At 41.8% G+C, this 72,089-nt stretch overlaps 1 long non-coding RNA gene across 1 annotated transcript; it reads left to right on the plus strand.

The window, feature by feature from the left end:
• The first annotated feature begins 29,981 nt into the window (after positions 1 to 29,981).
• LOC130609856 (uncharacterized) lies at positions 29,982 to 37,458 on the plus strand. The gene is made up of 3 exons (XR_008974894.1): positions 29,982 to 30,278; positions 31,162 to 31,521; positions 37,379 to 37,458. It is a non-coding gene; the product is annotated as an uncharacterized LOC130609856 (long non-coding RNA).
• The last annotated feature ends 34,631 nt before the right edge of the window (positions 37,459 to 72,089 follow it).

Consider the following 72,089-nt stretch of genomic DNA (forward strand, 5'->3'; position numbering starts at 1 on the left):
CCAGGCAGAGCAAAGGAGATTTGTCTTAGTAAGGACTAGGTGGGAAAGTCATCCTTGGCTCATGATCATCAGAAATAGCTTTATTGCAAAACCAAAAGCAACGCAATTTCATTTGTTTTTCTTAAGAAGTCTTAAAAGTCAGATGAGTTGAAAAGGGAAAAAAATTTCTCTAGGGTTGGTAAGTGAAAATAAAAGGAGGGAATCTAATAATGTACAATCACAGCTCTTCCTCAGTGTGTCAGCAACGTCTGTTAAAAAATACAGGACACCTAAAACTGGTGAGGAGCTCTTAAACCCTAGCTGAGCTGCAAAAACGGACTGCATCAGATTGCTGGTGGCACCAGTCTGTTGGGATAAAATTTTCCTATTAATTGCTGAAGTAACAGTGCCTGTGGACTCTGGTTTCTTCCCCTTCTCCCTTTACTCCAGTGCTTGCCAGTTATGTTAAAATAAAGTTAATGCCAGTTATGTTAAAATTAAGTTAACGGATACCTCAGTCTTCTGAGGTATCCATTAGCTTTGACCAGTGTTATAAGCCACCTGATGGTGGGCTGTAGTAGAAAAAGCAGTTGCCACTGGAGGCGAACACAAGGTGAGATAAAAACTGAACAAAAATATGAAATTGTTCTTTCTAAACTGCAAATTCAAGTCCAAGGTGTGAACAGCATAAACTTAAGATAATAAATGTGAAGACAAACCTTTAGGATGCACTGAGAGCTATTTTGGAAGACATAACTACAAGCCATGTGAGTTAGGTCTAGCGATTGCATAGATGTAGGCTGCCTTAGCTGCATGTCTTCAGAATGAAAGCAGAGCATTTCATTAAAAGCCTCATTTAATTTCACTGCTGAAGCTAATTTTGCTTTCTGAGGTTCTCCTAGCATCTCAGCTCAAACAGGAGGATATGTCAGGAAATGTTTTCAGTTCTTTTTATGGCACATGCTTTTGGTGGGGATTTTCCTACACAAATTAAGCTGCTCATTTCTGTATGGTATAATATGGGTGGCAGAGGGAAGTAATTCCAAAGGAACCAACACCCTCTTCATAATAACCAAACAGGTTCAAAGCTGGTTAAACTGCCTACATTTCTCTCTTAAGTTAACAGTAGAATAGCCAAGTAGATATCATTCCCCAGATGTTACAAGTGCTCTGAAATCTCTTTGAAACTATCTAAATACTTTACACTTCTTATGAATTCATATCCTGATCCCAGAAGAGGATCCAGTGTGCTCACCATGGACTAATAAACATTTAGAAAAGTTAAATTACTTACAGATATTTAAGTATCATACAAATATGTGTAAAGTGTAGACACTCTCCTGCATAAAACCCAACGTGCAAAGGTCTTTGTCTATGTAATTGCATTTTGGTTCACCCGTTTAATAGGGATTATTTTTTAACCTCTCCACTTCCAAACAGAACTTCAAATTCTATTGTAACAGAGTGGAGGAAGAGAAATCTTAAACCAGGGACATGTAGTCACCTGCAGAGTAAGAGAGATTGAAAAGGAAAACGGATTTACTGCCTTCTAGATCAGTGTGCAGGCAATTTATTTGAATTCCTCTTACATGAATTTCTGCATAATAGTGGTCTGCAATGATGCAAAATGGTGTTGGAAATCAGACTCCTTTTGCAGCATGGAAAAACCCTCTCCCTGGGTCCTTGTTATTCTTCAAGTTATCTGTTTTCCCTTCATTTATCCTTTCATCTTGTGCTCTGCCTTCTAACGAGTGAAACATGAAGGAGTGGGAAAGAGCAAGCTTTGTGTTTCCACTGCTTCATACATTTGTGAAGAAGCAGACCCACATCATAAAACCAACTGAAAGGCATGGAGGTACCTCTCTAAAAAATGTAATGGACTGTACTGAAAGCCTAACTTTGACTGATGTGAGGTTTGGGACTTTATCCAGGTAAGAATTCATGCAGCAATGAGCACAGATAAGGCAGATGACCCAGAGTAGGGCCAAACTGTTTACCAGCAGATGTGTTTTTGAAAATCTTCCTTAACTGGTCATGGCAGCGGAAAATACCCTGCTGTTAAACGCATCTGCAATCCACTGCGCTCCCAATCCACCTACAAAAATTCTGACCTTTAAAGAAATGATGGAGAAGCTGGTGATTTTTTCCATGGCATTGAAGCTCAGTCTATTTTAGGCTCCAAGGCAATTGCAGCCCTTTTTGCTCCCTATTTCACATCACTTTTAAGTCTTGTTCTGGCCACTATGAACCCTTCAGCACTTCTCCCTGTGCAATCACTCGAGTCAAGATCTGTGATTTGTGATTTGCAGATGACATGTACATTTCTTGGCTGAAGGCTGTTAAAGCAGTTTGCAAACCTAAGGCAATAAACTGCAGGGATGCATTTGGAGCTCTCTATTGCCACACTAAATTGCCATTCTCATGCAAATGAATAACAAGTTTCTCTAAGATGGAAACTAAGCTGTTGTACCTTTCCAGTATTGTGAATTTCTGCATTAATATTTTAATGGAATAATTTTGTCAATTTTCATTTTATCCCTTCTGGAGATGGGTAGCTAGTCTGTGTATCGAAACTGGTAATGCAACTTGGCTTATGGGAAAAAGAAGAAAACAGTTTCTGCATTCACCAAGTCTAAGTAAGTCCTTTAATCCCTTCAGTATGGAAATCTATTAATTGGGCTGTAGAAAACGGTAACAGTTCCTAAAGTGTTAACACAGTTATTTATACATTTCTGAACGTCTTTCATTTAAATATTTATAAAATGCATAGTGGGAAGTATGTACCTTTTAGAAAACTCGGTTTCTATGTCATTTTCTTAAAATATTCACTTCTGTTCCTCTTAAAAGATACCTAAAAAGAAAGCCTGCTGGATTTTAAGTGACACTATAAATGTACAAACAAAATGTAATCTTAAAGAGAAAATAATATGATTACCATCAGAAGGATTACTGTGGTTCATTGTTCAGAGAGCAGGAAACACAAAATGATTGTTTCAACTACTCAGCCTTAGCTTGCAAGAAACCAAATGTATTGAAGTGCTTCAGTCTTAATGTGCAGCCTAAAGTCTACATATTGTATAAATTCCTAATCCTGTCAAAATGCAAGTCTGAAGATTAACAGAATGTATAATAAATGTGTCTGTGTCATTACACATAAAAATAGTATTGCTCAATCAAGTGTGGCCCTTTATAAATGTGAAAAAGCCCAACTTAAGCAGATTTGCACTTTATAATTCTACAGCTCTGAGGAGAAAAAAGCAAGCTTGACTAAAACAGATTCCCCATTTCTCTGATATAAATCAGTTTGCACACACACACAAAATCCATTGGCATAGATTTCTCTAGCAAATAACTTAATATTTATTGAAATTTCTTGTACATTTAATTATTAATGTCAGCAGCATTGCAGTATCTCTATGAGGTTGCTATTACTGACACTGTACCTGTTGGTTTTTCCCCCTTCATATTATTGCCTCTACAACCATGAAAGCATAACACTTACCAATTATTTTGTGTGACAGAGTCAAAAAGACTTATGGTTTTGTTGTCTGTCGCAAGGTCTTTTATTTGTCAGCATTTCAGGGCTTGACTCACTGTTGTTCTACAAACTATTGCTTAGTTTAATCATTTTATACTTGGTGCACTAGCTACCTTAATGATCAGCATATATAGAACTACCATTTCTTAATGTACTGAAATGAGTCTTGTAGAAAAGTTCAGTGAAGCCAGAAGAAAATACAAGCAACATTATACAGCTCTTTGTTCAGCAGTTGATATAACCTGGACACAGGAGTGCTACCCTTATAAGCTGTGGTGATTTGTACTGTTAAGGTAGAATATTACAGGCACCTTCCTACAGGAGGGATCTCTTATTGCATTAATTCTTCTCCCTTAATGAGATAGAATAACTAATAATAATAGAGACTATTAGAGAATAAATGATAGAGAAGTCAAATTACAAACCTGCTCTATGTATTGTAAATATGAAGAATGTTAGGAATAATGTATGATCTCACTCTTTTTACTGAGTTGTGACACTTCTGCATGGTCTTAAAATGGAAAATAAGTTATTAATCATCTTGTTGGTGGAAAAACTGTTTTCAGACAGTCTTTTTCCTCCCACATCTTTTGAATAAACCAGCCAACTAGAGAACTCCAAATGACTGAAGCCAGTAGAAAGCTGCAGGATGCAGCACTATTGAGCTGAGTAAAACTCTCACTGACATCAATAGAAGCAAATTCCTCCCCAACATTTTCAGAGGTGCCTGGAGGGTGCGCATCACCAACTTGAGGGATTTTAAGGAGGTATTTCATACTGCTTGAAAATCATCTCTTTCAGATGTGTCTTAACCAGATGCTGAGATGTAAAAATAACTGGTATAGCAAGCATTAAAATAGGGCAGCTCCTGATCCTTAATGATGAAAATAGCTCTGTTCCACCTCTGTGATCAGCTGGCACATTGTACCAGTTTTGCATGTTCTTAAGTGTACTGGTGCAGATTCTGAAGGTCTTACGTTCATAGTAACCCTCTGGTCACTGAGGGCAGCGGGAGCTCTGCTACAGTCAAGCCCTCAGGACTAGGCATAGAATTTTATCTTAGGCTTATTATTTCTTTCACTTGAAGAACTAAAAATGGCCAAAGACCTAACTGTATCATCTACAGCTGGAAATGAAATGTCCTGGTAATCTAAGTCTTCAACTAAATCAGAAGATCAGAAGCATTTCTAGCACTGAGTATCTTAGACAGGGACTATTAACACATTTATTGGGCAGGACTGTGTCTGGGTCTGACACAAAGTACTGAGGGCTGAGTGTAAATCTCTGTCATTATTTTCTTATTATAAATTCACTAGGGGACTCTCAAAGAGTCAGGTCTCTCCCTTTGTGCATGCCAAGAAGCTTCTTCCTATTGCTAGTTGTTTGGGGAAAGAGCACATCTGCCTCTCATCTGTTGTCTGGGAACAGAGGCATTACCCAGCAGAGTGCACATCCTCACACCTTTCCAAAGATCCGCTGATCCTTCCATGCACAGAGCAGCCATTCAGTGGACAGAAGCAGGAGCTTCTAACTTGTAGAGATCCACTTTCAGCCCTTCTTCCACCCTGCTCCTATACCAAAAGGGCAGTGAGTACTGTACTGGAAAGTAAAGTGTTGTAGATTGTCTCCTACAGTGCAGAGGGAGGCAAAGAGTGGTAGGTAGCACAACACTGCTCCATAATTTGTTATCCCAGGAATTCCTTGTGTTCCAAGTTGCAGTATGGCTGTGGGAGCTGTATGGTGCTCATGTGTTCAGCAAGGAAAGAAAGCCACATATGAATCAACCCTTACTCCAGGTCAACTTCAGTCAGTTTGGTCTTTTTGTGCTCCCTGTGGACAAGCTGTCAGGGTGCTTAAATGACCTTATGAGAGAGATCCAGATCTAAAGGCAAATCTGTCACCTGTGCTGTATCAGGGGGATAGGTGGGAGAATCCTCAGCTGCCCTCCCCCCCAGTTTTGTTCCTTTAAGGAAGCCAGCCTCTCTGGATGAGGGTTCAATGGCATGCTGTCTGTGCTAAATCAGGGCAAACAGGGTTTTCCCATACAGTTGCTTTGGAAAATGGCAGCCAAACTGAAATCTTCTATGGGAAAGGAAGAATGTTTATAACAAGTCCTCACTTGCCACTAAAAGTAAGATTGGTGCCAGTGACCCTATACTGACAGCGCAGGATTCAGGGCTTTTACATAAGAATATGTGTATGTGATAAGCAAACAAAACAGCTAAATCATTAAAAGGTGACAACTGCTTTAGATTTTCTGCATCCTGAATGTCTTCATTAATGACCACTGAAGCCAACAAAAATATTCCTCCTTTGGGTAAGTTTTGGGTCTGACTGTGTGTTTTTCTCTTGTTATAGGAAATGCTGCCATGTCACTAGTACCTCTGACAAGCAGAGTATAATAAGCAAGAGATTCACTGGGAAAATACTACCTATCTCTTAGAAGAAGATGGCAGTTTTCAAATAGACGATACATGATTTAGATTTGTTGGTAAGTTATGTACATTGGGTTTCACATTAAATCTATCACTGAATACACATTTATCATGATAACAAGAAAACATCGTTTAATAGAGCTGCTAGTATTCCTTTTCAGGATATATATTGGTAAACATACTTTTCTTTTTTAAATATTTACACTGCATCTTTTTGTATTGTATTCATTGCAATATTCATTAAATAAGGAAAGGAACAGCAATCAGAGAAAGTATGATGGATGAAGAAGGAACTGTAGCACTGAAGAATGGTCTGGGGAATAGCTCTGATACGGTGATTGTTTTCTTCCAGCATGCTCTTTAGTATTGCCTTTTACCCCAGAAAAGCTTTCACATCACAGCTGCTTCTATATTGACGAGTATGGGGAACAGGACAAACTCTAGCTGTGAATGTTCGATCAATCTTTATATAGGTAAAATTGCCGCTCTCCAGCTGATTTATGTAATGATTTTAGTTTGCACCAGGAAAGCCATAGCAGAAATCCACTCCTGTGCAATTAATTGTTTAAATCAAATACCCATCCTTCCTGCACAGGATACTTATGCCTAAATTTTATAGGAGGCAAGACTATACTTCTTGATTAAATGATGCAGAAACGGGTTGAAGTTTACTTTCTGTTATCCAGAGGCGATGGCTGCTTCTTGCCTTCTTCAGGCGTAGTCTATTTAATCTCCTGGAGTGTAGGAAATTATGTTCAAAATCTCTGTGATCCTCCGTCCCTAGTAAGTTATGCAAGTAGTGACAAGTATACACCATAAGTCTGGAGATTATATCTGTAATGTGTGGCTACAGACTGTTGATCAAGAGAGCCTGGAAGAAAAACATTATTTTCAGGTGTGAAAAACCGTCACCTTTATCAAATAATTTCTCTGGCATCTCTCCCAAGGCATTGTAGCCTATTTAAACTTGGGAGGTTAAATTTGTAGCATTCATTATGACTGAAAATTTAGTTCACACAATCATGATATTCTCTTTATTAAGTGTTACCATTAAACAATATTAAAATGAACATGATGTGGTTGCCCTTTTGCAAGGTTCATGGGATATTTCTTTCTTTGCCTTGCCTCTTAATTGTGTCTGCTTTTAATATTCTGATATGCAAGCTAATGTTGCTGCTGTACACCTTATTTGCCACATATTAGCTGATTTATCTATGTGTATCTTACAACTTACAGTTCTGTCTGGTGTGTATAATTGAAATGCTTAGGGGTAATGTAAATGTCTTTTGACAGAGCTACGGCTTGAATCTTTGGTTGGTAGGTTTTCTTGAACCTCAAAACAAATCAGACATAAATTCTGGCAGATAGGCTGGCAGTTTTACTGTACCTAGCAAAAATACATTCTGTGCAACTTCTCACCCATGTCATTAGATGAATTATTAGGTAGAATAACAAGTTTCAGAAACTCTAGCAAGAGATATTCATGAATCAAGATACCCATGCTAAAAATGGCTGCCTCACCCACTAGTCTTCTCCCAATCGGATCTTGTTTTATCTAGTACCTTCATTGCTACCCCTTGACAAATCCTTAGTCTCCATCCTCTGAAATAACTGTTCTTTTGTTAATAATTTGCAATATCCACTGTCATGACATGTGAAACATTGAGCATCGTATTGACCCAGCCATGCTTGTGGCTAGCAGTGGGTTAGAAGTCCTAAAGGGGTCATTCAGTTAAACTTTGGGGAAACTCCTCATGTAATCCCAAGTGCAGGACTCTTCCATGCACATGGTGTATGTGTGCAGTATGGGAGGGCTTTCCTACCAGCCATGGCCAGAGAGTGACTAGAACTTCAGAGGGTGCCAGGATTTGTGCTGGAAGGTAGGTTCCTGCTGCCTCCACACAGCCTTGCTGACAAGCAGAGTTGGCAGATACATGAAGACAGTTCTCTCTGATCCTTCCAAAATGGGCGATGCTGAATGTGTGTTCAGAAATGCTTTCCCGTCTTCTTGGTAGGGTTGAGTTGGCTCCATTTTGCCTTTCACTATGGACTGCACCTCCTGGGCCCAATGCAGTCCTGAATTATCATCAAACAAAACTGGTGCAAGATCATTTACTTGGACTGAAGAATCTTCAGAAAGCACCATGTTCATTGTGCAAACTCTTTTTCCCTCCAACCATCCATGAAGTAAGCTAAGTGAAAGCTGGGCAGCAGTTCAAGCAGGCTTCATTACTGCAATTTGGGTGATGATTTCTAATCTAGAAAGCAGATTGTTAATTATTACTCCTTTTCTCTCCGCATGCAGGTCCTTTCCATGGCACTGAGGTATCAACGCTTGGATTTTCAGAGGCCCTGCTTTCAGCAAGAGCTGCACTTCTGAAGATCAGGACACAGACTCTTTATAACAGACTAATCCAAGGTGAAAACAAACAAACAAACAAACCTGAAGGTTGTGGGGGTTGGATCTTTCTATGGAAAAATTGAAGAGGCCTGTGTCATTTGCTCTGCCACTCTATCAGTCACAAATCCTGTTCTGGTTAGAGAGATATTGCTGACTTTTCTTTTTAATAGAAGTGGGAGATGGGTTAGAAACATGAGCATCGAAAGGCTTTTTGAAGATTGTCAAGTGCTTGGGGGAGAAGCAGACATTCAGCAACATCAAAACCTAATGTGATTCTCCTGAAAGGCACTCTGATGCACTGGAAATACCACATCTCCACTCCTGGGATCCAGTGCAGTTACCTAGGGAAAACAGAATGATTTCCAAACTATTGACTTGCCAGTAGGGCTAGATCAATGTGGCCTGATGGTTTCCAGCAAAAGGCTCTCAGTGGTCTTTAAAAAACTGACAAGTCATAGAGCTGTTTCTTGCTGTTTGTGAACCAAAAGGGTGTGGGACATCAGCTGCCATGAAGAAGGCGTTGCAGGTGACATAAAAGCAAGTGGAAGTAGACTCTGCTTTGCTCACAGGACTTCTCTGCTGAGGTATGACAGCTATGGCCAAACCATTTACTGCCATCAAGAGGCAGCTATGAGAGAAAAATATGAAATATGCTGTTCCTTATCCAGGAAACATAGAGTGTTTCCCAATGACCAATTTATTATTTTCACCCTGTCCAGCAATACAGAAGGGTGCATCAGGGATCTGCCTTTCTTTGCTCTGAATAACTTAAGTCAGGCTGTAACATGTGAAATAATTGAGCTGACCAGAATTTACAGCTCTAGGTGGAGTTTCTTCTTTCTGTTGGGTTTGTGAGTCATGACAATAAGAGTTACTGCATGATGCAGAATGTACGTGCTCATTTCTTTCTCATTTTTCATCTTCACACTGTTCCATGACTCATATCAGCTCTAGCATGGTCCAGCTCTCTTAGGCTAGAGTCTCTACAATGATAAGGTATCATCTTTAAAAATCAGAGCAACAGCCAGATCATGCGAGCCGTGCTGTTTCATTTTTCACTCTTATCTTCACACAGTAAGTCCCACATGGCTTTCAGAGAGGCCTGCCTTGTTTAATGTGGACTTTCTTGGGCTGTAATTTATTTTACTTAATAATTTATGGCTACATTATGTATGTTAGCTGCACTTGTCTAAATAACAAGGGTTGCAATGGAAGACCGCCTGTTCAGCTGATTATTTCTTGTTACTTTCTGCATTTCTTAAGGTGATTTTGTGATGAGTTTAGATTGCTGCTTATTGGGCTTGTGTCTAGCAGACACTCTGTGGGACAACAATATGTATAGGCATAAGCAGAACTTAAATAAATGGACACATAATATTGAGGTTGATTTCAGGAAGATAGGGAAATGTTCTAGAACTGAGTGAATGAAAGATCACTCCAAGCTAATTATTTAGTAAAAAGTACATTTAAATCAAGAGCTCTTTTTATTTCTTACCATCACAATTTTGAGACTCTTGCCATTTCTTTTGAATTCTATTTTTCATTCATAAAAATAAGACAATGTATAACATAGTAAAAGGAAACTTTGGAAGATTGGTTTCTTGTCTGACACGTTCCTTTGTCTGTCTCCTACTGCTCGCTAACAGCTCGCAGCCATGGCAGACAGCTCGCAGACCAAGTGCAGTCTAACCATTTGAATATTTATTGATAGGGAAAATACCCTGAGCACACTTTTAACATGGTTCCCTTGGACATCAATGGCTCTATAAAATGTAAATACATTCTTAATTACTTCAAGTGCTCCTCCTGCCCAATTGGTTCTTTTACATGAAACACATCTCACTGGTAATGAGCACAAATATTGCTAATGGACTGTCAAGGGCATATTGTGTCATCTTGTTGCTCGGTGCCACGCTGGCAATGTGTACACTTCACTTCTTATTCAGTTCAGAAAAGTTCCTAGTTGTTTACCCCCCAGAAAGGGAGCTCTTCCTAAATGAGGACCGCCACAGTCGTATTCTGACTGTTCCTGGATTTCTTGCAGTCAGTCTTGGGCTCTTGATGTCACTAAGAGGAGACAAAAGCATGTTGAAATATGTTACAGCTTCCATTTTTTTCCCAAAAGAAATATTTTTGCAGAAAATCCTTTCTTTATCCTGCTCCCCAGTACTGTCTCAGGAGCAAGGTCCATTTCTGCTCTTTAGCCTCTCTTGGCAGCACGCTTCTCCATGAAGGTCTGAGCTTGTTCATTCAGTTCTCACACTTTAAGTTGGATGTTACATGTTGAAAACTTCCAGTAGGAGAAGCTCAGCCTCTGAGATACTGGGGAGGAAATTGCTGGATTTGGAACAGAGCCTGAATGAGGCCCATGGTAGGGATATTACTGTGAAAGGAGCTGTAAGGTGTGAGCAATGGAGTTTGCAATTCTTTTTCTGAGCAATGGGAGACTACTTAGAGGCTACAGAGTGAAAGATGTATAATTTAATGGGCAGGGGAAAGAGAAGGGCCACAGTGCCTGTTTTGAGAGTTGTAGATGGAAGCAAAATGGGAAAAAAGGAATTCTCTACCCCTGCACTGCTGCATGCTGACTTAGAAAGTGTGCACTGACATTTTAGAGGTGTGTGCAGCTTTCTTGAAAGCCTGCATGAGGGCAGATGATAAAAAGCTCTGAAACCTGCTCCTTGAGAGGCTGAGATCTAGGCCTGGCCCTGCTGCATTGCTGCCTGCAAAAATAGCCCATATAATTTTAATCCTTAGACTAAATGAAGCATGAATAAATGTAGGCTTGGAATGAGAAGGGTGCATCTGAGTAGTGATGTTGGCTCTGGAACAGCCTCCAGTTGGGGTAGTGAGGGGCAAGAACAGCTGTATTCAAGGTGCAGCTTCAGTTCTTTGAAAGGGATTTTATGATGACTGCAGTGAATAGCAATTGACTCAGCCAGAAAGGTCTTTGTAGCTTCTGATTATTTGTAAAATAGGCATACTGCTACTACTGGTAATTGTGGGAAGATGTACTCACCAGCTGTGAAACCCACAAGTGGTGCTAGTAGCATGGAAATGTCTATGTGTAAATGAAAATCATGCATGCTGCTGCCAAGAGCTTGAGGGGAGCTGGAGATGTGAAGGTGTCTGAGCCTTGTTTGTTGCTGCTGACATTCCTTAATGTCCTCTGTACACTATGTGCTTTATCATAAGCCCCTTTTCTCCCTTTTCACTCCTTGCTCAAGAATCCAAGAACTGTCTGGAAGGTGGGCAAAGCAATAGGGAGAAATGAATGAATCACAGAGTTGGTGAAGACTTTCTCAGCAGTTCTTCTGATACTTTCTCTCAACCTCAAGAAGAAAAATATCATGGGAGAAAACTTCGCCATAGTCTTGCAGTGACCCTTTTAATAGGGAGGATTATATCACCCTACAGACTATGTTACCCTAGCCGGTGACCTTGTCTGCCCTGTTATGGTCTCTTTTGCCTGCAGCAGCAGTTCTGTGGTTGGAAGTTGTGCAGTGCTTCTCCTGGGATGTCAGGTTGTGACTATTTCATGCCGCTACAGCCATGACACTGAATGTGGAGAGATGACTGTGGTAATAGACAAGTCAAGGCAAAGAAAAAAGACCTGTGGAGGGAAAAACAAAACAAAAACTGGGGCAGACAGGCAACTGATCTAGAGAACTTGTCTGGGTCCTGTGGTGCAGACTGCATCCAGTGCTGGAGAGCAAAAAGTGTTTCAGAGAGGAAGTAGATTTACTCTGTTGCTGTGCTATAATCAGGTATGTATCTCATTTACTCTTCCCTCTTCTTCCCCTCTCTGCAGATACATAAACTTGGTAGTAGGGAGTTCATCATGCTCCACAAAATTAGCACATCTGTAATTTATATGCCTTTTAACTTCTGGTTACATTTCATAACAGAAGAGCTGAGGGTCCCAGCAAATCGTTTATGGTACCAGAAAGCTGTAGGAGAAGATTGCTTGCTTCCTAATTCAGTGTGACCCAAAGAAGTGAGAGAAATAACTCAGAGCTAAGTTGTTTCCTCTAGAGTGTTTTATACTGGAGTGGCCCACAGCAATAAGTGCTTAAGTGGCATAAGGGAATAGGGGAAGAGTATATAACCAGAGATGATATCTTTTCTAATAGCATTTTTAAGAATTAAAGAATATGACTCAGAAAATAGGATAACTGAAGCACAATGAGCTAGAAAAGGAGCTTTCTCATTAGGGGACAGACTAATGAAAGACTAAAGTTATCATCCATGAGTTTTACTTGAGAATGATCTTTTTTTTTTCCTAAGTTTTTTTTGGAGATTCACCAGCCTCTTCTATGCTTCCCATAAGCTCAGAAGCAGTCATCTTGTAGTGTTTGATGTGGACATGTGCTAGTTTGGGGGGAGAAAAAGAAAGTATAGCATGTAATGCACATCTAGCAAAACCATATGGGGCAATTATATCCCCTTGGCTTATGACTCTTCAGAAAGCATAAAGCAGTTCTTCAAGGCACTCTGTATCTGGAAGTATCATGTAAAATACCTGAAGGAACATTTGTGTCCTTACACAAATTCATTTTTCTAAACATAGAGGAATTTCTCTAACAATTTTGGAACTGTGCATTAGCCCATAGGAATCATTGTTGTAGGAGCACTCAATCTGTTGATTTTACTTCCGTGGTAGACTCTTTACAGTCTGTATCGTTTCCACTCCACTTCACTGATGGTGGAAAAGCTTTTTTCATGGTTTATTTAGCAGAAAGTCATTTTGATTAGCAAGATGAGTAATACTTTACAGCTGTTTGCAATTACTGCATCTGTTCTATCAGTGGATTCAACTATTGGACGTTATATTGACAGGGCCACGAAACGCAGTAGAAATGGGTACAAGAGGGGACACACAGATGCACATGCTCACTTCATGGGTCTAGTCATGTTAAGAGAAATCAAACAGCATGTTAAGCTCAAATCTGTGCCACAAACTCAGAGCTGGATTTAATAACTTTGAAAAGCAGAGTTTGCAGGTGGTGGAGGAGATTTAGCAGAGGTTTTGTGCCACGCAGCTTGGTATAAAAGCTTCATCCTGATTCTACTCTGCTAAAATACAATAGAAGTTTTGCCATTCACTTCAAAGAAGATCAAAACTAGAGTCCACGGAGATGGAAAAGCAAAATGAAGTGTTTGAGAGCATCTGGAGACTATGTGCAGTCTAGATACACTTAACTCTATGCCTGGAAGCTTAAAATAAGGTACAGGGGGTTAAATGCTTCTGACCTTGTTCTTCCAAATATGCAGCTCTCATCCATGTTCTATCTTCTAAAGAAGGGCTTCATTTATTTCAAAACTTCAGGTAAATTTTTGCCTTGTATTTTCCCAAGTAAATCACTTTGCCATTCCACGATTCCACATTAGTGGGAGCTTCATGCAGAGGAGAAGTCAGATGCCAGGGAAGCTAGATGAAATAATACCTCTGTCAAGGTCTATCACAATGGAGTACATCCTTCATTTAGCTGAAAAGGGGAAATGTGTTTATGTCTGGGTCACACTATGATTATAAGTAAACTCAGTAATTATTACAGAAATAATGACATAATGGCAAACTGGTATTCCCACCTCATGATTTTCTAATGGGCAGCATGACATTTCTTCCCTGATTTTAATATTTGTATTTCTTTGTGTTCCACAGGCTATTTTAAACAGATCTTTTTGTTCCAAGACTCTTCAACTGTATATGCATGTATATATCTTCAATTGAGATGTATATGAACATCTTGGGGCAGAAGCTGAGCTTGGCTTCATGAAATCTCTGTGCTCTTAGTGCAGATGAGTAGGCAATCTAGTCTAACAGTTTTGTTACCATCTTTCAGGATGCATTTCAGAGTCCTTTGCATTTATCCATGCTTGGGGCGTTCTCAGAAGCCTGGTGGTTCAAGTGAATGAGTTCCTGCGTCCATAGCAATGAGTACCTTGAGAGCACTGATTTCGCTACATCATTCCCCATGATTTGGTCCTTTTCTCTAGACCTCATGGCTGGTTGTGTTGTCATTTGATTTAACATCATTTTCTCTGGTTCTGAAGTATTCAGCCACCTGTGATTGCAGGAGCAGTGTCTGGATTTGTTTGGTACTTCTTTAATAACTAAAGAGAAATGAGATATTTCTAGGTGTTCTGAGCTAGTGTTTTATTTGCTGGGATAAAATAGAGCCATAAGACAAAACCATAGCTCCAGTTTGTCACTGTCTGTGGGGTAGAGGCTTTGTCCTGGGTATGTCTGAGATGTTCCCACAGCAGCACTGGAATCCAGCTCTGGGAACAAGCTCTGCTCGCCACCTCGGGCACTATATACATGCAGCTCCCTCTCAGGTCAGTTGTCATCTCAAACTGTCTTCTTTTTCCTCCAGATTGCCAGCATGCTCTCTCTTGCCAAATAGTAGTTAATGAATGTCTTTCTTTTAGGGACCCTGGAATAAAAGGTGTTTAGAAGAGTTTTGATTTCCCACTAAAATTGGGTTGGGATGGCTCTTCTGTGTTATTAAGCACACATACTGTCTCCATCCTTGGATATGGTAATAATAATTTTGTCTCAGCATTGCCCTCAGAAAGATTGATGTTGTTTACAGTGCTTTCTATGGGTTTGTATTGTATCAGAGTCCTGACATTCATCAGTGAAATTTATGTGATGTGTTTGCTTGTCCATTTCTTTAGGTTAGACAGAAATGAACTGGACAGATTTTGATCTATCTCTGTACATGAGACATCTTAATGCCATATTTCTTTCACCCATTACAGCCTCCTGAAGGTAAGTGCATTCTTGTAGCAAGGATTAACACCAATTTCTGCAAAGGATCTGACTGAAATTTGGTCTTTCTCATTTATAGGCAGAACTCTCTTTTCTAGAATACTCTTCCCACATCTGAAGCAACAGCTACAACCCATAGAGGAAAGAGTCCTCCTTGTTTATAAAGCAGAAAACTGTACATGAGTGGTCACTCTGGTTCTCCCAAATACTTTGTGAAATTATTGATATTTAAGGACTTTATATCAGTGTCTCATTGTATATTTGCAGGTCATGGAGGAAACCTTTTCTCATCACACAGTGAGTCCCAAATTCACCTGAAGATATAAACTAATCCACCTTGCTTCCCCCAAAAAGGATGAATTCTATTTGTTGTGTTACAGCCTTTAGTGTATAGCTGTAATTGCTTGAGTATTTTGAAAGCCACAGAAGTGAGAGTAAATAGAAAACATGGTAAGTCATGATTATCAAATGTACTGTCTCAGACTTACTAGTTAACAGAATTGAGAAGAAAGGACTTAATGAAATTTCATTTAGTGTCTACATTTTATTTAGAGCATATTTGTAAAGTGGCAAACTATTCTAAAAAGCTGGCTGAAAATTAGAAAACTTTTGCAGAGAGAGAGAGAGATCCCTATAGCTTCAAAATACAGATTAAGGTGCATTGGCAATCACAAACAGCAGCACCTACACTGTACTGTTAAAGAGTCTTTCCCAGCTCAGCTTGATGGGCATGTTGCTGCAACTTTGACAAAGCAAACATAATTCAGTTTTGCTAGTGATGGAGATTTTAACAGTCGCTTGAAATAACTGATAATCTGGTACAAGAGAGTTAAAGGATTACTGCACTGTGTTTCATCTGACTAATAACAAAAGTGGTTTCAAAACTCTGAGAACCATGCTTGAAGTACAGTAAAGAATTGTTTTAATGAGTTTTGCAACTATAGAATTGTTTCTTCACTCATACCATGCTGTTTTCTGTTCTCCAAAAAGTAGAACAGGGAAAAGTGACCAGATAATTCATTTGTGCTTTCTAACACTGTTCACACACAGGATTGAGGACACGTGGTGAGAAGGACTTGTGTGTAGCTGAGAAGGACACAACTGAGATGACCAGAAATCTCCCATGGAGGTAAGTTCAAGAATGTCTAGATAGAATACAGGGCAATACTTTTTCTTTCATGTCCCTCAACATGTCTTTTACGTCTACTCATTTGTTCTTTCTTGCTTATCTGTGATAGTAAAAGGATGCAACTGCCCTTTACCTATTATCTCATGTCATGTGTCACATATCACCCTGCTTAGGAGCAAACCTCATGCAGACTCTGTCCAATATGTGTTTTCCTGTGTAGTCTCCACCATTTTAGCTGCCTCTGCAGTTCCAGAATGGAAAACAGACTGGGACTCGGAGGTCCCTAGGATACAGTTGTTTCCTGCTACAGAGGCTGAGCTCAGGCTGCCCTAAGGGTTCAGTAGGGAAGCCAAGGCTGTCCTACCAGAGTGGTATACAAGCAGCCACAGAGTACATTCAAAGGGCTTCTTGCAATATATGTGGCCTCCTCAGCTGAGCTAATGTGCTTGGAGGAGTTGCACCTTTTGCCTATCAAGACTCACACCAGGTCACCAAGGGAACCTAACCTGCACTGAACATCCACCCTTTCCGAATTCAGCATTGCAGCTGAAGGCTGAGGTTCTATGTTAGGAAGGGGCAGAAAGGATCTCACACTCACCCTATGTTAGATGCATGCATGGTGCAGGAGCAGACCTTGTGCAAGACAGAATTCCTCCAGCCAGGATTAAGAAGCACCATCTCATGTTTCATCTTGATTTTATCACTCTGCTTCATGCTTTGAGGCTTTATTTTCTTCTCTGCTGTTTTCAGAGATCTGGATGTATGTGGAATAATATTCCAGCCACAAAGTTTTATCAGTGTCAGGCAATGTGATTTTTGTACCATTTTAGAGATAGGGAAGTCACATCTACTCTGCTAGAGAGCTTACGTGCCATGCTGAACAGCTAAGAAAGCACACTTTTGTTACTAGCGTCATAGTACTCGATTATGATTAAAACTGAAGCACATCAGGAATCATCAGATTTTGTTACATAAATATTAAATAGGATTTTTTAAAAAATAACTAAACCGGTCACATCTTAAGTGCTTAAAATGGGAGATGTGATTTCCAAGTGCTGAGTGTTGATTAAAAAAAGAAAGGGGAAGACACTTTTACACTGAAAAGTGGATTGCGTGCCCTCTCCAGCGTTAACTTTCAATCTTACATGCAAGGCAGATTGATATTTATTTATGAGTGGGGTCTGCCTGTGTCATGCAAGTTCTTTGTGCACTTTTGAGGTCATTTCTGTAGTTCAGTATTTCCCATGCTGTCACACATCCATTCTTTTTGTTTCTTGGTTTGTTTTCTTCTTACCACTATGTAAGTGAATGTTTATGAGCTGTGCACCACAGGGGACATACAATTCCAAAAAGGGCAGAGGGAGATGGACAAGTGGAGTTTCAACCTTTACAGAGGAAAATGTGTGTCCATTTAATAATAATATTTAAAAAGCCCACCTCAACTCAAAAATATTGTCAGAAAATTGAAGTCCCAACAATAGCTCACAGGAAGTATAAGACACCAGAGAATTATTCTATGACCAGCAACAACAATGGCCCAAGAACCTGTGCTGCCACTCCATAGCTGCACACACACAAAGGGCCAGTGCAAGGCTTAGGTTTCTTTGACCTGCTTCTTTACAAAAATGAAATTGCTGCTTAATGGTAAAAAAAACCTGTGAACTTTAATAAAACATAGAAAAGGGTAAAAGGGAAGAAAGGCTAGGAAGATTAGGAAAGCTAGCTGTCTCTTCCATTAGAAAGATGTTTGGACAAATACAGATGACATTTCTAATGTCCCACTTACCATCTACATTTCTCTTCTCCCTTTGCACAGTATATATATAACTGAATAGAAGTGCCCTAACTTTGATGCCTATTCCCTCTTGCTCTGGGGGTGAGTTTGTATTGTACCTGCTTCCAACAATTGGAATATCATTGCCTTGAACCAAGTTTGTTAGCTCAGAACATGAGAAAGACGTGTGAGTGGAAGGAAGGAATTACTTTTTACTTTTCATTGGCCTCTTCACTGTTGCTCCTCCTGCTTCTCTGTTCCTGGTGTCATGAAAGACTTCCTCAGCCTCAGTGACCTCCACTGACAGTGGTTTCCCATTTCTGGGGAGTTCTTCAAGCCAGTGGCCCTCCAGATACACAGTCCTGCTTCAAGAAATTGCACAATGCTCACTGTCACCAGCCTCTAGAAGCAGAGCCAACCCTGGAGCTCCAGTGTTTGCTGTGGCTTTGCCATGTTATGTGAATCATTGGAGTGGGCTTGTTGGCCATGAGCTTCTGCTGTTGTTTCTAGTGAGAGCTGTAAAGATGTCGGAGCCTAGGAGGGAATCAGTGCTGAGCCATAAGGCCAAAACTTCAGCAAACAGCTACAAATTCACCCACAGAAGATGGAATACCTCTGGTTTTGTGTGAGCACAGCCTCCACATGAGTCAATATTGGTGTGCATGTACCGGGGTGCTGTAAGCCCAGAAAGATTGTGGGAGCTAGTTTGTAAGTAGAGGCATCTCTGTGGGAGCTGCTTTTGTCCTTGTGTCCAGTTCAACTACTTTGGATATCCTGGGTCTGTTTCTTAAGATCATAGAATCATAGAATGGTTTGGGTTGGAAAGGACCTTAAGATCATCCAGTTCCAACCCCCCTGGCATGGGCAGGGACACCTATCACTAGACCATGTTGCCCAAAGCTCTGTCTTACCTGGCCTTGAAGAGTGCCAAAGATGGAGAGCATTCACTACTTCTCTGGGCAACCTGTTCCAGTGTCTCACCACTCTCACAGTAAAGAACTTCTTCCTTATATCTAACCTGAACTTCACTTGTTTCAGTTTTAACTCATTACCTATTGACTTATCTAGAACTATTCCTTGTCCACCAAGACACAAGCATGGATGTTTTTTCCTTTCCCTTATCATTTTCCATCCCTCAGTAGATTTTTCCCTTACAGTGTCCCAGTAGATCTCCTTTCTCCCACTATGGCCTTCCTAGCAGGATCCCTTAAAGTTTATCACCCTTCTCTCCATAGGTCTCATCATGCTCCTTTCCTTTGCCCAAATTCACCTTATTAATGTACAATAAAAAAGATAGAACTTGCATACTCAGAGGAAGGCCTGCAAATCCTATGAAAAATACAAAGTTGGAGTAAAGTTGGGATATAAAGAAAAGAATTGAGATGAGTTGCTTTAAAGGTTTGTGAAAGTGTGAAAAGACTTACTTTGGTTGTCCAATATTTGTCATTCTTTTAATCAATTAATTTACTTCTCACAGCCAAAACACTGCCATTAAAAAGGCTTACTCAGATGCTTTACCCTGTTCATATTGATTCATTTTCAGTGAAAATATCAATATCTTTGTATAGATCTAGACCTTAAAGTTACTTAATTATTGATTGAGAAACAGTTGCTCAGACTGAGCAGGCAGATTTCTGCTGTGTTCAACAATAATAAGAAACCAAGTTTTTGCATGGATAGACATTGTGTAGGACCATCCTTATTCAATGTATTACTTGTCAGAGGGGAGCAGAAGTCTACCAAAATGACTTTTGTGTGACCTAGTGTGGTCAGCAATTCCCATTTCACTTGTCAGCTATTGAAAACTAACTTAGAGATCTGTGTACCCTGTTCAGTAATTGTTCTTACTGTCCCTCTGAAGACAGAATGAACTTTCCTGGTGGAAACCACAATAGTAAATAATACACTCAAATCACGTTGCTTTTCTGGCAGCCTCCAAGCATATATTTGAAGCGTGAGGACTATTTTATGTTGAGATGTGATTGATTTCAACATTTGGTGGTTTTGGTGACCTGTGAGTTCTGTTGAAACAACTGGTGGTGGAACCTTTGTAAACAGGAATCAGAGATGAGCAGGGCTGAAGTTTTATCTCACATTCTGACACTCTGTGCCAACCCGAGCTGGCTCAAGGCTCCTTCAGCAAGCTTAGCAAACCTGAATGTTGTCACCCCAAGAATGAGGGGTTGGGGCCAAGGCAGAAGCACAGCCCTGCATCCCATGGGAAGGGGAGGAGGGCAAAGAAGGAGCAGAACTGAGTGTGCCCTCCAGCGGCATCCCGAGCACCACACAGCCGAGCGTTTCCTTTGGTGGCAGTAGCTGCACAATCTCATATATCCAAATGTCTGCTGTAGGGCAGTCACGTACTGGCAAGGAGTAGCTTTAATGGGTGACCATGGGTTTGCCAGTGTGGTGCCATAGATGGTTGCTACTTCTGACTATGCCTGAAGGTGAGCTTGTAGCCAAAGCATTAGAAATACAAAAGCAATCATCCTACATCAGCCATGTCTTACCTCTGACCAGGACAAGACTACAGTTCATTGACTCAAAATGCGCAGACACGGTTAATGACAATGGTGCCACATTTACAAAATGTTGTATCTGTTATAAATCAGACTTTACTGTCTCTCTGTCAAGGTATCATTTTCAGTGCTTCTCTAGGTGAGATGGACCAGTTTGAAAGTGCTTGAAGCTCCACAAGACTTTGCTGCATGCAGGACAAACAGCAGTGAGAAGTTAGTGTGGAAGAATGCAGTGATTTGAGCTGGATATCAGTTGTATTGGTGATGACAATGTCAAGGTCAGTCTAGCTGTGTATCAAGATCCTATGAGTCAACTGGTCACTGGTGAGTAAAGGCCGTATCAGTTTTACATTGCTTAGATCCTCAATTCTGCAAAAAGTAAACTGGGTAATAAATGGAAGACCCTTGAGCTCAAATGTGAACAAGAGCCATCTAATGTGCAACTGCATCAAATGAAGTCCTGAGAGCCGATGATGTTTTCAGAAGGAAAAAACATCACCATAGCCTTTCCCTGGATGTTCTGCAGTTTTAGAGGTTTGACAATAATCAGATTAAATGTGAATTTAGCTCAGAAAAATGTAATTTAATAATGTTTGAAATAATTTGTTTGCCCTGCATCATATAGCTACTAAAGATAGTGACATATCAAAAATAGAAAAATATGAGAAGAGGATGCATTTATTCTGCTTTCTCATATTCCTCACCTCTTTATGAAAAACATTTAAAATGGAAAAGTTGCAGAGTTCTGAGGCTAATTGTGTCCACAGGACCTGATTTTGCATGAAGTTGTGATATTTTCTGTTCAGTTGTTAAGACACTAATACAGAATAAATCACACAATGATAAAGTAAAGGCATCTGTGTAAAACTGGCATGTGACTAGAATCAAGCCAGGTTACTCTCTACTGCAAATTGGCCAAGAAGATAGTAGATCATCCCCTTTTATGTGGAAGGAATAATAATTGGGCTACATTAAGAAAGATTGCTTAAGACATCCCCAGTATATATGAGCCTATTTACAGTGTGTCTTCCAAGCAAATACTCCATTTCAAATGCCAGCATGAGAAACAGAGATTAAATTTGTGCGTTAATTTGTTTTGGGGTTGTAATGTTGGGTTTATATTGATTTTAATTACATGTCATTGAATTCCGGGTTGCAAATCGTGCTCTCTGTTCTGTGTGTGTGGGAAGGGCACGAAGCATTCTTTTAGAAGGATCATATTCTTCCCTGACTCTGTTCTGCATATTCGCTACTGCCTGCACATGCCTCTCTTCCCTGTGGAGTTCATATGCAGAATGATGTGGTACTCTGGCCATCCTCTGTTTGCAAAAGCTTTAGAAATACAACAGGTACATTGGATCTACATGGGTTTGGGGCAAATGCAAATGTCATTGACAAGGCACACATAGGAGTGAGCAACACTCATTTCAATGAAGGCCATGCACTTTATTTTACCCTATGCCATACATCAGAGGAAGTCTCCATGAGCATGTAGAGCACAGGAAGTAGTTGAGGTTACAGAAGTGTGAGGAAACTGTCTCAGCAAAATCTTCTCAGTCTTGACAACTTCGTTTTGTTGCTGGTGTCTCTAGAAAGCACACCATTTTCTATCTTTGCATATAAAGATGGTTGAGTTTTAAAAGGAAGACTCATTTTACATGATCATCTAGGAAGAGCAGACTTGAGATTAATGGAAAGCTGAAATCTACTTACATTTTTCAACACTGAACAATTTGAAAAAAAATGGCCTATTTCTGAAAAGAAAAGTATTTCTTTATCACAAGCTTAAAAATCACCTCAGTGTCTGCTTGTGTAACATCCACATACTCAGGTGACTCCTTGGGTTACCTGAAGAACAAGTTGTTAAAGAAAATCTATCCAGGGAACAGCCAGTTCAATTTACTCATTCTTGCTCTGTCTTTATTTTGAAAACTCACAGAAGTTATTCAATTCCCATATGGTTCTCTTCCTTTCACTATTAATATGGTAATGACCCTGTGTCCTTTGTTGACTCTGCTCCACAGGTGGAACAGCAGTGTCAATATCAGGATATTCTTTCGGTGCTGATCCAGAAGTGAGAAGGCACTGCACAAATCTCTACGTTCCCCTAAAGTCCTGCAGCAAGTTGACTATGTAAAAAAATCACAGGTATCTAAATGCAGATTTCACATCTAATGAAAAGTCAGAACTATCTTCGATGTATCTGGAAGGCAGTTAATATTGAGAGCAGAATATTCTTAGGACCTAATTTCCAGATAACCTGTGCATGGAAAATGTGAGTGAATTGAGCATCTAACCTTTGTCTGACTTAGAATGATTATTTGTGCATGCAGGTACCTTACTTTGCATCTGATAGCATTCTAAGATTGTATAAATTAGGCCAAAGTGAGGCATCTGTACATAATCCTTTAACATGGTTACAATTCACTGCTATGACGAAAATGGCTCAGCTAACTTGATGGGGTTTGCCTCAGCAATCCTTGTTATTGGTTTGGGTATTTTAAGGCTCATTATTAAAACTTAAAGGCCAGATAACTGAACTGGGTAAAACAGCACAGCTCTCTGACTTCAGTAGAGAGCCTGATTTACACCAGCTAAGAATCTGATTGTTGCTTTTGAGCTATCATAATTGCTTAAGTGAAACAGCCAAAGTAATTGGTGCAAACTAATACAACTGATGGAAAAAGATTGTGTTTGTCAATACCAACTATGCTATGGAGAACCTAATCGATGAATTAGTCTATCAATTAATTAGTCTAGGCAGAAAATTACTCCCTGTACCGTTAGTCCATGAAAAGATCAATAAAGTCAAATGTCTAGTTTAATATTTCTCATGTAATGATTATATTATGAGAAGAATATAAAACCCAATGTTTAGACTGTTTCAGTTACAGTTTTCAAGTGTTTAAGATGCATCTTCAAGGGACTGACATTCCTGCAAGGCAGTAGTACTGTACTATAAGGATTCATGTACGCTAGGCCCCCATTTTGTCAGCTCTTCTACATGGGGAACTGTGGCAAGAACAGCTGGGTTTTAGGCCAAATCCTTCTTTTTGGCAGGGACTCCGCTGAGCCACCTCTCTGGGCTGACTTTGACAGTTCACAGCTGTTGTAGTGTCAGCATCAGAAACACACTCAGCTGAATACTGAGACCTCCGCCTTGTTCTGGTTTAGTTGGCTGTAGCCGTATTATTTCCACTTAAATGTGGCTGTATGGTCATTCACACTTTGAATTGCGCATATTTATAATTGACTTCACAGCAAAAATAAGCAAATACTTCTTCTGTTACAATCTGTTAAAGTCCCTAATTGTGAAGCCTTTAAAGTCTGGCTGTTTGCCCTGTAGTATGTAAGAGAAGTGGCCATTCTTCCTGCGATACACACACATAGAATCATAGAATAGCTAGGGTTGGAAAGGACCTTAAGATCATCTATTTGGTGGTTATGAATTTTAAAATCATGCATTGTGCTGTGGAAAAGGGGTTGGAAATCATCTGCATAAAATACAAGAAGTGAAAATTCTGTGGAAACCCAAGGAACTGGCAAGTAGTCAAGCTTGGGGGCTGTTGAAAGCAGATTTTGCAAAGGGAGGTGAAAAAGGAGTCCAAATCACCTGAAAATAAGATTTTCCTGAAAGGCAAAATTTGTTGTGGTAATCCTGTGATAATCTGCTGTAATGAATACTAAACATATCAAAATAAGGGTATCTATAGTCAGTGAATAATTCCTGCTTTGAGATGATTTAGGCTTTGGTGAGCATGTAGATTGCTTTTAGTGTTGGACATAACCTTTTACGTTTTTCAGTCAGTTTCTAGACTCCAATGCTATCTCTAAAAGCTTAGTCTGTTGCAGAACAATGATGTGTTACTTCATGTTTCATATTCCAGTATCAATTTTTCTATTAAAAATAGATTAAATTTTAAGTAACTAGTGATTATATGTTCAATAAGAGCTGGCTGGATGAAAAATTAATGTCTGCAGTCCTCCTGTTTTGCAGGGATTAACTGAACTAGTCAGAATAAAATTTACATGTGCCTGCTTTTCTTGGTTTCAGCATATTCTACTTGAACTTTGTACATGTTTTAAGGTATCAATAATAAAATAGTGGGTCACTTCGGGGTAGGGAATGGTCACTTCCAAGCTGTTGCACAGGCAGTCGTAGGAGATACGTGTCCATGTCACTTTGTGTCCTCCGGAATGCCCAGTTTTGAAGTAAAGGATCCCACCCATATTGCCACCATGCTAACATCACTGTCGTGCTGCCTCTTTGCAGATATCTGGAACCTGCAGAAGAGCCTCCCAGCAGATGAAGAATTGGTAACAGAAGGAGTGGATATATTTAAACCATTTTTCATATGGACAGCATTCTGGGACAGAGGAGGTAAACAATCCTTTTTTCCCCAAATTCACAACATAATGCTAATGTTACATTCATGCTGTGTTCTTCCCCTTTAAATATTTACCCCAGGTGGCGCCAAACCGCATGGACTCTGCAGCCAAGTCCCCACCAGCAGGGGATCTGCATGCATTAGAGTCCACCTAGAAGCTGGATGAAGCGCAGGATCTCAGTGATGCCTTCCAGATCCAACTGGGAGCATCCCAAAGAGGATCCCATTCAAAGAGGGCTAGTGCACACCAGCTTATAAGGCTGGCACAGCTTTTCTCACCAGTGTTGAGTAAACCCCCAAATGCTGCACATGAGCAACTAAAAGTTCTAGTGCTTGCCAGACTGCTTTGTCAGAGTCCCAGTGAGCTGCATCTGTTGCTTCAGCAAAATGGAGGCTGGAACTGTTGTGAGAATAGGATCTTTCCACAGAGCCCTGTAATTCTGCTTCCAGGCCCTGGGGCAGCAGCAAGAATCAAGGTGAATAAAAATGGGGAATAGTATTCACAGGGGTAGAAACTTCTTGCTGTAATCACAACAGTTTTGCATGGAGTGTAATTCTTGACTTCGAACCTGCAGAGCATTTGCCTTGGTTCTGGTCTCTAGTTTTGACTGAGACATACATCAGCTCTTCTCCCCACTGTAATTCTGGCAAAAATAGCAAGCTCTAAAGCTTGTCCGGCATGCCTCAGCAAACCAGGCAGTAACGCTCACTGCAGTAGACCATGACCATATGTACATGCCGAGCTGTCTTTTTACTTTCCATTTCTGTGTTCAGACAGTGTCACAATGTCTTTGATACAAATGATTTCATTGACTTAATAGTTGATTGTATGCCACAGAAGTTTGCATTAGCCTCGGAGGTCATTTTTAATAACTGTTTTGCAGAGCCCAGTCAGTGCCTGCAACATACACAGCTATCCATGTGCTTTCAGCTGTACCACAATCCTCTTCGTGCCCTAGATAGCCCCATAGCCTGCTAAGTGTGAGAAACTTCCCAAGGGAGTGCCACCCAACTCGGCTGAAAGCAGGTCTCTTCCAGGCAGGACAGTGGAACCTTTGCATTGCTTTGTGACACTGGGGTTAGCAGGCTTTCCACATGTTGTATTTCACTTCTTCCTTGCTCCTAAAGCCCAGATAAAGGAAGAAGCAAGATCTAGCAGCTAGATAGGCAAAGAGGTGAACCCACTTTGTTCAGAGGCCTACGTATTCCAAACCTGATGTCTAACCTACTATATCAGCTCCTTGGGAAGCCTGGGGAAAAAATAAGCTATTTAATTACTGATTTCTTTGTGTATTTCCTGACTTGAACTCTGTTTAGAACTTGACAGTACTCATTGAGGAGACATGGAAAGGAAATTTCTGTGAGATGGAAAAGTTTCTTATAAATACCATGAAAATCATCTGGTGAAAACCATTCAGTGGCACATGCAAAAGAGTCTTGAAGAGTCAATTATACAGGCACAAACTAATGAACTGCAAAAAAAAGGCTTTCTCTCCATTAAATTCCCCTTCGAAATCATCAATATTCTTAAAAAGTGTAATGATTTCTTATCAGTGCTTGAATGAACCGGAAAACTACCTTTTGAAATATTGACATTTCCACAATTTTGAACACAAGAATGTTTTCCCTTCTATATAGAAGCTGATGGGCCATTGTCTTGCAGTACGTTTTATTCCTGCTGGAGAACATACTGTGCAATGCAAATAAGCACTCACTTAGTAGCCTGCCTTTTGCCCCTAACAGGTTGAATGAGGCTTCTTTGTTTCACATACTTCAGCTTTTGAATTAAGGCTTAATCAAGGCATTCTTTGTGTGGAGTGCTTTGTATGAATAAGAGAGGTAGGTATCTCAGTCTTTGGAACTGATAGCAGAAACATTTCACAACTGGTTTATGCTCACATTTGTGGGGATACTTTATCAACATCAGATCTAAGGGATTATCAAATCACAGTAGCTCAGTTAATGTCAATGAACTATAATGATTTACGCAGTCAAATGTCCAGCCCCTGTGACACTCAATATCACAAAGGAAACTATCATAAAAATAGAGTACATCCTATATAAAAACTGTGGTATGTAATACTGAACTTTCTTATTCTACAGTGGATTATAAGTATGGTTTATTCCAGAACTAATACCTACAGTTAATTATCTACTGCAGAAAAGTCGGTGGAACAGTCTTTCAAAAGGAAAAATTGAAATACTCTATTTCATAACTAGAAATAGATTATAATATTAGATTATAGATATATATATAGGTATATATAAATATAGATACAAATATAGAGTACAATAAAAGATTATGCAGGATTTCAATTTTTCCTTTTGAAAATACTTGTGTGTGGCTTATTTAAAATTGGGTTGTATTCTAGATGACAAGACAATGTAAAGTGCCGAAAGAAATCATTTGAAGTGATTTTTGAGATTTCTTCCCCCCTTTGCTCAATTTACTTTTGTTTTGGAAGAAAAGTAGATTTTGAAGCTTTCAAGTCCTCTTGGAGTAGATTTTCCCCTCCCCAGTGTGCTCTGTTGATGACACCAAGTTGGTTCCCTGTGTATTTTGGTGGTGTCTGTCGGGTGTTTTGTTGCTTGGTTTGGTTTGGGGGTTTCTTTTAAGGAAGAAGTGGAAGAAGGCATAAGTAACAAACCTCTATTGAACAGAACTGCCTAGTGATAGAAGCAAAAGAAGTGATGGTCTCAGCAAAGAGCCATCCATCCCAGGTGTCTCTCTGTGAGCAGAGCACTGGGAGTTTCCTCCTGCTGTTGCTGCGTGTTCCTGCCCCTGTGCCATAGCCCATAGGCTCCTGGGAGGTGCCACTGCAGCTGTCTGTGATGTGAGTAACTGAAATGATTGCATTAAAGTCACCCTTGCTTTTGTGTCCTAGCACAGACAATACTGAACCTCAGAACTAACAGTAGGGGTTCTGGTGTTGCCACCCTTGCTGGACTTGCCCTAATATTAAAACCAGTTTGAGATGTGCAGACACATCTGTGTTTCTTACCCCAGTCCAGACTGAGGAAATCTGCCACTTATCTAGAATACCCATTTAATCAGAGACATATCTTTATCTCTAGTCTGCCTCATAACTACATGACAGGAAAATGCAAATCCTTCACAATGCTACGATTTAACAGCAGGACTCACCAAAGCCTTACAATATTTATTAGGTCTTCTATTTATTGTCAGTTTCCTGCTTTTAAATATGGCACGGACACACACCGACACCTACACTGTATTTTACTTATAACAGTGGGTGTGGATCATTTTCCCTAAACTGGTAAAAAAGGATTTTAAAAGGCGCCTGTCAGCTGCAAAGCTTTTTATCATCCGGTGTCAGCCGCTGGAAATTATGTACAAACTAAAGTCAATGGAACAAAAGTTAATTATCCAGTAGGGCTATTGTTATTATGTAGAGGAGCCAGCTCTTATTGATTAATGAGTCAGTGCTGTGTTTGCTCACAGGAATATTAATATCTTGTGCACAAGAGAAGTCATTAAAATGAGCAAGGAAGACCTTGACTTTAAACTTAAAGTGCACATTGCTCTAGTTATCTGAATCATTTTGTCAGGTATAGCATCCTAGTTATAAATTATTGAAACAAGTAGTTATTGTAAAGATAGTTCACACAGATGGTTTTAAATTAAACAAGTCGATACACTTTTCCCATTATGTTCTGCACTGTTACGGTTAGCAGGCTTTAGGTGGGTAGTTAGGAGGTAGGATAAGACTCTGGTGTGTGAGCCTTTGCCTCACCTAACCCCTCACAGCGTGAGAAAACTGAGAATAACGCCGTGTCCATGCTGAGCTGATGGGAAGTGTAGGTGTAGCGGACAAATGTGGGTGGGTCAAGAGAGTTCTCTCATGCTATGACTGCTTAGCATTGCAGATGGCCTGATAATAATTAGCAAGTAGGTATTAAGGCGTATTTCAGAATCTAGGTTCCAACACATTGCCTCTTCTAATATTCCCAAAGCCACAAAATTATGCACTGAAAAAATCTCCATTACTATTTTATGAAAATGTATGTTACGGCATTATGAAAATGGAAATTCAATTACACCCGCTTTTAGATCATGCTAAGACCTGAAACTTGGAAAATCAATGTGCATCTACAAAGTTGAGGTCCAGCATCCATTTACACTAATGTTATGTTACATCACTCTGACAGAGTAGAGGGACAGTTAAGTGGGACTATATTTCATTGCCTCTAGTTTGCATACTATTACTTATCAAGAGCAAACCAAAAGCGGTCCTGGTATACATGAGAATTAGGTGTCATGTAACTTAACAAGAGAAAATACCAAAAAAGGATATAACTTAATTATATTAAAATATAAGTAGAACTAAGAAGAAAGGTTAAAACTTTAAATTATTGAAAATATTAAGCAATATTTGGGGGATTAATTGAATGTTGTTTTGAATATATTGTAGGTAGTGCCTGTTCTGGTAAAGATTCAGATATAAGGTGAAATCTAAACATCTCCTTAACTTCCATGAATTACTCCTGCGCTTCATGGTAAGCATATGTCTTGGGGTCTTGCCAGAGGGTAGTGATGTTTCCAGAATTAAACCCGATGCTTGGTAATATGGATCTGTGGGACCAAACCTGTGTCATCTTTGCTGTGAGCCTCTGCCAACCTCAGGGAACAGTAAACCCCTCTCTTTCATCATTTCCAGGACTGTTACCTTATTTGGGTTGTTGTGACAGCAGAATAAGAAGCAAATCTCCAGAAGAAGCTGATCAATTAGAAACCCTCCAGAGGATAACAACAGAAGCAGCCATTGGTCTGGAAAAGATAATCTACTAGGGAAGATCAAGTGAGTGGCATAATTTAACCTGGAGAAAAAGAGACTGAGGAGAGTGTAACTGACTTCAACAAATATGAAAATACTATGGCAAGGAAAGAGGGAATAATCTGTGCTGTATGTTCAATTCATATAAATAATCTGTTCTCAAGGGTAGGCAGACAAAAGCATCATCAGTTTAAAGTGTAGCAAGGAAGATGTCGATTAAGAATAACTGGAGGTGGACTGCATGGCAGGGGTGAGGGGATTCATCTCCTTGTTCCTTTTGTGTTCCATTGTTCTGAAGATTTTTCCTCATGCTGGTCCTGCAGCAGAGGATATGAATGGGTTGTAGCAGGAATAGAATCTGCCTAGAGAGTGGCAAGGTGGAGGGAATTTGGCCTCTTCATTCCACTTTTCTCTCTGTTCCAGCAGCCTCTTTAGTGGGGCCTGGGGCAACATACAATATTGCTGCTGCTGTGCCAGAAGCATGGATATGGCTGACCTGGAGAGCCCTGCAGGACAGAAGAATTCAGCAGTGGGAGATCAGGTGAGAGCAGTAATGATCTTTTTTTAACCACTGGGGGTCTCAGCCAAATGTCAACAGAATTTTGGGTAAGGCAGCAAAGCTGCTTCTGGCCAAGAGGATACCTCTCAGTGGAAGGAAACTCCTAGCTGCAAACAGCAGAGAAAGAACATCTCAAAGTAGAAATTACAGAAATCTTCTCAGATGGAGCCTAAATCCAGAGAAATTCTATTCCTTACACTCTGGACTGCACTGGTATGGAAAACTAGCACTTCATCCTGGGTCTAGGATGTGTCAGCACTTGTGTACACAGCACCCAGGAGAGCCCCACTCCTCCTGGGCTCCAGAGCACTACATCAGCACTGACTGGGCTGGCACTGAGATCACTAAATGAGACAGTAGTCTCAAGGGGCACGTGCTGCTCTTAATTAGCCCAGCCCACCTTATTGACGTGGATTTGTTCTAGCATTTCCCTGACTTTTGATGAGCTGCCATGCAAAGAACTGCAAAACAAGTGTTTTAATGCCAGTCACAATGCCATAAAAAATGACAGCTTCTCAGAGGACATCTTTAATATTCTTGAACTGCATTACAGATACAATTTTCATAATCCAATGAATAAATATTTTGGGTGAGTTTAGTGTATTTCTAGCTCTTTTAGGCACGGGTGAGTTTTTGTTCTCCCACTGCTAACTTGCAAGGAGAGAAAGAAATCAAGACAGACCTAATGATTCAATAAAGCATCCTATATTTTTGCATTTAAAAAACAAGATCTACTAGATTTGCACTGAAATGTTTTAAGGTTAATAGATTACCTCTGAGCCCCAAGGAAATCAAGCTTCCTGTGCCTGCCTGTCATTTACTGGGCTGGTTACTTATCTGTCAATATTTCTTCCTTTTTTTCAAGTCCCAGGCCTACTTGATCTTGTCCATTTGGCACTGCTGGAGGAATAACAAGTTTCTTCCCATCGTGCACCATTCTGGGATACATCATGACAGAGAAATCTCAAAGCCCAGGTCAATTATAACAGAAGATGTGTAGCACCTCTGCCCCCACAGAGTCTTCTGGGGATCCACTTGGCAAAATGATATAAAACTATTTCCGAAGACTTCCCGTGATCTGGCCCTGCTTAGAACTAAGTCACCAGCAAAATGTAAGGAAATAAGCATATGCACCACTGCTTACCTTCCCCCTTGTTTGCCATAGAGCTAACTAAGGTGACATGTGTGAGGAGAGGCCTGGAGTCGGCAGATTCCTCACTATCCAGTAATTACTTTCTAATTAGAATTCATTGAATACAGATAGATACCTTCCCTTCTGATGATGTTAATATCCCCCTGTCAGACATTATGAGGCAGTAGCTGACAGTGAGTTACATGAAGTAATCCTATAGCGGGTAGTGACTTACATAAAGTAACCAAGTTAACCATTTGTCTTAGATAAAATACGATCTCCATCCTCGCTTCTTTGCGCCAAGTCTGTCACCGGCGTGTTGATGTAGTGTTTGTTTACCCTCATTCCTGCAGGAGGAAATATCATAGTTCATGCATCAAATTACTGTAACTGACTGGAGCAGTTGTATTTAAAATCATGCTCAGTGATGTATTTCCATAGTGTCGTTGATGTATTTTCAGGAGCTCTAATTCTTACAAGTGTATCATCTGAATATCATTTATCTGAGAGCGCAGTTGTAAAGTCTGTGGTAATACCTGATCTCATTAGAAAAATCAGTGTTTAAGAATGGAGTGGGGTAAGTAAATCTGAAACGGACTGGATATTTGTGGTATTTTGATAGAAATAAGAAAGAATTTCAGGGTGGTTTTTTTTTCCTTTTTGCTGCAGGGCCTCTAAACATAACCTGACATGTGATGTATTTTTGAAGTCAGAGTTAATAATTCTCTTTACATAAAAAATAAATACCCCCTATTGAATACACGCTCTAAAATTAGAATTGCATATTTCTAAGTAATATACCTAAGGAAAGTGATTTATTCTAATACAATAATGGCATAGATTTACAAAGCTTGAGTGATACAATGTTTCTCGTTATGGTTGTAAAATATTTGTTGCCACTGTGGGATTTTCTAGATCATTATTTTAAAGAAGGAAAAACCCACTTTGACAGATGAACTGGGGCCATTCTGAGCAAATCACAGATACTTCATATAACAAGGCCTCCAAAGAGGGAAGCACAGACTTATTACTATGGCAACCCCGATCAAAACACTATTTTAGTGGAGAGTTTCCAGTTTTACAATGCAATGATGATTGTTTATAGTACCATTGAAACCAGATTCAGCAAAGGTTCAAGAAATGAGCTGACAAGAGGAAAATCATTATAGATAAACTGGGGATACTTGAATGACATATTGTGGAATCTGCTATTATTTGATCAAATGATTAAATTGTTACACAAACATAGATGGATAATGGTATATAATGCAGGCTGATGAACCATATTTTGTTAGTTATGTTATATTGTGTATCTAGAACATAATTACTGGTTCAAAGTTGCAAAACACAAGATTTAATAATAGAAATTACTTAAATAAAAAAAAATCCCTGCATATTAATTCTCCCTAATAATTTATAACATTTAAATTTTACTAATGTTTTACTTCCCAAATCATTTAGTAACATCTACATAAAAACAAATGTCACTTACACTTGGCATTTAGACAGCACCTCTGGTGGGGTGCTTTATTTCCTGAAAGTGCATCAGATGGCACATGGGCTGGATAATACATGCTTAATCCCGTAATAACTTTGATACCAGCTAATCAGTGCTTAAAGACTCTTAATCCTACAGCAATGAACCTGTTCAAACCTCTCCTGTATCTGCAATGGCAGGACAAGGGGATTCTTTTGCGGCAGTAGCCTAGGAGCAGCTCTGGGCTCCCTCTAGATGCTTTCTGCCTCATATCTGCTGGTCCAGGGAAGTGCAGTGCTTATTGACCTCCTTCCTTGTTATAATGGTCCTACTGGTTTCAGTGTAGGAGCCACAGGAATTTGGGGAGACTGATGTGTTTTCTGCTCAGGATTGTTTCTCAACGCAAGAGCCATGGATGAAGTTACTTGTTTCGGCTTCCTCCTATGTTTATGCCATCCCTCACCTCAAGAGTGACACCCTTACCAACCTTCTTGCTAGCCCCACTTTCTCCTCTACTTTATCATGTCAATGCTTAAAAACCTGAGCTTCCCTGTCCATGTAACCATGGCAGCGTGGTTAAAGCCTCTGCCCCCACAGCATGAACAGAGGAAGCTCCTAGTTACTGTAGAAGCAGCCAGAGACAGAAAAGCTCCCAGTTTGAGAAGCAAAATGGTAAAGAAGAAAGATGGATGAAGACTGACCACAGCAAATTTCCTATACCGGGGAGAAGCCTGAGCATGCCCCAGACACAGGTCTGCCCTCTGCAGGAAGGAGCTTGCTTTAATGTTTCCCTTGGCGGGCCTGGCTGATGGGACAGCTCTGAGAGCAGCAGGGCCCCAGGACCACCCTTTGCACATAGTCTTACCTCTGCATCCATAGAATTATAGAATAGTTAGGGTTGGAAAGGACCTTAAGATCATCCAGTTCCAGCCCCCCAAAAATAGTTTTCTCTATGGGCTCCTCAAGGTGAAAGTTTCTGTGAGATCAGGGCAATTTTATTTCCTGAAAGAAATCAGAGATTTACTCACAGAAGCCTTTAAACATTGGACTGAAAGAACAGGATGGAATGTTTTCAGGAGGGTGATTTACTGTGTAGTCTGTATATTATTGCAGATAGAGAGAATTTGGCACTTTGTGGAAGTCTGAAGCAAAATTTTGCCTTGCATTTGGTATTTCAGATGATGCAGGGAAAGCATTTTGTGGTGTAGTCATACTTGGACCAGAATACAAAACACATCCTTTAGTAAACTGTGAAGCTTTAACTTATTCAAGTGACACTTACCCAACAAATCATTTTGAACTTGGAAGCATTAGAGAGGTCACATTTTTACACAGCTGATCTGCTGCTGAACAGTCGTTTTTTAGACATTAAGAGCACCCAGGCTTTTTTCAACACCAGGTATCTTGTCTCATCCATGAATTACATTTCCCTGAGTTTATTATGACCATTGCAAGGAAAATTAAGCCACTCCATTAACATCTGAGACAGGAGCACCCTTCAAAAATCCAATCCAGTAGAGCAGTTGATGGTATTTATTGCTCTTCCCTAATGTACTTGTATTTTCTCTGCCATGCAAGGACTATTCAGACATCATCATACAGCTATCAGGATTGTGTTCCTTGTCTCAGCACCTAAGAGATGACACTGGCACATACTTAATCATGCAGCAATTATAATCTAAAAGACTTCCCAGAATACAGATTGAGTCCCCACATAAGTATAAGGAAGCAGTGTTTTCCACTGATTCCAGTATGTCTGTGCACTCTTGCCTTTTCCATCTAACCTCACAAACATCTGTCTTCAGCCAAGAAACAGCAACAAAGATGTCAACATCTGTTCTGCTCAGCCAAGTACAGCGCTGATGTTCGAGTTTTCCAAGATCACTGATGTCCTACATTATTAATCAAGGGCCTCAGAAATATTTTTTCTGCTGACAGACTATTTATGAAATACATCTCCTGCCTTTAAAATATGATTAGTGCACAATCCTATGGCATGGAGCAGGGATGAAGGCTGCTGGGCTGAGATTCAGCTGGTAAGGACTGTACTAGTCACTTGGAGGTCATAAGAAGCATCTGAAAGAAATGGCAAGGTAACTGCAGGTCCCTTATTGCCCCTTGTTTCTGACATGGTTTTATTTATTCTGGAATGTCCCCATTTAACATGAGTCTCCGGGAGTTCGTGTAACAATAATGGCAAAGAACATTTCTTCCCTTTCGTCATCCTTCCTCTGGTTATCCATCTTACCTGGGTGCCCTGTGTGTGTGGTGGATGTCCTGTAAGGCCACTGTTAGGTAACATCTGAATTCTGTTTCCTCAGTGTTACTTCTGATAGTGCTTCCCACATCTCTGACCTACAGAGGGTGTGAGTTATGCTGAGGTTACGGATACTAGAGAGATAGTTTCTGTCTTCCTGTGAGAATTCTTGATGTCTGAGATAACTGAGATAGTAAAGATACCAGTCTTCTCATTTAATACAATTGTATACACCAGCACAGACTCTTTTTTACCTTAATCACTGCTCAGTCTGTTACTTCCATTCTCTTGTCCAAAAGCTCCCCATCAGATCACTGTCTGAGGCCTCTGGGATGGTAAGAGTGACCTAAGCCTGAATTTCTCCAAATCGGTTCAAAACCAAAATGAAAATAGAAGCTGAGCTCATGATTTTGATATTAAATCGACACAGTCTTCAAGGGAAAAAGAAAAAAGGAATCAAACCCCCCAGTGATGTCCATTGCATAAAACCCCTCATAGGCTGGGCACAGAAAATGTGGGGTATGAAAGTAAGTCTATGAGAGAGAAGCAGAACAACCCTCTGGCTTAGAGATTTCTCTATTCTCCTCTTGGTCATTTTGTTCCACTCTATCTCTCAACAACAACTTGTAGCAGTCAGAATGTCTTTAGCATTTTATCCTCAGCCCACAGAGCAAGTAAGACCTTTGCTTAACAGCAGCTTCCAGATACAAAATAACTCATACATTTGAAATGCAAAACAGCTCCTAAATTTCAGAGGGCTGCCAAGTGAAAATGCCTCTCTCTGAGGCGCAACAGTGGCTCTGGGGAAGGCTGTCTCCAAGGAGGAGCAGCACAGAGCCAGGCTCACGTGGGGTTCTGCTCTCCATCACTCGCATAGATGTTGTTAAGAAATAATTGTATAACCTCATCATCTCCATGCTTACAAGTCAGCACAGCTTTAGTCCTACCCAGCTCCCCTGCCACAGGATAAATCCTCTCCATCTATCTCATCTATCAGCTTTGTATAAGTGCTCCATCCAGCTCTCTGTACTGTTTTTATCAACAAGCACTGTCAGGTTAAAAAGTGGATGACTTACTTCCCCAAGCGATCTGAAGAATTCAGTGCCACAGAAACATGTTTAATGCTGGATAACCATCCACCTTTCCCAAGTGAATCTTTAATGGCAGGGGCTGCTTTCCATAGTGCACTGACCAGAAGGAGCTGTGATTAAACCCCACACTGTGATTTCTATCCAAAATTTTCCACTCAGCGGTGACAAAATCTGATGTAGTTTTCACTAAACTCTCCCCCAGTTTCCCACTGGCTTTTAGTATGTGCAGATAATTCAGAATAAAGCCCCTTGTCACAGTAATATGTATTCTAGCGTAGCGCAGAGGAGCTGTTTCACCATGTAAAAGCCATATTGCCAAGCTGTATTATGCTTTACCTGTCACCATGCCAGGAAACATTTAACAAGAGAAGAAAACAAGGAGAGCGCATGTGTTGCCAGCTATTCAATATAGGCCATTTACTATTAAACTGTGGAAAGGTGCTGGAGTTTAAATGCACCCTGGCTTTCTTCTGCTACTGGTAGCAAAACGCTGAAAGGTTTTGCACTGTTGACCTACTGTTCAGTGCTGCTAATTTGGCCCTGGACTATCTCACCGGGTCTTTATGGTTCACTGGTCTTTTCTGAGCCTCAAGGGAGGGGTTGTGTGTTTGTTTTCAAAGGATTTATACCACCCCTGAAAGTGAGGTTTTGGCTGAGTGATTGGCTTCAGTTTCTATGAGAAAGGGTGGCCCAGACTGCCTGAGTCCAGCCTGGGGGTGCAGGGACAAGGCTCAGTCTCATGCGAAAACTAGCCACAGCGTTTAGATGTGAGTGTCTTGCCGTGGTAATGCCTTCATCACCCGGCCAGCGCAAAGTCCTGAGGTTTCTATTGGTGCCCCCCATGCACCAAGTGGTATGTTTGAGCAGCACTAACACTTAGTAATAGGGAAATGCTGGAAAATAAGGGGTAGTCTAACTATTTCCTTTGGGGAGATGCCCAGTGGTGTCACCCTTCAGTTCTGCTTCCTGCCACAGGGGCTGTCAGTGCAGTTCATGTGAAGCACTAGTTTGGAGTGGAGCTGGGACTGTAAGACATGTCCACCCTTTAGGTAAGTGATAGAAACAGAAGGCTGCACCATACATAGTCTCAGCATCTGGTAAATCAAACTTTGTCTTCCTTTCTAGGAAGTGGAGTGGCTTTGGTGGAAAGGATCGGACATGTCTTTTGCACAACCCCACTCTGGATAGCCTATGGGCTGCAGAAGATAAGAGGTGTCCCTTCAAGTTCCCATAGGCAGAACAGAGGACAAACTCACAAGTCCTGCCTTTCAGCAAGAGGATATGGTATAAAACAGCACCCAGGAAGTCTTAGTAAGTAGCTGTGTAGCTAAGCTGTGACATGATGGGTATTTTTAGTTTGTATGACTCATTGGCTTCATTGCTTTCATCATTTATTTTCTATATGGTTGCTTTGGGCTGTGGGGTACTGGCACGTACTGTTACAGTGTGCTTTTGAAGTAAAAATTCGGACCATGGATGCAGAGGAGTGAAAGAATAGCTCATAGAGAAGGCCTCTGCTAGGCTTTGCCTTCCTGAAGCATGGAGCTGTGTGCCTCACTTCAGAATGTCCTGGAGTCTGATTTAAGTACTGCGATGAAATCCAGGGAGACAAATGATTGTTGCAAAAATGAGGTTGACGAGTGTTTTGCGACAGCCTTGTTATAACGTGATCTACTGTGGTCAGGTGTGTTACTCTGTCACTTGAGCACGTGTCAGTGTAATACAGTTTGAATCCAGGGCACGAGGGGATAGAGGTGCCCTCCATTTACAGTTGTTTCCGTGTAGGAACCTTAAGCTACAGGGAGAAAAACCTGAGTTAGGCAAGGTATTATACTCTGAGCGAGACCCCGTGAGGACCTTTTAGTGCTTGAAATGAGGGTGAACATTGCCAAGTGTGGCTATGCAGCAGTTCTGGGGCTCTCTACAGAGGCTTTTGGGGGGGTTGAGAAAGAATCAGAGGCTTTTGGGGGGGTTGAGAAAGAATAAGGCTGATCTGAACAACACAAGCTGTGAGGAACGATGGCAAGGCTGGTGCTGATGGCTGTACAGTGGCTCTCGCTTCCCCTGCTGCTCCTGTAAGGACATCTCAAGCCACAGATTTGACTGTTCCTTCCTTTCTCTTTAAGTGCTTTGAAACGACTATTTCAAAGTGGAAACAAAAAGCACAAATAGATGCAATCAGCAGGCACATCTCTCCTTCCTCCCCCCAGATAGCACTGTCTTGCTGACCCTGGCAGTGATTTTATTGGTCCCCTCTTGACTGGCCTCTATGTCTCCCCACCTGGTGCTCCAGTGCTAATTGGTACAATTAGCCTCTCCCTCCCTCGGCTAATTGCTAATGACTGTCTCACCATCCCCATGGGGACCAGAAGAAACTTGCACAAGGGGGAGAGCTGCAGTCACAGAGACACCAAAGGGGGAAATAGAGAGCTGGGGCAGGCTGGTTGCTCTCCATTCATCTTGCGTTCACTCACACAAAGCACATAACTCTTTCTCTGAGCAACATATAACATTTCTATGCATTGTGTTATCAATAAAGTAACAGGGCTGTTCAGCACCAGGGAGCCAGTCATAGAGTCTGTAGGCATTTGAGCACTTGGGCTGCTAAAATGTACAAGGTAAAACTCCCTAGCTGTCGGTCCAAGGTCTTTGTAAGACACATTTTATGCCAGCACCTGTCTGGAGAATATTGCTGGAAGTTGCACAGAGGCTTGTGGTAGTAGAAAAGTTAATATCCAGCTTGTTTAAAAGGAGCTGGAAACAAAGGCTCTATCGCTTCTTCAAAGGAATAGTGTGATCCCTCTACAAAAAAATACATGCTCTTGAAACTGCTGCATGTTTAATATTAATACAAGTATTTGTTTGTGACTATATTTGAAATGGTTTCAGATGCCAAGTTGTCCTCTGTTGTCCTCAGCAGACAGGGACCCTTGGTGAGAAGACTCTGATGAGAATTAGAGAATAGTTTTATCAAAGAAAATATTGAAACTGTCTTTTCATACTGGGACCTGACTGTAATAGCATGTTTTCTTTTTTAAAGATGCATTAATTGCATGTATACTACTATACTGTGTATATTACTATACTACTGCCCATCCTATGTGTTAGCTAACCTGGCTGAAATCAGTAGGTGAGGATTGAGGTGGTATGCTCAGGGATATGACTTTCCAAATACATGGATCCAGACAAGGGCTGGGGAGCTCTCCTCTGTGTGTGTGTAGCTCTTGCCGTGTTGACGAGCAAACCCAGCTGAGCAGAAGAACAAAGTCAGCTCAGTGGAAGATCAAGCTAAACCCGAGTGGCACCAGAGCTGGTGTCATGTACTGAAAGAGCTTTGCCTGCATGGGAATGATTTTGTGTTGGTTTGACCTACAGTATAACACCCTGCCCCACAGCTTAGCCAGGGAAAGGGAGGAGTAGAGAGGGAGTCCCTGACAGTTTGAACTTGTCAGCCTGGAGATCAAACCTCTGTAGACATGCAGGGTTGTAAATAGGTACTCTGTTATAGATAGATACTCAGCGTATCACTTGGCAGGCAAAGGAAGAGGTGTTGAGGGCAGAAACAGTGGGGGTTTTGGCTTAAATTCTCCAAAAATACTGCTGAATGTAAATTCTTTATGTTCAGGTAGGAAGCCGTAAGAATTGGAGAGAAAGGAGATTGCTGTGAAGTTGATTTTATGACTTGCAGGTGAGGGCAGCATAAAGGTATTTGCTGTTGTTGAGAGCACATATGTGAATGGGCAGAGAAGACAAGCTTCTGTCAAGCCTCACATGTGACTAGTGTTTTCCAAGAGTTATTGCATTTTCCTAATGAAATGACCTCTTTGAGATGAGGCAGTATTTATTTCAAACCATGTAATGTCTTGCACTATCCCAGCTTCTTCAACCCCCTTCAAACTTGAGCTCAGTTTTTCCAAGCAGTGTTCATCTTGTAAAGCTATTCATATATCAACGCATGGGTCCATACATCAAGATATAATTTGTGGATAGACACTGACATTTAGAAAAAAAAACAAACTATCAGACCAGGAAAACATCTGCCATGAACAAGGGTTTAAGGAACTATTCTAGTCTCATGAAGTGAGTGGATGGATGGTCAGGGGCACTTTGCTGCCTTTGCTGTGAACTCTACACTGTGGGGAAGGCTGTGTGGTGAGGGGGGCAGAGGTTGGTACAAACAACCTGAAGCAAGAGGGAGGTAGTTTGGGCCACTGAAGCACTCAGTGCCCTTGAGTAAGTGGCTTGACTTGCTCATTCCTTAGGGTGACCTTGGACAAGGCTCCTAAATTCATTTTCCTCAGTCAACCCAGCTGGCAAATTTGTTTGGGGGTGAAGAAACACCAAAATGACATTGAAAAGCAAGCTGTGCCCCTGCACTGCCCTTTGCAGGGTAAACAAACCATACCCCAACATCCCCCCAGCCCACCATCGGGGATTTTCAGTGTGTCCTTTGTGGAGCCCTGTGGAAAAGCCTGGATGCAACATGAACTGCACAAATGGAACAGTTGCATATTCAGATATAGTGCAATGTTTGTTCATCTCTCAAAACGTGTGTACAGTACTGATCACTGTATTATCTGTGTGCTTTCAGCTAATTAGCAATGCAAATACAGAAGGATTCTTCTCCTTCCCTCCTTTTCCAGCCAGAAATGCATTACTTTTATGCTGTTACCTTTTACATCATAAAAAAAGATTCTAGACGTAATAAACCAGCATATTCAGCATCTAGTGGAAAGATAATATTATAAGTGTGAAAGATGGTTCTCCTGCAAAAGGGCAGTTTTATTCATTGGCTAACAGAAAGCATTAGTTTTACAGTTCAGGGTAGAAACTGCCATAATTCTGGTCATATTGTTTCTTCTGGCAGGGAATAAACTCTCTTCTTTTTTTATACCTAGAGGTGAGTTTTTACTCTTTCTCTTTGAATTACACTGGTGGTCATCAGAGTGGTGGTGGAACAAGAGTGTGATGTTGCTGAAGTACTTCAGATGTATTTGCTCAAAGCACTGCCACTATAATTCAAAGTGAAGAGAGTAAAACTTACAGCAGGCGCTCCAGAATGGAGGACACCAAGGTCTTTGTTTACTGTCCTCATCCTCCTTCCCTTTGGGCAAGAGACAGCATCTGACATCTGGGTTGCTAGGTACACAGAGTTACCAGCCAATTGCTACCTACAAGCACAGAGGAATGGGGAGGAGAGGACCAGGCAAGAAGAGGTGCCCCTGGTGCCATCTGGGGATACACAGAGGCCAGTGCAGGGCGCAGGGACTGCTGCCTCCCAGGGGTAGGTCTCACTGAGACCAGCAGATTAATTTACGAAATAAAAGAGATTTGAGGGCACCTGGGGTTGGAACTAGATGATTTTGAGGTCCTTTCCAACCCTAACCATACTATAGACAAAGAGTTGCACACCTACTTCAACAGTAGTTTCAGCGGTGCTTCGGTTTCAGCAGCATTCAGCAGTGCTTCACTGCTGAAAAGCTGCTTGAGGTGAAAAGAAAAATTGGGTTTGTTTCCATGCTGTTGTCACCCCTAACCTTAACTTTGCACCTTCTGCAAAAAATTTAAGCATATTTCTCCTTATATAAACCTTACCATAAGTCGCAAAATCATCCTATGCCTATATTCCTAGTGGGATGTGTATTTATATAGGATGGATCTGGGTCAAAATCAAGGCTATCAAAATCTGAAGTTTTCATTGAGCATTTGTGATGCTGTCATTTGCAGCTCCCCTTTGTGTTTGTTTCTTCTGTGGATATGATTTGTTGTGACCATTCCCAAATACATCATTATTCCAGAAAATTACTCAATCTTTTCTCTTTATCCTCCAGACAGTGTGTGGATGTTGTCACCATGGGGCTGAATAAGTACATTTGGCACAGATATATCCCAAGACGTAAAAATAGCGACCTGATCGTGCACAGAGCTCTTTTGAGCAGCTGAATACAGAATCCCCTTCTACTAATTTTCTCGCCATTAAACCAGATCTGATCACTGGCCTAAGCCATGCTGTGGGACACCTGAGTGGAGACAGAGAAAGTGTTCCCATACCAAACTTTTCTTTAAGGGTTACCTGATTCTCTGTGTAATTTATGGCGGTCCCTGGAAGAAATTGCATCACATCCACATGAAAAAAAATACAACCTAGTGGAAAGAGTGAGATTAGACATAAACTTGCAAGCTCTGTTTATAATGTGGAGCAACAATACAGTTCATACATACTGTTCCGCTGCTGCTGCTACTCTGGAGAAAGAATGAGGGTAAAACGTGTGAGAGAGCCACAGTTAAATTACTCACTATTAGCCCCTACAGTGTGCTTCCAACCTGCGTTGATATATATATACAGAGAGAGCGAGAATGTCACAGTTAAATTTTTTTTACTAGTATAATGAGGAAAGAGACCAAGAGAAGAAGTTCCCTTGGCTAATTTTCTAGCCAGCAGCCACTGCAATGTTCCCACTAGGAGAGACTGAACAAGTGAGAGAGTGATATAATAAATAATGACTGGCTTTGCTGGGAAGCAGAAATTATCACTGTGCTTGGGGGATCTAAGTATGTGCTCACCCAAGATACGGGCAGGGGGAGGGAGCCAGGAGCACTCTGTCATGTCTTGAGAACATTCAGCAATGTTGGAATTAAAAAGGATTTCAGCCACTGCTTTGTCTGCTAAACCGGGGATGGGAAAGGCTGGATGGAGCCATTCGGTATGAGGTACACAAGGAGATGTCAAAGGAGTTGCCAGTCTAAGCTCTTTGTTTTATATCTGCTCCCTAAAATGGAGTGTAAAGCAAAGGTGTGCGAACAGCCGTGCCCAAGGGTGTGGAGCCCCACACTGACTTCTCCAAGGAGTGCACTCCGTGGGCACAGCCTGTGGTTGGTGCTGCTCACCCTCTGGCACAGGCTGAGTGGACTCAGGCCATGGAGAAGTCACTTCTTGGAGGAGTTCCACGCAGAGGCTGTGTTCAGCTTGGGATCTCACAGCAGCCAGGGTTAAGGCTGTGCTGTTGGGATCCATGATCAGTTCTTGTGGCAAATAACGCTGAAATGGTTCAACTCTGGCTGTAATGTCTCCTTAGGCATAGAAATTAGCCACGTATTTTAAAATCTGGAAGTTTTTTTTGTCATTATTTAGGTTAAAAGGGAGAGCAAACCAAGATAAAGTCACATCAGTACAGCTGAGCACTATGTGCATGTGCCTCTGTGTTTCTATTCAAAGCCTTGTCTTGCAATCTGGTGCTTGCCCCTGCAGGCACACATAGTCCTTAGAAACAGAAAGGTGCAGTTCAGAGAAAAGGTCTCTTACAGGAAAGGAGTGTTGTGGCTTAGCCAAACACAAGCTGTTATGCTTGGTGCAGGGCAGCTGGGTAAGGTGCAGTGGTGTGTGATGGAGATGTCAGTTCAGATGGTCAAATGGCTCTGCCCACCCTTAGGTTCTATTAATTAAACTACATTGAAGAAGTCATAGGAGTTGTGGTTGCTAAAATCTCTTGGCCTTCAATAATGAAAAAGTAAAATCAACTATTGTGAGATTTGTGTTATTTTAACAAAAAAAATCTCCTTAGAAAGGCTTGGAGAATTTTGGACCCATCTAAACCTGAAGCAGATTCCTGGGTCAGGCTTCAACTACAGACACTAGTTTAAACCCCATAGCTAAACAGGGCCTCCTTTCCCATTTCCAAAAATAGTATTCTACTTTCTACATCTCACTGTTTCATGTACAGAAATAAATAATCTGGGATTTGGTATGATTTAGTTCATTTAAATGAAAGCAACTTTCGCATAACGGGTTGAATATTCTGCTTCCTGGACTACATCTCAAGCTTTTTTTCAGGAGAAAAGCAGCACCCTTTTTTTTTTTTGTGCTCCAGCATCATGGAAATTTGCATGGTGAGATGCATTTCTCACCACATGCCGGCTGCAAATTGTATTTGAAATGGAAGGTATCAATTAAATAAGCTTTTCTGAACTGCCTGGTGACAGCTGCCATGCTGCTGAATGTTGATGACACTCGCAATGTCAACAGATATGGGCCCTTGCACTGGAGATTATAAAACACTTTCTAGCCATGTAAATACTGGTTTAACAAGTAGATTAAGATCATCATTTCAATCATTAAAGACAGAAACGTTCACTGGGGAAGCCTTTCCTCCATAAGCACACCCAGTCACATCTACACTGGTGCTGGTTGAGTGGTTTCAAACCCTGCACAAGCTAATGGAGGGGCAAGATGAAACTGGTGCTCTAGGACAGTGGGAGGCTAGGCTGGCTGCTCAGACAGGCAAAATCACCCTGGAATCTAGGGATGGTTTGGGGGTCTGAAGACCTGGAGGAGTCTCTCAACTGGTCCAGCCAAGGGTCTTGCTCTGGCTGAGGGGATAAGGGCAGCTCCTCACCAGCTCAGCCCCAGCGCAGTGGGCATCAGGAAGCAAAGCTGGATGCAGTTGTTCAAGACTAAGCCAGTTTTCTTTACAAAATGCCCATTTGCGTGAATCGATTTTTCCTTTGAATGAGCGTGGCAGGTTTGAGTGGAGCTGCCTTTTTTTATCAGGTTGCAGTTCCTGGCCTGAAGTGAAAGACTGCAGAGATGCTGGGGGAGAGAATTCAGCTGGGACCCTCAGCATCCCTGTTAGACAGGGTGCCTGTGGAGATGCTGGCTGTTGTGTGGTAGGGTTTTGCTCTGTGGGTCTTTTTTTGCTAAGTTTATAAAACCTTGGATTTAGTCCAAACGAAAAGGTTTCTTCTCTTTATATAAATTCTTTAAAATCTTGTGAAAACAGGTAGAGGCATCCTTCTTGCCAGACAAGCTGCAACTCACAGTGAGAGGGAGGTGTTGGAGTGCATGGACCTGTGACCAGCAGGTCAAAGGAGGTGATCGTGCCCCTCTATTCTGCTTTTGTGAGAACACTGTGTACAGTTCTGATGTCCTCAGCATAAGAAGGACATGGAGCTGTTGGAACAAGCCCAGAGGAGGGCCACGAGGATGATCAGGGGACTGGAGCACCTCCCATATGAGGACAGGCTGAGAAAGTTGGGGCTGTTCAGACTGGAGAAGAGAAGGCTGCGTGGAGACCTCATAGGAGCCTTCCAGTATCTGAAGGGGGCCTATAGGGATGCTGGGCAGGGACTCTTCATTAGGGACTGTAGTCAAAGGACAAGGGGTGATGGGTTCAAACTTAAACAGTAGAAGTTCAGGTTAGATATGAGGAAGAAGTTCTTTACTGTGAGGGTGGTGAGGCACTGGAATGGGTTGCCCAAGGAAGTTGTGAATGCTCCATCCCTGGTGGTGTTCAAGGCCAGGTTGGACAGAGCCTTGGGTGACATGGTCTAGTGTGAGGTGCCCCTCCACTAACAACTGAGCCACCACCTTAACACCCCCATTTCTCTAGCACAAACTTTCATTTCAACCATGCCTTTGCCATCCTTGCATGAAAAAAGTCCCATGTAAATGTGAGGCATGATCTGATGTGGCTAAGCCAACACACAGGATGTGCGTGATCCAGCTCCTGCAAAGTCTTGGGGAAAACATGACCTGGGTATTGCTTTTATGAATAGCATTTTTAATCTGAACAGTGTGCCTAATCATGTCTGGTGTACAGTACTTAGGTTAACAACATAAACTAGACCTTGAGAAATGCAACTATTGTAATCTCTTCATTATTTATCCATTTTAATCTCTATTAGGAGACTATGTATAATTTATTTTTCATTTTTGCAATGAATAATATAACTAAGACCTCTTTATTTTTTTTATTTGAAAATTCTGTTTTAAAGTGCTCTGTTGGATAACATTAACTATATTTTCGTTTTTTTGATAGTAAAGTGAAAATAATATGCTAAGCTTTTGCATGGGAATGCATATTAGAATGCCCTTAATGCAGTGTGTGCCTGGCACTCCAGAGACTCGAGGCTGCTTCATCTATGTACTGAGACCTTGAAGTTGTATGGCCCAGCACCAAAGACCTGAATACTCATGCTAAATTGTTGAATTTCTGTGTTTTTATAATCCTGTTTTAAATTTCTTCTCCTCTTCAATTCTATCTGGATTGGGTCCCTTGAAACTGTTATTGCTGTCATCAGAGCTGCTTATTTTGCTGACGGAGTTTAAATGACAACTGGGCATCGATCTTACTGCTGCAACCTGAAGTTAGGAAAATCCTAGGTGGGGAAGAGGTGAGTAAGAGATTTTCTGGTCACATAAATGTGATCCAGGACCTATGACTGCTGTCTTGATAGTCTTGAGCCCTGACCTGAAGCTGTGGAGAGCTTCCCAAAATGTCCCGTGTTCAGGGAGTTTGCTCCCCAGAGAGGGCCTTCTAAACAAAACCTCTTCTTCAAAGGTGCAAATTGCTAAATACTAGCAGTCCTAGGCTGAGGGTCTCCTAAAACACAATCCCAACAAACTGCGTCGAATGACAGATGAACATAGAAGGGGCTTCTTCCATCAGTTTGTTTCTTAAAGGGAAGTGGGTCGAGGGGCAATGCAGAAAGCCAAGGGCAGAAAAATGCCACTTAAGCCTCAGTCCTGAGAGATGTACTCCTTAAGCAGCCTCCTTCTGGCAGGCCTGCACTAAAATCCCGGCTCCGTGCCGATGCTGCCATCAGCCTGCGCTCCCCAGGAAAGCTCAGCCCTGGGTTTAGGGTCCTATCTCAACTCCCCACAAGGGGTGGCAAGCAGGCTGTCTTGTCCTTGAGAATTCCTTTTCTTCTGCAGCTATTTATCCCTCTGGAAAAGCGGAGCTATGAAAAATAAATGGGACAGTTCTAGTCCCATGGGATTTATTTACCGAATTAGAGGATTGGTGCAACCTATTAAACATGAGTCTTCTTGGTTTGAGAAGACATGATTGCCAGAATTATTTGGTGTACTTTATTTGGTCAGCACCCTGCCTTTCAAAATGCCCTGCATGACTGTGAAGAGCCAGCATTGGTACATCTTAATTCAGGATTAAGAGTCTTCAGGAGATACTGGTCTAACTCTTCCATGCTGCTGCCCTCCCTCCCTTGCAGTTTGCAGCAGCAGCATCTACAGTAATGGAGAATAGCTGTATAGTTTAAGCAAAAGCCAAGAGCTTTGGACACCAAGAAAGCAATCCTCTCCACTGCCTGTCTCATGGAAAGGAAGGCATTGTGCCCATGGATGTAGGGCCCTAGGGTGATTTTAAATTAGCTGAAGACTCTACTTCTGTGTGAAGTTTGGCTGCAAGAACAGTGTGGTAAAACACATATTACCACTTTCCTACATTATAGTTAATCACAATTTTCTAGAACAGTTAAACTGCCATCCCCTCCCAGAGAATAATTACTGCTATTTAATTGTATTTATAATTTAGTATACACCTGAAAAATATGCTATAAAATATCAGGGGGGTTCCCTTTAATACTGGTGTTCCATTTACAAACTGTCACATTTATAATGCGTCTTTAATCTTCTGTGGTCTGCTAGAATTTTATATTAAAGTCTGCTTTGTGCTTTAAATATTAAAGATTCTGCAGTACTTCAAAAGGTGATAATGCCTGATGCTCTGGTGGTGCTTAAATCTCAACAGCTAAATATATTGAGGAATGTTCGGTGGCCCTGGCTTAATTAAACATGTATGTGTATTTTCAAATGCAATCTTTTTCTGCTTGTTAGGTTTTTGACAAACCTCCAAACAGGTCCAGGTGGAACAAAGCATGTAAACAAGCTTGTGAATGCAAGCTTAAAACACTCAAATTAGCACCTTCTTACAATTAATATGCAAACCCTGGGATCTCTGTTATTGATAATGCCATTTAATATTATTTGCAGCTGAGCCTTATAGTCTAGCCTTTTCAGTTTGATAAACCATGTCCACTTTAATTATGTGAAAATGTACTGTTAGAGACTAGTCATCCAATGAGACCCTATTCACTATGAAAAACTTATTCTACCCTGTGTAACATAGTATAAATTACAGGGCTGCAATAGCAGTTCAGCAGGCCATTTGCTTTACAATGTTTAATGGTCTAATTTAGCACATATAGCTAAATCTGGAACCATCAAGGTAGGCACACAGGTTAACAGGTAGTCTTTTTAGTGTTCTCATTGCTCGTTCCGCACCCCCCCCCCCAACCCCCCAATGGGTTAATAAATTCACGTATAGCATCTTCTCCTAGACTGAATTGTAAGTTCTATCTTGAAAGTGCAAGTGCAAACTCTCTCCAGTAGGATTGATACCCACTGATGGGGCTCTGCTCAGAGCCAGGGCAGGATGTGAGGATGTGATCCTCTATCAGCACCCTGCTACAGAGTGATAGATGTATTAGGAGCAGACTGACTGCAGCATCTGCTCCTGCAGATTTCTAGCAGCAGAAGAATGTTTGGGAAGGGTTTTACTCTTCCCAAAATAACAGGAGGGTAAAGCTCAGCAGCCTCAAAACAAGCAGAGATTGTGCCCCATGGCTGGTCCACTCATGCAGCCTGTTTGATTGGCAGTCATGGTAATCTGACTTCTCTTGCCCAGTTAGAGTAATTGGTGCAGTCACGGTGTGTGTCATAAGGTAGCTTTTGCTACCTCAAAATTAGTCCATATCCAAATGACCTGACTGGTCATTTCTTTTTACATTTTGCACTTTAAACTGTAGTGTTTCTATTAAATTAAAGTGCTGCAGATTTAAACATGTATGAACACAAACATGTTCATGCGTAGGTGTATGATACATATATGATATATGATACATATATCAACAAAACAAACAATTCTGCATCTGTGTAGGATCATTGCCTTCCAATTCTGCATAGAGACTGGCCATAATTTGAACATGGAAGGAAATATTCCATACCTGAAGAGATGTGGGGAATTACTCCATTTGTTTTAGTGCAAGTATGCAGCAATTGTCTGAATGCTGTAATTGTCTGAAATATGATGAAAATATCTATGAATACACCCGAGAAATGTTCTTATATTCTTCTGTAATAGGTAAGGTGATGGCAGAAACTGGGGAAGCTGAAATAGAGCTACTGCAGTTTTACAGGTGAGGCAATGTTAGCAGGAAATGACAAGCAGGCTATAGTTATTATAATACCTAGGGCAAAGCAGCAAGCATGCACAGTGATAGACAAATCTAAATTAATCATAGCCAGGGTGGTGTGGCATTTTAATGTAAACTTATTCTACTGTAGGGAAACTTGTAAGAATATTGTAAAATAGGTGAAATACCACTCATCATATGTGACTGACAAAACGTTTTCTGTAGAAAATACAAATTCAAGCATTTTTTCTTGCATTTTAATATTCTCCTGTTCAGACAGAAGAGGATGGCTTCGCTAGTCATCATTAAGTCCTTATGAGTTAAAACTGTTTGTTTCCCTGTTGGATTCAGCATGTTTTCTCAGTCTGTACCCACCACCTATAATTAAAATGTTGTCCTAACAGCATCAAGGTGCAGAGAGTAAAAGAGTCAGCTCACCTCTGGAACTGCACACTTTATGGAGCTCCACAACCCCTCAGAAATGGAAGCTCGGAGAAACTGTCTCTGTGATCTTTAATGGATTTTTAAAGATGACAAGAAAGGAAATGGGAAACTAAAGGCATGGAAGACATAAATTCCCTAAAGGTGCATTCTGAAGTAAATCAGAGCAACTGAAAAAGTGAAATCTTTGAGCCCTGGGATATCTCCCAGGTTTTTCAGCTGGACACTTACGGCTTGTCAGGTCCCTGAACACCTCTGCTCTGGGCATGCTTTGACACAGCGAGTCACAGAAAGATGAACAATATCACCTGAAGTGCTGTTTGAGGGGCAGAAAATTGCTCCCATTGCACACTGTGCTGCCTTTACTCTAAATCACATGACTTATTACAACCTTCCCTTTATAAAAGAAGTGCCATTTAGGTATGTTAACTTCTCCAGCTCTAATAGGCATGTTTCCCTCCTTATTTCCACAACAGCCAAATGCAGTCAAAGAAAGAGGTAAAGATCAGGTTTTATAAAATCAAACTCAGATTGTTCTCAGGGCTACAGCTGCATGAAAGCTAAATAACAATAGGCAAGAACAAGCAGCCTAAAAAAGCTGTGTTACCCAGTGCATGTTACTAAGATATGTGCGTTTCTATAAACTGGTAGGGGGAAAAAGAAAACCAGTTTTCCTTCCAAAAACATCTGACCATGGTTGCACTTTGTAGTTTTCAGTGAATAATACACTCTGAGGCTTATCGTAGCCCAACACGTGAACTGGCTGTACTTGAGTGGGTAGGGGGTTAGGGGGCATCCTTGTATAGAATGAAAAGAGGAACATTGGTAAAGATGGTGGTAAGTATTGCAGAGGGTAGTGTTCTGGCTATATGTGTACCAGAGCAGTACCTTTAGACCACTCTGCTTGAGAAAGCATTATTCTGGCTTTCTTCTCCAGTGTTGTGGATGACTCCATGGAAAATGCTGCACTTTCAGTCAGTCACAATTTTACCCAACAACTATAAATAACACCAGTAAGGTATGAGAAAAAGACAGATTTTTGGTATTACCCAGCACTGTGAATCATTGATTCTGCTTTTAAGTGTGAACTAAAGTATGCAAGGAAGATGACTTGCTCAAAACTACGGGTATTACAAACCTAGTATTGTGGCCTGGAAACCAACTGTAAAGTTCATGTACCAGCATCATTCCCTCTATTTGCATTTCATAACATAAAAACATAAAACATAAACATAACATGCATAAACATAACAAAACATGCATAACATAACATAAAAACATAAAACGTTTTAGGAGGGACAAAGTTAACATTATGACTTTATTGCCAATGTGGTGTGTATCTGTGTAAGAGGCTGGAGTTAAATCCATTCGCCACAGGCACAGCAGTTTCCTCCCCCAACAGGTAAAGCACGAATTCAAAGGCCACAGTAAATTTGGGTCCGGTGCAATGCAGTCTGTCACCTCATGGGTGCAGGATGAGTGCTTTGCTAGAACATCTCCCCATATAAGCTTTGCTTGAGCAAGTCACACAAAATCAGCCTCTCAATCTGAGCACCTCTGTTACAGTAGGTTTTGGTTCTATTAGCTCTCAAGCACTAGAGCCCTATTGATTAATGAGCATATCTGAAGATCTGTATAGGAGGATTAAGTGGGAGAGTTCCGATCACATACTACCTGATACTACACAAGGGGGGTGGCAATAACCATAGTGAGAATTCAGGGTAAATGTCCTAAGAACCTGTCTTAAATCAACAGGGCTCTCTTTTTTAGCCCCTTTCACCTCTGTACTTCAGCCACTTTGGTGTGCAGCTCTCTGCCTCTTACCTTTCTGATGCCATTATGTCTAGGAAAAAAATACCCACACCAGCCTTTATTTCTGGCAATCTCTGTTGTCACTTTTGTTTTTAAAGCATGCAGTTATAATTAATCAATTGCATGTAATTACTTGTAACCAGAATTAAAAAGCAATAGATCATCTCATTGTGTCAGGCTGCTTTCCCATATGTTATCATTTTCAGACTCCAGTGTACTTTTTTCCTGGTGAAATGTTGCTCATATCTCTATCAGACTGATTTATTGGATTGTTGCTTTTGTTTTTCTTTGTGGGGAATTATACTGGTCATTTTTAGCCATGCCTTTGCCTCCAATCGGTAATACCTTTGCTCAGCTTCAGAACACACCAGGATTCACAACTTGTAAATGTCTCTGATTCTTGATTTCCTTTTAAGTGCCTGCTACATTGGAGAAAATAGCAATTCCAGAACTGAAGGAGAGAGAAATCTTGCTGTGTATCAGCCAGCTGCTGCCTTTTCTACTCATAGTACTTAATTGTATTTGCAATTTCCTCAGATTTCCAACTATTTCTGTCAGATTTGCTTTTAACTCGCTACAGATTCAGATTGTGTGCATTGACTGTGCAACAACCTCACTCCTAGCTGAAATATTTAATCACTACCCGTGGATAAATGTTTTCATACTTTATGCTATGTTGTTTAGAAGTGAGGCATATATAAGGAACAAAAAATCTGTCAGTATGCATTTCCTATTGGAATGTTGCATAGGTTTTTAATTGGAAAATAGGCTTTTAAAGGTAATCATTGCTGAAGACTGGAGTTAGGAAGTGAAGCATATTTTTGCGTGATTTTTCTTCTTAACATAATGAACCTTTTTGTGTCTGTCATGGAAAACATGGAAATTTCATTCGCTTCTCTGTAACTATCTTCACTTAAATGTTTTAGGTTCAGTTGCTTTGAATGGTTTGCAAGTAACCTAAAGGGCTGTGTTAATATTAGCCTGCAGTGAGCGTATACTGGCACTTTGTTGCTGTTTGGAGAAATGACCGGTTTACTTGGTTATATTGACAGCTCTACTGTAAAATTTGCTGGCATTAAAGGTCAAAAAGACCCAGTTTTTCCTCCAGTTGCTTCTATCCAAAAGAGAATAAATCTCAGAGCAGAATCACTTCTCTGACAATAATGTATGAATTATGCACTGACTGTGTTTGAATTGAGAAAGGCTTTCATATCCTTTCCATTAGCTCAGATTAAGTTTTCATATAGATGCTGGGAAGCATGCTAGCAATATCCTTAGCTCATTTTTATGAAAATTTTATCAGTGCTTTTTTCTGTACTACACTTCAATTGGGATGTCTCAGAATCTAAAGCTCAGCTTTGGACATGAACTTCTCTCAACCTGGCTGGCTGCTGCTCTAAAGGTTTCAATATTTTATGGGCTCTGGCTAACTCAGCCGTGAGATTCAAGCTGCAGAGATTTAACTCTAATGTAAAATCATGAACGGATGAAAACTGGGATGTCATAAGTAATACATCTACAAGAGCAGGATGCAGTTACCATTTTTAAAAGGTTTTTAAAAAGAAAACAGCATTCTCTACTCCCTCTTTGTATCCTAAAATGAAAAGCCTCTGAGCTATTGTACTAATACATAGCCATCTTTTCTTGCCTGCTTTTCTTCAATTGCTGCTTAATTGTTGTGGGTTTTTTCCTTCAGGTCCACCATCGACAAGAAAGCCCCTAATGTCAGCTTCCTAGAGAAACGGGCATCACATCGCTTAATGTTTATAGGCCAAATCCATTCCTTAGCATCTTCTCTTTTTGTCTCAAAACTGATTTAAAACATTTGGAAAATCTGTCTATTCAGCCGGAGTGTTCTGGTGCATTCTTTCCTAGAAACAGTGGGGTCAGATGCGATCTGTCTGATGGACTTTTTTGCTGCAATCTATAGCCGTTTCCCTTGAGTCCTGCGGAGCCTAGCAAAGCAGCACAGCCCTATAATGGCCCCAATGACAATATGTTCTTTGTGTGAAAGAATCCAGGGGGAAGTGCTGGAAGGTGCTCTGGTCAGTAAAAAAAGATAGTTTTAGTGCTTGCTTATTTTTATCATTATGTACGTTGCCTCCACTGGAAATATTTTCCTGACAGTAAATAAGAGTCCCCATAAAACATTTAACAAGCATGAAGAGAACAAATACAGGGTCCTTTTCATCTTAAAAGGCTTCAGTTGTTAATGTCTGTTATTAGCACGTTTCATTTGAGAGGGCATAAAAGAAGGACTATATCTTGTGTATTTTTGGACCCACAGTCAAGAGTTTAGTCTGGCCACGAATGCAACACCCTTATGGGTGATGACAGAAAGATTTCTCTCCCTCTTTAACAATGTGTCCTAGTCCAAAACTCTGTTAGGACAATATGATGACTGAGGTTTGTCACTGCGTTTTGGCAGGACTACTTAGGCGTAAAGTGTAGGTATAATTAGGGAAGCTCCTCTGTAGAAACAGCTTCAGCTGCTCCCATCATTGGTACCCATCCCACGGGCACTCATATTGCCCCTCATGTTCATCCAATGGGCAAGTCTTGCCTTTGTTTTCAGTGGGTGCTAGCAACACCTATTCATCTGGTAACTGCAAATCAGGCTCTGCTCTTTCAGCATTGCACCACTACTCATTGACGGCTGGGAATATTCAGAATCGGAAACATCTCAACCCTGTATTGAGAGTGTATGAGGTAAAACACAGCTCTGCTGTACTGGGTCACAGTACCCCTTAGCATTAAGTCCTCCATCACTTGCAATTAACAGGTAATTTGAGGTACATAGGAGTTGGACATATACAGATAAATAGGTACCTCTTTTTATTTAATTTCCAGTCATTTGCCTGGTCATAGTCACACTGTAAAGCTGTCACAAAAATGTGGCTTCCACAGTGAGGGGGCACCAGCCTGCTGTGGTGAAAGGGGAGGATGGAGACATTTAAAAAGGTCAGTAACAGACCAGGTTTTACACTTTAACTTCGATTACCCACAAACAGGCAAGGCAGAACATTTACCTGGCTTGGCATCATCCCACTGTGCTTCCCCTTGGCAATGCCAGTATATGGGCAAGCCTTGATGGTAAGAGCGTGGCCAAGCATTGCCAGCACGGCCACACTGAGCACCTACTGAGCTGGCTGGACAATGCAATTTTCCCCACAGGTCCCCAGTGTAGCTCACACAGGGCATGCCCCCCCAGACAGCACCGGTGTTAAACCTTGCCTGCTAATTTAGAGCCAAGTGCCATGACTGATTCAGCAGCAACAGCCCCACAGGGGTGAGCAGATTTACCAGCTGTCCACAATTGATCTCTGTGTGTTTGATGTTTGATTTGCCTTTTGCTTCCTTTCAGCTCTAAGGCCATTTGCATTTGTACTGTCCTCTACCCATACTCTTGGCAATGGTCTGGGTCTTCTCTTTGCAGCCGGGGGTCCTTTTCTTGGTTGCAGACCTGCAGTAACCCCTATCCCCACTTTGTTACTATTTAAGCTGGGAATGTGTGGGGCTACAAGAAGAACCAGACTGAAAATAGCCTAAAAGAAAGAGTTTTGCAGTTTCATTACTTTTAGTAGATGGTTTTCTCTGTATTAGTCACCTGAGTCTTTTGTTTGATGTTGGACATTGTGTGAAATGCTTTACTCAGGTCATCTGGCATTGCTCTTTTGGCTTTGCTGTGACGTGTTAGTCTGGGGGTCTAGAATGTCTGGTCTCACTGTAGGCGTGTTGGGAGCAGCCCCAGTGAGGTCTGCTCTCCACATAGCAGGGTCTGGCCAGCGCTCCATGGGGTTGCATGCGATACTGCAGAGTGATGCAGATAGGGTGACCCTCTCCTGAAGAGCCTGCTGGGTTGTAGCTACATGTTCACAAGCAATTTCTCCTTAAAAAATGGGTCTCTTTAGCAAAGTTCTAATAAATTGCTTTTGGGCAATGCTTACAATTATCAGATCCTAGGTTAAAATCTACGTGCTTCTTACACATGCCTATGATTAAGGTATATTTCCTAGCTGCTCACTGGAGATAAGATGGGTACAGCTGGATTAGATTTAGGGAGAATGATTTCTCTATGCTACAGAACTCAGCAAGATTCCTAAAATATCATTCTGCACAGTAGGAAACACTGATGTCCTCTGGGAAAAGAGGGTGAGAGAGAGCAGGGCACATGGAGGAGCTGTGGTACTGTGAGGGAGATGATAGCCTTGTTTTATAATCTCCCTTAGATTTGCCTTGCTAACTCTCTTTTGGATCTCAGTAAGGTATCAGTATTAATACTGGTGTGCCCTTTTTTATTCCTAAAGATGATATTCCTAAAGCTAATGTCAAAAGATTTGGTATCTGGGGAGCCAATACCAATTTTCAGACCCACCACTAGCTGAATTACATGGATAATGTTACTCTCCATCATGGCAAGGTAGGACAGCAGGGTATGGCAGGATGTGCTTTGTGTTCTGGAGGACGAAGATGCTGGGTCTTTGGCCTAGTCTCAGGCCTCACTGTCCTTGGCTGTTCACAATGAAGCCATTCACTAAAGGCAAACCATATCTTGAATATAGCCACCAAAGGAACAGAAAGGCATCTTTCAGCGATCATCTAAGTATACCAGACTCTGCCTTAGAGCAGGAATTTAGAGAAGATGGAGTTCTTTAATCCTCCTTACATTTTCAGGTCTCAGGAGCGTTTTCTCAGGATCACGCAGCCAACTGAGGCTGTTTATAGCTGAGCAAGGAGGAGGGCTGCCATGTAGACTACAGCGAACAGTGCTGTAGTCTAAGAGTCTGCATAGATCCACAAAGGCACTTTGATTTTTCAATGCTTCCACCCTTACGGGGGCTGACATGCAGATTCCTGAAGCGTATCCACATATCCAGAATTAGTCCAAAATACATGGCTGTTTCTAAACCAACATAAACCATCGTGCATAGACTTCACAGCTTTCCATTACCACATGAACATTACTTACATGGCCAACCATTAAAGGTAAACCATATGCCGTATCTCTTTTCTGTCATGCTTTTCTCTTGTATGTCAGTGTCTGGAATATATTTAGATTACTTGACTGGAAGAGGGGTGGGAGTTGGTCCTTTCCACCTTACAAGCCTTTTACCAGCCAATGAGCTCTAGCAGGCCCCAGCAAGGCAGATTCTGTACATTCCCTTGTGCTGGGTCTCTTCTTGTGATTCCACTCTGCAGACAGTGCCATTAGAGCATGTAAAATTTCATTTCCATCTCATCAGTGTCAGAAGCTGATCAAAGATTGCCCACAAAAAACTATTGCACTACGGGCTGCATCCAGAGCATATGGGCATGGCATTAGTCACCATGGCCTCCACAGCTCCTCCAGCGATTATCATCAAGGAGAAAAGGCATGTCATACACTGTAAAGGAAGGCACATCTCCACATATGTGTCCTAATAGTGAACACCTCTATTTCTAGCACGTTAGGAGAAGTCAGGAATTGAGCCTTATTTAAATCTGTAATGTAAAGAGTTGACCTCATTGCCATCTAAACCACAGTGCCCGGGGCATGTGTGTTATAAGCCGCTTTCATGCACTTTGTCTGGGGGCAGCCCTCCAGTGTGAGCCAACACAGCTCCTGCCTAGGGCAGCAAGGCTGATAGGGTGCTAAGAAACAGCAGAGCTGGGATTTTTTCTCTTCTAATACCACCAGCTTCTTATTTCTGCCTTAACATACTGAGGGATGACACGTTCCTTACACTCCTCACACCAAGGGGTATTTTCTGTTGGCTAAACAACATAAAGTGTGTCATTTTACTTAACCATCTTTGTAATCTCAGATAATGAAGCCAGTAGGCATGTATTAAAATTAGCATCACTGCCCCAAGTAGACATTTGGGTCCTGGGTAGGATTCTCCCCTGGCTTTGTTCTGCAACAGGGAAAAAGCTGATTAAAGGGCAGAGATGCAGTTTAACCAAAAAGGCTCAAATTGCACCATTTTAATGGGAAAAGCACCCACCACCCTTCTCCACAGGTCCCTGGGGGTATCTGGGCTATCAGGAGTGGGTTTTTAGCTGTTCTCTCACCTTGGCTACTTGCAATGGATGAAACCCAATGAGGGGATGTCGGTGGCCACCCTGCATAGAGCATGGGCTGGGAAGGACCAGCCAGAGCAGGGAGGAGGAGGCCTGAGGGTCCCATCAGGCTCTGTGTTCCATGTAAAGCTTGCTAGCGGCAAACGGTAGCTTGGTGCCACTCCATCTTCTTCTGGGGCAACTGACTTTGGCGTAAGGATGGCCCTGGCCCACAGCAAAGTCCAGGTTGCTCTTTGGAGCCCTCAAGGATTTGTAGGGCACAGGAGCATCACCTCAAAGTGGCCCCTGATCACAGGAAATAACGTGCAGAGGAATTTGCAGAGGTCACCAGCTCCATGAGGGCTGTAGATGGAAGAACAAATGCTTGCTGATGGATGTGCTGCTTGTTTAGAAAGCATTTGTGGGTACAGTGCCGCCGGGCCTCCTCGTTTGTTTTCATGTAGACACGTACCAGAAGTCGTGCCTTATCCTGCCATATCTGAGGTACTGACTTTCCTCAGGAAATTCACCGGGACTGGATTTTTTTTTCTATCAACTCCCACAGATCCCATAGTCTATCATTTTGTTACTGTTTATTATTAATGACCATCTGTATAGTGGATAAATATATGGTGGTTTCTTGCTTCCAGTGGGTACAAAGAGGAGCAAATAAATCAATTCTACTCTGACTCTGTTTACATGATGATGAAGTTGAAAGTTTCCATCCTTATGTTTTATATCCTCTATGATAGGGACTTGGTTTGAAATGTGTTCTTTCTTTACTCCTTCTGATGATCTTTCATTAGCTGCTGTGGGCCCCTATCTGTCTGTTCACACAACAGAAGAAAATGATGCACACAAACCTTCTCCTTTGACATTTCCATCAGGAATAAACTTCCCTGTGTGTCTGCCCTTTGCTAACTTCCCACTTGTGTCTGGGTTTGCTCTGAAGAGTAAATAAAGGGCCATTCCCAGAAGCAGCACCTCTCTGTGAAAAGCCACTCTACAAGCTAAAGGTGGTTTTCAAATCACATCAGATGATAGTCTTTCTATATAAAAATGAACTTTCTAAACACCACTGCTATATTAAGTTTAGAATGAGGTATTGGCTGGTAAGTACTTCGGCAAAATATCTCCTTATGAAACATGTCTGCCAGTTTTCTTTATGAAGTAAGATTCTGTGTTATAGAAATTATTTGAACTGTCTTTGTAGGGGTTGTTTTTCAGATGTCCTACATCTTGTAGTGTAAGAGATTATATTGGTCACAAATGATAAAGCACAGATACAGTTCTTCAGCATTTTAAATGTATTTTCTTCTAGAGAATTCCAATGGGAATAGAAGTGTTGGAATAAAAACAATTCCTCTTGTGTGTTTTCAGGAAACTGTGCTTTGGCACAATGAGACCAGAAGCGGAGGGTGCAACGCACTGGGTGTCTTGTGCTTTTTAAAGGCCTCCAAAGGAGAGGCTTGCTTCTTCCCATGCAGTGGAGCATCCAAAGCCAGTAAGACAAAATGAATCAGGTCATGAATGTACAGTTTGGAGCTTATCTTGTTTGAAGCAGTAATTGCGCTGCCCAGCACTCGCTAAGAAGCTGCTGTTTGCAAGGCAAATATTTTGCATCGAGTCATTACTGGGTTTGTTACAAGCTGTGGACACATAATAAGAAATGACTCCAGTAATATCTCCATGATAGTCCCTCCACTGATCAACTGCAAATGATCTGATTAACAGTCAGCTGCTGATTCCCAGTTTTAATTAATCCTGATGGGCTATTGATGCGCTGCAACTGTTTGTCCTAATAATGAGTTTTGAAATTAGACTGCAACGAGCCACTTAGACAGCTGCCAAGGAAAATAATCATTTAGGAAGGCAAGCAATGGAGAGGACAGAGGAGGAATGGCTGCTCTTTGACGGGAAATTCACATGGCTGTGTCACATGTGCTTTATTTCTACATTTGGAGCACATTAGCTGTACCAGCAGTAAGTGGTGACTGCGAGACACATAACTAGCTTTACAATTAAGAATGCTACTTCTCATCAGTATGCAAAAGCTAAACATGAAACATGAAGTGTGTTAATAGCAGGATATATGTACTACAGGCCATTGAACAATTTAGGTCAGTCCTTTGCAATGTTTAATTAGACTAATATATCTGTTTGCAATTAATAACAGATGTGACAAGCTAATGTGTCCATGTACTGACAAATTAACCTTTGCCCATCAGCTGCTCGGATCTGTGAGAAAAGTGCCATGTTTTGCCTCTGTTCAACTGAACCTAAATACAATTGCAGGATAATTATAAACATAAATGTTAATAGAACGTGCTTTCCATGGGAAGCAGAAACCCAAGAAGAGGATTTCTCAGCCAGGCCATCGTACTGTACTTTGCCACGTGACAGAACCTGCAAATTATCTCTTTCCGTTTGTCTCAGTGCAATTAGCGTTTGGTTTGACAGATGCTAGTTCGATAGTCCTCACCGCCAATGGACATAGGACATACCAGAGACCCTCAATTAATAGCCAGGCTAAAAATGCTTCCGTAGCCACTCAGGCTTTGGCTTTATTTGTCGGCTGCGAGCGAATGTGCCCTCAATTTGTGACAAGCCTTGCCACTGAAGTGACGTGGCAGACGTGTCTGTCAGGGCTTGGGCTGAGGCCATCAGCATATTCCAGATAAGTAATGGGAGCATCTTGCACCCCCTGGGCTGGTGGTCTGTTTGCATTTCCAATGTAACCTCTCTTTCTCACACATGCACACACACCCCCCCCCCAAGTATATATATTTGTGTATATATATATATGAAAAAGATATATATATTTAAAAATTATAGGCACCTTATATGTATATTACCTATTATAATGTGTTATAGGCATCTTTCCCTGCTCTGCATTAGGCTCTGTTAACAAACCCCTGTTCTTGATGGGATTTATTGAGATTGTGTATATACATATATACTCACACGCATGTACACACATAAATGTGTGTGTACATATATATACGTGTGTGTATGTACCCATCCACATCCAGGTGCACACCTATTGTAAAGGTGTACTGGACATACTATAAAATTTCAGATTCCATAAAATGGTTGTATTCCTCCAGATTTGATCTGAACTGCATCCGTGTTTTATTTAAGGTCTCAGAAGTGAGTGGCATGTTTGGATGCTCCATGTCTGCATGCTTACTACTTCTGCAAAGATGCTGGCATCTTGGCTTCCTCTGAGTGCTCTCCTTTAATGGCTCTCAAAGACTAGATACTGACCTAGGCAGGCTCAGTCTTGAAAGTCTTGCTCTGCTTTTCTGCACTCTTGTTTAGGAATATATTAATAGGTGATGTCCCTGAAGGCTGGCTTTGTGCTGGGGTGGGGTGAAACTTGTGTGATTTAGCATGGCACATTCTCAGGAGCTACCAAGTCTGGGATTCCTGCAGCAACCCAAGAGCAGCCATTCCTCTGTCATCTCCATTGCTTGCCTTCCTACATGATTGTGACAACAAAGGTCCCCAGTACTGGTCAGTTTGAAGAAGCTTTCAGCTCGATAGGCACTTTTCATTCAAACCTAAAGTTTTGGTCACAGGATCGCCGCATCTTTGGATTGTATCTACAGCATCACATCTGAGATTGAGTAGTATCAAATTATCAACAGCCTAGAACTAGCATCAGGATTTGAGAGGAACCCCATAGACCAGGTTTCCCATAGACCATTAAAATGCAAAGGAACTATCAATTGCATGTGCTGCTGCTTCCTCAGACACCTGCTTTGTGCTGCTCAAATATGCACATTAGGACTAGATGTGTATCGATATTCCTTACCAAATAAGTGTTAAGAAGCAAAGCATCACTATCTTTCAGCCACAAAACCTCTATATCCACCTGTTTTCCCTCCCAAAGGTCAGTCACTCTCAGCCTGCATGTACTGCCCCTAAAATGATTGCCACGTTGTCATCAGCATTCAGCACCACTGCTGCAGAATAAAGGGAGCCCAGCCAGTCGCATGAGAAAGAGGAGATAAAAAGAAAGCAGACAGCACAAATAAAATGCCTTAAGTCTGTGCTGCAGACTCGTACCCTCCCTTGCTAATCAATTGTCCTCCCGGTGTGGGTTCTCTTTGGCACGTGGAACAGGCTGCGGGTAGACCTGCAACTGCCCAAATCCAGGCACAACCCTGGCACGTGAGAGCAGCAGGAGCCATGGGGATGCTCCGCGTTTGGTGGCACCTCTCCCTGCTCTGCATTGCCCTCTGTTAATAAACCCATGGGAGTTAGTGAGAGTGGACCCTGGGCAGCTTGGCCTCCTGCCGTGCTCATCGCTGTTAACAGCAGCAAGTGACAGGGTGTTCTTAGCCCTTCTTCTGACCCATAGCCCACATCTTAGGCAAATCTTGTTTCAGCAAAATTGCCGCTTGAAACCCTGAATGTGCATTTCTCAGTTCTACCTTGGAATGATTGGTTTGACTTTTTTTCTCTGATCTGGTGGGCATGTTCATCCTTCAAATGACAGCTAAGTGAGAAAGGTATCTAATCTGAATCAACAGCTGGGAAAAGAACACAGGCTATTTTGGTAATGAATGGTCTTGGAAGAAATGAGCAATCCCAGCCCTTCCCTCAAAACCCTGATGTGAGAACAGAAGAGCTGAGGGTGGAAGGAAGCGACTCCATGAGCTAAGAACCCCAGTGTTGCAAGTTTGCTTCAAGGAGCAAGCCCTACAACAGACAATGCTGCCCAGAGCAGTGAAGGTGCAGACTATGTACGCTCAGAGAAGGGGTATCCCTTTGTCTAAGGGACACCTCTAAGCACTGGCTGGAATGTCAGGCTCTTCCCTTTCTTTTTGGCCTTTGCTCTGTGTGTTTGGTGATAGGATGCTGCGGGGTTTCTCTTCACAGATCAGGAAGAGTTGCACCGTACTCAGGTACTGTAAGTGATGTGCAGCAGCCTGTGCCAGCTACACTGTGGGCTGGTCCTTTCAGAAGGTTTGCTTTTAATAATTGTACAACTGCTCGTGTGTTTGAAGGAGGGAATAGGTTCTGAGATTACTCCTGCCCCCTTTTTGCCCTGTGTATACTTGGGAGCGTTGCAGAAAGGCAGCTGCTGGTGCTCAGGGAAAACAAAACGTGTAATGGCTTGGAAAAGCATGTGCTTTCCTGGGAAAAGTTCATCCCGTGTTTCTGGGTAGTTTAAAAATAAATAAATAAATGAATAAATCTATAAGTGCTACATAACTTTTTCATGACCATGGCCTTCAGAGAGGCTGAACTTCCAAAACGGGGTTTGAACTACTGCAATACCGTAATCCTGACTGTTCCCAGTGTAAGGAAGCCTGTGTTTGTGTGCTTCCAGGAAACCACTGTGACAGCTCTATATGAACCTGAATGGCAGGAGCTGTAGAACTAATGATTTCTAAATGATGCGTGAGACTTTGGAGTGGATTTATCCCTCTCATCCCACTTCTGACAAGCTCCTCACCAACAAGTGAGTGATTTGCTGCCTTGCTTGTGGCTGCTGGGATGAGGGGTGTAGCTGCGCCTCTTCCTGCAGGAAGCCAGTATGGAGCTTTGGAAAGCTGAGCAGTTTAAAACTAGAGGCTGTTTCCTGGCTTTTGAGTTGGTGTATTCCTGATGCTGCAGGTCTATGAGGGTGGATGCTGTGTGCAGGATCCCAGTGCACATGTGAAACTCTGACTATACTCTCCCAAATAGGCTTTTTATTTGGATAGCGAAGAGGAAGTGAATGAAAACGGGATATTTGACGTAAAGGCAGGCATAGCAGAATGAGCTCTTTGACCACCATTCTTGCTATTCTACTTAAAAAGGTGAGGCTTTGTGATGTTTCTTCTTGCACACCTCAACTTTCACACATTGCAGGAGTTAGTTCATTTCTCCATAGAGCTACAATCAAAGGATACATATATTAGGGGCCACATAATTCCCAGAGATTTCTGTTTCAAGCCATTAAAGCTGAAATAGATTACCCCCTTTCCAAAGCTTTCAGAAAATAAGCAGATGAAAGCTCTGGGCTTTCTGTTCTTCTTGTTCTTCCACTTGTACAAATAACATATAATAGCGTGCATTCAAAAACGGGGGCGCGGGTGGTTGCCCTTCATATCCCCAACCAGTATAAATTGATGTGGTTCAGATCAGCTATTAAAAACTCCTCTCTACCTTTGCCTCAATCTACAGCAAAGCAATACGGCTCTGATAGACGGGTATTGTGCCTGCATGGTATTACTACATAACCTCTCGTCATATGAAATTAGATTCTCTATCAGAAACAAAAGTTTTAGCAGGATGAAATTATGATTCTGGGAGCAGGTTCCTGCTCTGGCATCAACATTGATGCAAAATTGATGAAACTTCCAAGTGAAATTGCATTGTTTGATCTTCACAGTCCTGGAATAACATAGCCTAAAGCTACAGTTTCTGTAAACTTACTTTGCACAAACGACTTAGCTGGTACTGATGTATTGACATAGCGTGCCCATGAATGACATTAGGGCTACTTAGAAAAGAGACAAAATAACAGCAAAAGAATGCAGCAATTGGTTCTGAAATTACCTTTTTCCAGTGAACCTCTCTGAAAAATTACCTTTTTCTGCTGAGTCTCACTCAAAAATTACCTTTTCCAACTGAAGCTCTCTCAAAGTGCCTTGATGTTAAGCAATATAGTTTTTAGTTGAAAATGTCACAAGGCCATGAAAAGAAATTGATAGAAAATTTCAGGGTTCCTTGTTGATATTTGAAGCAGCCTGTGGATTTTTGTTCTTAACACAGATCTGCTCTGCTGTGCTACCACTTTGATTTCTCTATTGCCAAAACCAGCATGTTTCTAGGCTTAATGGCTTCACCGAGAGGAATGTGAAGGTGATTTAGTTATTGTTGTGGAGGTGATGGTACCAGTAGGAAATTGGTACGCAGATGTCTTCTGAGCCCTTTTCAGTCGTGAAGAAGGGGGTGGTTTGCTTTTTAAATCATAAAATAGAATAAATAATCTCTCTAAATGTCTTCCTTTTTAAGGCATGTATAAATACAATGATACTCTGATTACCTGGACTACTTGGGTGAAAGTGTTCCAATATTAGCCTGCTGATGTGGCTGAGGGGGACTAGTGAGCCAAAGCTCTTGGAAATCAATGGAGGGGCTCCCACAGCCTCAGTGGGCTTTAGCTCAGACCTGTAACTGGAAGTTAAGAGAGCAGGTGAGTGCCAGCAGGAATTTAGAGCGGAGGATTGCAGAGGCAGGGATCAGGTTTTCCTATACTTGATAAGACTGGAGCCTCAGGCTGTTTGTGCAGGTGGATCTCACACTTGCACACAGCCTCGGTGAACTGCGGCGGGTAAAACAGGCGGTGTATTAGCAAAACGGGGAGCCAGGGGACATAGAGATCAAAGGTATGGGCACCTGAATAGCATTCCACGAGGCAGCTAGGGGATAATTTTACAGTGCATTGGCAGTAATTGTGTGTGTGCACGTTCTTACTGTGGTAAATACAAGGTTAACTTTCCACAAGGAGTAAAGAACTTTGCATTTACTGGGGGTAGGAGCATGGGTGCAGGCAATTACTGCAAAGAGCTGACTTGCCGCAAGCTCTCCATCTCACTTGCAGCCTGATGCTTGATCTAAACTAGCAACCGAGGTCCCCTCAACTGTCTATGGAGACAGAGAGGCTCCTCTGCCTGTCCTGCTGGGACTTTCACCCCTTCTGATCACAGGTTTAGGAACTCCAGGGCACATGCAGTGGAGGTAACGCACTACATCACACAGTGTTTTCACGGAGGTGGTGCTTGTGATACACATCCCTTCATGTGATACCCAGCTTTGTGGTTAACCTGCAGCCTGCCTGCAACACACAGCATTGCTCTCAATGGCCTTTTCCCAACAGGTCCTTGGCCAGTTTCTGGAGGCACTATCTTGAGGCATCCATCTCTTCCTATTGACAGTAGAGGGACACCAAAGACAGCCATGAGTGAATGAGGCAGTTTCTTCTTGAAGATGTGGGAATGAGGGATGGCAACTGGTTGCATGGATGCTCTGAGTTGTTGCTATGGTATTATTAACTTTACCTCTGAAATACAGAGCAGGATCAACAGCTTATGGAGACAGTAGACAAGGAGCTGCCCAATAAGAAGGAAGAAATGATGACTTAGACTTGTAATTCCCAAAAGGACCGTGTCTCCAGCTGGATTTCAGGGGGGATAAGTTGTACATAAATCATGGCTTGCTTGAAAGAAATGAAAGATAAATAGGTAAATGAATTAAACACAAATTTATTAGAGATATATTATTTTATTAGAGATGTATTAAGAAGATGAATTACAAATCCCTTTTGGTTATGTGTTGTGCTACACAGGAACCAGAACAATGCATTTAGGAGAGGATACCTGAGCATAAGCTGTTACCGGTCGATGAACACTGCAAGATCAGCTTTGGAGTTTATATTTAATAATATATTGAGCAGATTTAGTCAGATAAAAGCCTAGAGGAGGAACAAAACACTTCTCATAGAAACACGCATCTTCTTATCTAAGTTTCTGAGGCACTGTAAAATATGTTTATTACAAACTATGGCAATCCAAACCAATGCAGCTGGATTCCTGAATTCAGGATCAACCAGAACCCTTAAAATTGTGAATTTTTTGCTTCCCTGAGAAAAATCTGTGCCATACCTTCATTGATGTCATGTGCATCGACTGAAATCATTGGTCAATGCTCTCTGCCTGTGGCTCTGATGTTGTAACTGCAGCTGGCTGGAAACAGACCATTGCATGTTGGGAAAGTATTTGAGGTGTCAGGATTTGTTTACAATATCTGTTAGTGCAGGAAAACGAACCCTTCAGTATTATTGCATTAACTGAAGTTTAGTGGAAGTCCCATAACATATTTTGGAGTTTATGTATGTTCCTTGGTAGCTGTACTGCATTCCAGCGTGGGTCTGAGTAGAGTTTGCTGTGACGGTAGGAAGGTTAGAGGGGTCTGGCATGGAAACACAGGTTTTTGCATAGTTTTGGAGCTGGTGGTGCCTTTGTCAGTTCTGCCTCAGCTCATGGAAGGTTCAGGGGGCTTTTCCAATAGGGTCAGTAAGAAGGATGCAAATCTAAGTACTTATACTTACAGTATAACAGTAATAATGCAGGATGCAGTAACAGCATTTGGGGTAGGGCAAATCTTCTTGGTGGTGGATGCCATTTTTCCTTTTTAATCCTAGTATCTTGTACCAGTCCAAACCTTTCTGAGTGCAGTTTCCCATCACTGGTGCGGTGAAAGGGATGCACCTTCCTACGTGTGGCACAGGCAAGGAGCGCCATGAAACCCTTTAACCTTGCGGGTGATGCCAGTACAGGATGTGCAGGTACCTGAGCAGAATCACTGTGCTGTAGAGCAGTGACAGCCAAAGACATGACATAATTGCAGAAGGTTCCCAAGCAAATCCTGACAGACTCTGTGCAGGATCAGTGCCTTTACTGTAGAGGCTGGGAGGCCATGTAATGTTTTGCTCAAGCCCTTCCTCTTCTTTCCAAAAAGAAAAGTATCCCTGTCAGAAACACCATCAAGTGATTTCTTTAGTTGTCCACGAGGATGTGGCACACAGAGCTGTGACTTTTAATGGGCCAAAAGGATGGTTTCTATGAAAACCATTTGCAAAATCAAACCAAGCAGTAAATACCCTGCGCGGCAGTAAATGCCCTGCAGTTTCCCTGAAGGAAAGAGTACTTTGAGTCTTTCAATTTAAAAGATGCGGGATAGGTCTCTTTCCAAAGCAGCATCCCTTTAGAGCCAGCTCCGGGACCCCACAGCCCAGCCAGGTCTGGCTCCAGGTCTGCCTGTTCTGAGCCCAGCCTTGGGCAGTTTTTGGGGTTGCATGTGGCCAATGTGCCCACTCACCTCCCGTAGGAAAGCTGTTATGTTGGAGGGACCGATTGTTGATCAGGAGACACAAGCCAGTGCTTTTAGCAATAGTTAACATGGTGCACGCAGGTATCCTGGCGTGGGGAGACCACGTTTTAACACTCAGCTCCATTTCATGTGGCAACAAATCTACTATAACCTTTGGCATTTTACTCATTAACCTGCTAATGGGCACATCACAGGACTCATGTCTGTAATCATACAGAAGTCAAGGGGAGAAGTACAATTCTGTGGGTTCCTGGAATCCATTCCAATCAGCAGGAGCTTTTGGGGAGCTATATTTTGAGGGAAGCTGGATCAGTTTGCTCTCATTTTAGAAAGACAGACTGGGACTGAACACCTTGCACAGCTAAACCTCAGTGTTTGGGTTATACAACCTCAGCAGTGGAGGTCCCCTGCAGAACAGACCAGGTAAATACACTGTTTGAGATGTCTATAAGGGTACGTGGGAAGTAAAAGAATGAGGTCTCCTGGTGCATTATAATCTTATATTCCTTAAATATATGAAGTACAGAATAAAAGAGGAAGACTAAGGTCATTAATAGGCCAGATGGGATATTATCAAAGTGTCTCTGGCTCCCCCCTTGCATTAGTCATGCTTTCCATGAAAAGCCTGGTAAAATAACTGTACTCCAAACAAAACCTCCTAAAGAAAATGCTCAGGTTAAAGTCCACATCCCCTAACGATCTTGGGGTTTACATCACATCTATATTTCATGCTCTTTCAAACGTTCCTGACATTGTTTTCCACCTAACAGGGTCCCCAAAACCACCCTGTATGCCTTTATTCCCATTAATTCTAGAGGCTCTATCAGGCGAGCTGCCTATTTGCATTGATAGCTCACCTGTAGATCCAAGATCCAGCTCCATGTGAGGAGGAGACAATGCCAAAGGAATTCAGCTTCGCAGGTGCCTGGGGCTTTATTCCTCTTGCACTGAGCAGGCACCAAGCTGCAGCCCAGCCCAGGGGCCACATCCTGCACCCCTCGTTGTGACTCCGGTGCTATTTGGGAGCCCACCACTAGATGTCCCATGGATTAAGCCGGAGGGAAGAATCGCTATATTTGCATTGACAACAATGAGGGTTTGCAAGTTTAGTAACGCCGTGTTGAGCTTACGAAAGCACGGTTAAAGTGGCTGAACAGTGATGGAGACGGTTACACTACAGCTATCGCATGTGTTATACAGCGTAAACACTATACCGGCTATTTGGCAAAGAAACAATTCTGCACAGTCTCGTTTAAAACCCGTATTTCAGCCTTCCAGTATCTGAAGGGGCCTAAAGGGATGCTGGAGAGGGACTCTTCAACAGGGACTGTAGTGATAGGAAAACGGGCAATGGGTTTAAACTTAAACAGGTTAGACATTAGGCAGAAGTTCTTCCTCTGTGAGGGTGCTGAGGCACTGGCACAGGGTGCCCAGAGAAGCTGGGGCTGCCCCATCCCTGGCAGTGTTCAAGGCCAGGTTGGATGAGGTTTGGAGCAACCTGGTCTAGTGGAAGGTGTCCCTGCCTGTGGCAGGGGGTTGGAACTGGATGAGCCTTAAGGCCCCTTCCAGCCCAAACCATTCTGTGACTCTGATTACAAGGCATATTGCATTGCATGGCTATACACAGAGCACTGTAAAACAAGCCTTGGTTAAAGTCTTCACCACTCGAGACACATAGAATTGCCTGCCCCGGGACTGAGCTTTTCCCTTTTTCTTTCTCTTTAAGGGCACACATTTTTAACAGAAGCAGGGGCCACATTTTTCTTTACAAGGAGGACATAATCATAGAATCACAGAACGGTTTGGGTTGGAAAGGACCTTAAGATCACCCAGTTCCAACCCCCTGCCATGGGCAGAAGCCTCTTAGTAGTAACTTCTAGGAGACCCAAGACAAATTGAGGTTATATTTTATTCTCTGTCATAGCCTGCAGATGTCCTGGGGTACAAAACGGGGCAGATAAGTTTCTCCAGACCTCCGGGGGGTCCAGAAATCCTTTCGATAGCAATGTCCTTTAACATCAACCAACACCTGCTGGGACCAGGGGAAGCAGATGAAGCATTAATTGGCATTTTATTAAATCCATTTAAAACATGGAAATAAAGTCCAAAATCCTGCATTTCTGCCCAGTGCCTCTGAAGGATAGTCCCAGAGAGAGAGGTGTAGCCATTATAAAGATTCCTTCCCAGAAATACAGGACTGGAAGTGGGAAGACAAGCAAGTTTGAATTGCACACATACCTACAGAGGAGGGATGAAAAGGAAGAGGATATAGTCACCTGGAGCCAATTGCCATGGACTTGCTTTATGTGCTGGAAAACCTCTGACAATACAGAGCTGGCTGCAAAAGAAATCAGATGTGATAGTAAGAAACATGTAGCCAGTATTTAAGCCTTGCCTTTTAAGCAAAAAAAAAAAAGAGAAGTATGAGTTATTGCATGATCATTTATATATTACAGGGAATATGAGACTCACTTGATTAAAACCTATCTGAAAGAATAAACCTGTTTCAAACCCCTAACAAAGTAATTGATATAAGGCCAGGGATGAAAGATCTCTCCAATGTCATTTGACTTTTTTTTTGGTGTGCTGCATTATTGCACCCTGGAACATTGCTGCAGTAGCCACAGGCAGTTGCATGCAGGAGTAAGGGCAGAAATGAGCAACTACAAGCTTTTCTTCCAGGTTCTAAACTTACCTGGTAAGTAGCTCAAAACATGGTTCTCCTCTGCGACAGCCCCCAGGCTGTTGAGTGCTTGTAGGCAAAATGGCACCCAGCCCTTCACCCTGGGGAAGCAAAGGGGGAAAGCAGCAGTGGATGAAGAATTAAAGGGTTGGTTATAGTGGTTTGGGCTGGGTTGGTTTTTGAGGGGAAATTCCTGTGGGTTTATTGCAGTTAATTTGATTTATGAGTATCCCAAAGGAGACAAAAGTGTAGTTTAAGACCACAGGCTCTCAGTACAGCAGCAGAGCCCAAACCCCTGCAAACCCTGGCTGCTGCAGAGCTGCAGTGTGGGAAGGCAAAAAGCAAGTCAAGTCCTTGACCCAGGAGGGCCTGACAATGACTTCAGCTGTCGTACTTAACTGCACTGTGTGAAAACCTTCTTTATTTGGCAAATTATCACGCCCACCGTTGCTAGTTGTCTGGAGGAGAGAAGGCTCAGGTGGGGCTTATTGCTCTCTACAACTACTTGAAAGGAGGTTGTAGTGAGGTGGCTGGTCTCTTCTCCCAAATAACAGGTGATAAGACAAGAGGAAATGACCTCAAGCTGCACCAGGGGAGGTTTAGACTGGATACCAGGAACAATTTCTTCCCCAGAGGATGCTCAGGCACTGGAACAGGCTGCCCAGGGCAGTGCTGGAGTCACCGTCCCTGCAAGTGTTCACACACTGTGTAGACAAGGCCTTTAGCAACATGGGTTAGTGGTGGACTTGGCAGTGTTGGGGAACGATTGGACTGGAGGATCTTAAAAGTCTTTTCCAACAAGTTGATTCTATGATTCTATTCTACACAGCAGCCTAAACTGAGTGTCTCAGAGCTGGGTCACTAGCTCTGTCAGGGATGGCAGGCTGGGGGGGTCATAGTGGTACCCTGGATTCAAGCATGAAATCAGACCAGGACAAACACTACTGGAAAGCAGACTGCAAGCTGGGCTTGGGGAGGAGCACTGCTCTCTGCTGCTCTGCTGGCCTTCCTGGAGGAAGGAAAGGTTGGGTTTGAAACCGTCTCCAAGCAAAAGGGAGAACCAGGAGGTATTAGAGCAACCTGGGTTAGAGCTACTTTTGAGGCACAACAGCGCTAGCTGATTCACATGGTGAATCAGCGTGTTGGTATGGATGTATTGATGGCTGATGTCCTTTGAGTTAAATAACAGAATAAACATGGATTTGTAATCTTAAACCCCCTCCTGCTGTGTTTAATGAATTTTTAGTTCAGGATGTACATAAATAATCAGGCAAGTCAAACAACAGGAATTACATCTTACAATGAGCAATAATTAAACCTAAACTATAGACTAAGTCTCCGTTATACAAGGAAATGTAAATAACCTCTGCCAAAAAGAGCAGGAGTGCATTTGCTCAGCTTTAATAGTCCCATACACCGACAGACAGGAGGCTTATATAAATGATGTCTTTTATTATAATGTAGGAAACATAAAGCTGCATCAGGATATACTAATAATTTCTGACAGCTATTGGAAAATAAAATAAATCTGAGATTTTGTCATGGTTTAAACCCAGTCAGACAGCTCATTCACTCACTTCCCCTTCTTCTTGCCCTCCCCCAACTCCCGGAGGGACGGAGAGGAGAATCGAAAAGAATGCAACTCCCACAGGTTGAGATAAGAACAGTTTAGTAACTAAGGTATAACACAAATCACTACTGCTACTACCAGTAATAACAATGATAAAGGAAATAACAAGGGAAGAGAATACAACACCTCACCACCAGCCAACCGATAACTCGCCCCCCCCAGCCTGACCAAGCACCAACCAATACCTCCTCCAACCCCACAGTCTCCCAGCCCTTCCAGCTAACTCCCAGTTACATCCTGGGCATGACGTGCTGTGGTATGGAATACCTCTTTGGTCAGTCTGGGTCAGGTGTCCTGTCTCTGCTTCCTCCCGGCTTCCCCTCCTCCCTGGCAGAGCATGAGGCTCACAA

Source organism: Pezoporus wallicus, unplaced genomic scaffold (assembly GCF_028554395.1).
Source record: "Pezoporus wallicus isolate ANWC-B61680 ecotype Strahan unplaced genomic scaffold, APGP_CSIRO_Pwel_v1 contig_593, whole genome shotgun sequence".
Lineage (NCBI taxonomy): Eukaryota > Metazoa > Chordata > Aves > Psittaciformes > Psittacidae > Pezoporus > Pezoporus wallicus.